The following is a 69,409-nucleotide window of genomic DNA, read 5'->3' on the forward strand; positions in this document are numbered from 1 at the left end:
AAACATAAGAAAGTTATGTCTGATTCATTCTCCTATCATTCCCATTCCCATTCCTTCTCCCTTCCCTTCATTCCCCCTGTTCAATCTGGTGAACCTCCGCTCCCCACCCCCATTGAGAATCAGCATCTGTGTATCAGAGAGAACATTCAGCCTTTGTTTTGGGGGAGTGGCTTATTTCACTTAGCACGATAGCTTCCAATTCCATCCAGTTACCAGCAAATGTCATAATTTCGTTCTTCTTTATGACTGAGTATTATTCCATTTGGCATATGTACCACATTTTCTTTATCTATTCATCTGTTGAAGAGCACCTAGGTTGGTTCCATACTAGCTTAGCTATTGTGAATTGGGCTGCTCTAAACATTGTTGTGGCTATGTCACTGTATGCTGATTTTAAGTCCTTTGGGTATATGCTGGGAAGTGGGATAACTGGGTCAAATGATGGTTCCATTCCAAGTTTTCTGAGGAATCTCCATACTGCTATCCAGAGTGGTTGCACCAATTTTTAGTCCCACTAGCAACGTTATAAGTAAACCCCCCCCCCCATTCTCACCAACATTTATTGTTGCTTGTATTCTTGATAATTGCCATTCCTACTGGAGTGAGGTGGCATCTCAGTGTAGTTTTAATTTGCATTTGTCCAAATTCTAGAGATGTTGAACACTTTTTCATATATTTGTTGATTGATTGTATTTCTTCTGTGAAGTGTCTGTTCAGTTCTTTTGCCCATTTATTGATTAGGTTATTATTATTATTATTATTTTTGGTGTTAAGTTTTTTGTGTTCTTTGTATATCCTGGAGGTTAATACTCTATCTGAGGTGCAATGAGAAAGGTTTTCTCCCAGTCTGAAGACTCTTTCTTCCTGTTCTTGATTGGTTCCTTTTCTGTGAAGAAGCTTTTTAGTTTGATATACTCAGGGCTTTCTTTCTTTCTTTTTTTTTTTTTTAAGTCAGATTACTTTACACGTGGCTTTGTCTATTTGTGTCAAGAGTACATATTATCTATTTTTTTTAATAACCATGAATGATTATTGCCAGCACCCTCTGCCTATCCCGCTCTGCAATTGTGCAGTTGAACTTGTCGGAAGAAGGTGCTGACCTTGTTGACAGGTCACACTTTGTAAATTTGTGCTCTCTGTCAGCACCTGTTCTCTTGGGGTTTCTAATTTCATGTCTTTAAATAATAGCTATCTGCTTATGACTTCTCAATTATATTTTATCCAGAACATCTCCCCTGAACTCCAGGATAGTATGTCTAATTACCTATTTAAGTGCCTATTTAAGTAGGTGTTACCTGTTCAAGTGCCTAATAGGTCTACCTAACTTGACACGCCTAATTCAAACTTGTTTCACCTGCAGTCTTTTATATCTCATTTAATAGAAATTCCAAATTCCAGGTTGCTCAGGTCAAAAAAAATCCTTGGCATTATTTGTGATTTTCTCTTTACATTCAAAGTCATATAAGATAATGCCTCTTTTAGCTCCCATGTGTTATGTGCTAGGGCTCAAGAGAATTCTACATAGTTGCATTGTTTGTGTTTAGAAAGCAGGTTTTATTGGGGGAAGTTTACAAACTTTCTGGTGAGAAGAGAGGACACAGCTTCCACAATTCCCTCCATTGCTCCCATACGGCACATTAAGTCTTGAAATTTCATTGAATATGCTGGGTGTGTGGATATTTCAGCACTTTCACTTTTTATAGGACAAAAACTATACCACCCTTGAAAATGGAAGAGTAAACAGACTCTTTGGTGCCAGGCATTTGGAGTTAGGGTACCAGCTGTTCATAGGCATAGCCTGTTTGGTAGCTGTGACTCCCGCGGAACCTGGGAGCGGTGAGTTGCACGCTTACTTATTCTCTTGCGTTTGTTTTGCATCTGCATTTCTGAGCTATAGTCTGGAATCGTATTTTTTTGCCAATTTTAGAGTGTTTATTTAATGGGGTTATGCTTAAAGATGTCTTTGTTTTGCTTTCATTTTTAAAAGGATGTGTGTGTGTGTGTGTGTGTTTGTGTGTGTGTGTGTAGTTTTTGTTTTAGATATTGTTCCATCGTCTCTGGCTTCCATACTTCTGCTGAGAAGTCAGGCTGAAAGTGTTTTTGGTGCCCCTTTGAAGGTAGTGTGTCCTTTGCCTTGTCTCTTCTTTGTCTTTGGTTATCTGCCATTTTACCGTGGCTTGCTCAAGTGAGGTTTTCCTTGAATGAATCCTAATTGAAGTTCATAGTGTTACTTGAATATGTTCATTGAAAGTCTTCCTCATTTTTGAAAAATTTCAAGACCTTATATTTCCAAATATTGCTTTCCCCCAATCTCTTTTGCTTCTCTTACTTGTGTTCCATTTACCTATCTGAGCTACATCCCCAGCCCGTTTTAATTTTTATTTTGAGATAGGGTCCTACAAATTGCCAAGGCTGGCCTCAAACTTGCAATCCTCCTGCCTTAGCCTCCCTAGTTTGTGAGATTACAGGTGTGTCACCGTGCCTGGCCAGAGAGACTTTGTCTTTTTTCTTTTTTGTAGTGAGACTTTTTAAATTACATCTCATATAAAAGTCTCAAGTATCTTTGTGTTATTTTGCATCATTTTCTCAGTGTGATTCCAAGTGATTATTTTCTACCAATCTTCCATCACTAATTCTCTCTTCCCTGTGATTAATTTACTGTGAAGTCTGCCTGCTGCACCCTCATTCTAGTTCCCTTATTTTAATTCTGGAATTTTCAATAAAATCTTATATTCTTTTAAATTTAACTTCTCTGGGAGAATTCTTTATTTTCTCAGTTATTTTATTGAACACATTAATCACAGTTATTTTCTCAAGGATATGTTTTTATTAAAAAGTTAAGCTCTATGTTTGTGCCTTCCTTTACATCTGAAATAATTATATAAGCCCTTTAGGCAGTGGCTTTGATTCTGGGTTTTTGGAAGTTGTGCTAGTGGGTTCCACTGGAATATTGCCTCTCCCTGGGCACTGCCCCTGGGATAATGGCCCCTGCCTACGCATGTGCTGGACAGTTTGTCACAGTTAATTTTATTAATGTGGATGTTCAGTAACCAGATCATCTGGGGGTTTCTTCCATTTTCTCTTTTTCTCTCTGTCTTCTGTCCCGGAGTAAATGGCATAAATAAATATATTGGTTGTAGTTGGACACAATACCTTTATTTGTTTATTTTTATGTGGTGCTGAGGATTGAACCCAAGGCCTTGCACATGCTAGGCAACACTCCACCACTGAGCCACAACCCCATCTCATATATATATATATATATATATATATATATATATATATATATATATATATATATTTTGACTGGAATGCTAAATCCCAAATAGGAAATTTTTTTATAGGCTAAGGATGATTTTTGTCTTCCTCTATAAATAATTTTCTGGAGGGCAAATAACTTAATTCTAAGCTGGGATAAAGTTGATTCGAGACTGGGTTTTAGGATTTGTAAGATTTGTTTTATTTCTGATCTGCACACACTTCATCTTGGGACCAATTCTTTCAGGGTTCTAACTGAAATTCTGGAATTTTAAAGGGTGTTTTAACCTTGGTAATCCTCTGAGCTCTGGTTTTTATCTTCCAAAGCTTCTGTTTTTCTATTTGAGCTCTTAATGGGAACTTTCTGATTGCTTCTGCCTCTTGGCCTGTGTGGCTTAGGATTAGGTGTATGCCCCCCAGGGGAAAAGCCACGGAGAGTGATGCACTCACCATTCTTTGCTTCCTTTTATTGCAGTCTCCATCCTTCAAGTTCTGGCTGCCTTGAAAGTTTTAAACTCTGTTTTCCACCTCATCAGCCCTGATGGATTATTGCAATCTCAATCTTCTTTGCTTTTTATAAGTTACTTTCAGTTTTGTCCAAAATACTTAAGAACTAATAAATGCCTCAAGGAGAGAAGTGGCTTAAAATTTTGAATTCATTCATTGAATTTTCTTTTTCTTGGGATCAAAAATTTTCAAGTTTTGGCTACTTTGGTAAGTTTCTGATAATTTTTTTTATAAGTCGTGGATGGACACAATACCTTTATTTATTTAATTTATTTTTTTTTATGTGGTGCAGAGAATTGAACCCAGCACCTCACAGGTGCTAGGCAAGTGCCCTACCACTGAATTCCAATCCCAGCCCTCTGACATCCTTAAACAGATTATTTCTTGAATTTTATCCATCTTCTCTATATGTTTTATTGGGATAACTGGTCTGTTTCAAAAATACACTGTAGTCAGGTGCAGACATTTTAGCAGTCATATTGAGCTACAAGGGTTCTTAGTTCAGCTAGAGAGAAAGCATTAGTCAGGCTAAGAGCACATGTAGCCTGTGTCCTAATTAAATATATATACTCCAAAGAAGTACTCACATGATCCATAAGGAACTCATGTAACAACATTCATCATAGCACTTGTGTTGGTAAGAAGTGGGAGGCAATCTTGGGGTAGAGCATGTATCTGTGGGGGAGCTGTAGACAAAATATTGTGGCTTCACATTATAAATTAAATGCACGTTGGATATAATAATCTGAGAACAGCATGGATACAAGTTGGAGTTCCACTAAATTTCTTTAAAATTCTTTTGTTGGAGTGCATGAATTACAGACTCTTGTTCTTATACATGATTGTCACAGAAGTTGACTGGCTCATGTGAACTTCCTTAATGTATTTTGAAAAAATGCAAATGGAAAATGAAAGATTAAAAGATTGTCAAATAGCAAAAATGACACTGAGAAACCAAAGACTCAACAAGAAATTTGGAGTCTTAATACGAAATTGAGTATAATCAGAGACAGAATCATGCGCCCACCGAGAAGCAGCCAGCATTTAATTCAATAATTTTGAGGTGGGGAGGAGAGGAGAGCCCTGGAACTTATCTCATGTTTGTCAAAACTCTTGTAAAATAGAAATTAAAACAACAACGAGATTTTATCTTACACTTAACTGAATGTATTTATTCTTTTAAAAAAATCTTGATTTGTTCTTTTAGTTATACATGATAGTAGAACCTATTGAATGTATTTATTCTTTGTGGCCCACCAGTTCCTTTCCTGGGCAAGAATACTAAAGAAACCATCTCATAGATCTGGAAGGACACAGGCATGGGAATGCTTGCACAGAGTTCCTGCAGAGAAGGTTACAGGGTGCTGAGAGCAGTGGGGCACGCCTATAAATTCAGCAGATTGGGAGGCTGAGGCAGAAGGATCACGAGTTCAAAGTCAGCTTCAGCAACTTAGCAAGAGTGTATCTCAAAATAAAAAAATAAAACGGGCTGGGGATGTGGCTCAGTGGTTGAGTGCCTCTGCGTTTAATCGTGGTACCGGAAAGAAAAAAGGGTGGGAAGAGGACACTATGATTCAGCACCAAGGACAGTAACACGCTGGTAAAGTTCATCTACCATGCAAATGTTACTGGGGTCCTGTGACACTGGGATTCCTTGGGATCTTTTGGATTCCCAGATCTTTCTCATGTTGGCTGTCATGTGAGTTAATTACAGAGATATTAATCATTCTTTCTCTTTAACACTAACATAATGCATAAATACTACTAAACTGCTCTTGATCAAGTGATTAATCTTGCTTTAGTATGTTTTAGAGTGAAGGTTCAGTTCTGATCAGGATGATTCTAAAACTTGTACCCTTAGGCTCATTCCTATAATTGTCTACTTTGAATCTCAAACAATATCTTGATTCCCTACCCTATTACTTGAAATTAAAAAAAAAAAGTCTGGTGAAAGCCGACTCAGTTTCCAGTTTGGTGACTGGTGCCCTGGGCCATGTCCTGGCTCCCCTCCCTCCTTACATCAGTTCTCTTCTGTAAGCCACGCTGGTGTGTTGGGAAGGACGTATTTCTCTTGACTTCCTGCCATAGCATGAACACCAATATCCCAGGACGTATGGGAATTGCAGGAGAGACATGTGGTCCTTGCCCTCAGGGAGATCTCCTCTCTGGGATGACATGGGTATAAAAACAGAAAATCCATGATAGGCATGATGAACCCAACTGGCATAAACAGAAGAAGCATTCAGAGCGTGAACTGTTCTCAGGACCACTAGACAAGTCCTCCTGGCAAGGGGATGAAGAAATATTTGTCAACACATTTCTTCCTGAATTTTATGTGTCGTTGCCAGGTGAAGGGAGCATTATAAGGTTAAACCTGAGCTGGAATAAAAGAAGACAGGGCAAGCGCCGACCTTAGGATCATGGTGCTGGGTTAGGAGTCTTTGGTATGCTGGCAGTGAACTTCCAAGTCCAGTGACCTGCACATTTTTTGAGGGTCTTTTCTCCTGGGGGACCAGGAATTGAAACCTGGCTTTTAGTGGTTTCCATTTGTCTTTTAACATTTACTTATTTATTTATTTTTTTCTTACTTTTTTATTGGTCACTTTTAGTTCCATTAATCTTTGGACCTGATTCTTGGGGTGCTTTCCTCTACCTCACAACCTGTCTATAGACCTGACACCAAAGGTTTGGCCCTTTTTTCTTGATGCTAATCCAATAATGAGGATAAGGTTTTGAGAAAAAGAAGTTTCATTGCTTTGCTAGAAAAGGGGGAGTCCGCACAGGGGAACCCTGCCCCAGAGACTGTGATTTCAACTTGTAAGGGGGAACAGTGGGCTTTTACAAAGGGGACCTCAAGGCCATGCCCCACCTGTGCCCTACCGGGAGTCATAACCTTGAGAGACAGTCCTGTGGCCAATGAGCTGAAGTACAAGTAGCTCAGCCTGGGACAGGAAGAGGATTAATCTTGCTTCCTCTATGGTTAGGGAGGGAAGACAGAGAAGAGGAAGGAAAAAACAGAGTCATTTAAGGAATAAGGCCCAGGGGTAGAGCAGCAAGGTTTGTATTCAAATGGAGAAGTGGCTTCCTGTTAGAGTCTGGAAGTTTTAGATTTGAACTGCTGTTAATACTAGATTTTTGACCAGGCTTTAGACAAATACACTTTCATAAAAAAAGATTTACAGTACCTGTGATGGGCTAGGGATGTTGTTATGTGCTGGAGTTCCTATGTGTCTAAGGTAGGTGATTTTCCTCCGTAACTCAGGGTTGTACCGGAAGGCAGAGGGGAAAACTGTGATTTGGTTGCTAAAGTAGATTTGGGTTCAGGGGTGCATGTGAGGGAGACACCATTTCTTTTGGGTAGAGAGTTGGCAGTTCATTCTCTAAATGTCTAAGTAGAAGTTAAGGTTAAAGTTCAGTCTTGAAATTTGATGGTAATCAGGCAGATTAGACATTGCCATGTATTTTATGGGGAGGGAGCAATTGGAAAGATTGATATTGAGGCAAGAAATAAAGAGATATGTTGAGGGTGGGCAGTTGCAAATACTTAGAATAGCAGGAGCTAGGTTAACGGGGTTCCCAGAGTACTGGCCGGACAGGAGGCCAGACACCATCTTTTGGAGACCCTGGCGTGATGGTTCCAAGCAGCCCTGGTATAGGGGACAGAGGACAAATGGGGGAGATGGATTCAGGTTTGGAGATTTGCAGGGAAGCTCTGGCATAAAGGAAAGGGGCAAGGGAACTGAGATAAGGTGAGAGAGCAATTATTGTATGGTGGTTCTTGGGGAGGCAGGCTGCAGAGGGAGAGCCACAGGGGCTGATAAGGAACAAAATGACATTTTGGGGAAGGCAGGATTTTGTGGTTTGCAAACAAGCAGAATAAGAATGAGGGAGGGAGCTGGGAGCAGTGGTGTGTACCGGTGACTGGAGAGGCTGAGGCTGGAGGATTGCAATGTTTGAGGCCAGCCTCAGCAAATTACGGAGGCCTTAAGCAACTTCGTGAGACCCTGTCTCAAAATAAAAAGGGGTGGGGATGTAGCTCAGTGGGAAAACACCCCTGGGTTAAATCCCTAGGATCTACTTCCCACTCCCTACTCCAAAAAAAGAAAATGAAGAGGTAGTGGGGGTGAGAGGGAGAAGAAAGTAAGGGTCAAAGGTCAAATATTGGGATGTACCCCTGAGTAATGACAAGGCGAGGAATGTGGTCAGGAAACGATGCTCCTCATGTGGAGAGGAGGTGATGGTCTCTGAATAGAGGTGCTAAAGGAATGGTGTGAGCAGGGAGTGGACCAATCACCACGGACACAAATAACTCACTGCACACGCTGCCCACAGGTGGGATACAAAGAGAATCTGCAAGACAGCCGCCTGATTCTCCCAGGAAGCCTGGTCTAACTAAGAAGTTCACGGGCCTGTGGCCAGGAGGGAGGGTAGGGCTGGTCGGACAGTCAATGTGACTGTCGTGGAGGTGAAGCTAACAGCAGCTGCTGGGGGCGTGGTCTGAAGGCAGCAGAGGAGGTGAGATGAGGCCGACCCTGTGCTGTGGCCTCCCGGGGACACTGCACTTCTGGGTAGAGTCAGCCCTGTGCTAAGGCAGCCCCATGACCTGATGTTTTCCTGCATCCTCAGCCTCTGGCACAGTGCCTGCCCAGAGTGGGCGACCTGTAAACTCCTGTGCACTCACCTGCAGAGAGAGAGGCTGCAAGGTGTGAACCTGGCCTGACTCTCTGTCCCTGTCCTCGTCAGCCTTCCCACAGTGCTGCTGACCCAGGCTGGTCCCCTTCCTTGGGCCTGTGTGGGCTTCCAGACCACCCGGGGCTCCTCAAAAGCTGGAACTTTGCCCACCCTGGGCACCCGCGGATTGTCACTGCTGGCGTTTGACAAGCCATTACTGTGGGTCAGCTTAGCATCAGGTGGACTCTCGGTCACTTCTGTAAGGTCACCTATAGCCCATACACCCAAGTCAACAGCACCCAGACAAGGGCCCAGCCCTAGGGCCCAGCCCACAGGATAAGGCAGCAGTCCTGAGGGCCCTGCTGAGCCTCCCATTCATAGCAACAAGGACCCTTGGGTCCTGATGCCCTCCAAAGAGGTACTGGCCTCCCCTATGCCCTGGAGGAATAGATGGCGCAGGAGCAGGGTTGGGACAGGGGCATGGAGCCCAGCAAGAGAGAGACGTGGGCTCCTTCTCAGTGTAGTGTCTGAATAACTCCGATATCCGAGCTTTGACAAAGAAAAGCATCTCTGCCACCTGGCAGAAGGCTTTGGACCAACCTCCACCCTGGAGGCCGCCATGTTGGCTGCACTTAGGGGTCAGGAACCGAGGGGACACAAGGTCCTTTGAGAGAAGTGACTCAGTGTTGCTGGAGGCCATCGGGAGGGACATTGCTGGGACATTCCTGGTTGAATCCCCTCAGGGAGATTCTCCAATAAAGTCAACCAAGAATTGGTGGTTTTAACAACGTAAGTAACCATGAAGAAATAAGCAATAAGTGAACGCGGTGAGTGTCCTGCAGGAGGAGACACTTTATTGTTCTTGGTGGTCTCTGGTGGTTCCTGGGCTGGGCTGGGATCGCTGCTTTTCCCCAGAGCAGGGTGATGCTCTGTTGTGATAGTCTGTGAGGATGTCCCCAAGCAAGGACAGAGCTCAGAACACTCAATCTTCTTCTCATTATTCTTGTCCTTTTTACTCACAGATAATGACCAAGAAATCTGTGCCCTTTTGGTCCTGTGAGGAATGAAACATACAAACAAGAAAAAGTCAGAAACAAGGACGTCATGGCTGGAAGGGCAGATGGGGACGGAGGGACAAGGGGCTAGGGCTGTGACTCTGAGGCTTTTGTCTGTGTGTGTGTGTGGTACTGGCGATTGAACCCAGAGGCACTCTACTGCTGAACTGCACCCTGAGTCATATTATTATTATTATTATTATTGAGACTAGGTCTTGCTAAGTTGCTGAGGTTGGCCTTGAACTTGGGATACTCCTGCCTCAGCCTTCTGAGTGACTGCCATGACAGATGAGCACCACCAGGCCTGGCTGCCTGGAGTCCTCTGTGGGGCTTCCCTGGCTAGGACATCACTGTGAAAGGCAGGGGTCAGGGTGGGCAGCCAGTTCTGCCCGGAGTGCTCCAATGAATGGACAGGGTGGGTAGGGGTGTCCGCCCCTGTCCCGTTTCCCCCATTTCCAGCCTGAATGAGAATTCACTCCCCGTCTACACCAGGGACTCAAAATAGGCCTCATGCCTTGCTCTCCTCCTCCCCGTCCTTCTCTCTCTCTTTGCAGTGCTGGGGATGGGACCCAGAGCCTCGTGCATTTTCTGCAACAAAACTTGCGTGTTCTGAGTTCCTTCTTCTTGGTACCTAGACTCTGGGTTACCTGCAACCCACGTTTTGTTTGTTTGTTTCAGGTCTGTTAATGAGCGTTGTCGATTGTAAAGGGGGGTGTTAATTTCTATTAACCACTGTGAGAACAGGACACCTGGGGGCCCGTCTTGACTCTCTGCAAACTCTGAATGAAACTGGAGGCTCCAGGTGTGAGTAGGAACGTGAGTGTCCTGAACGGTGGTGGAGGTCTTCTGCCTCCATCTTTGGAGTGAGAAAGAGGAACTGGCGAGAGTGGTTGGCCTCAGATGGTAATAAACCCCCTTGGAATTGCAAGCTCCAAATTGCCTTGGCTCCCGAACTTCCTCATGCTGAGAATGGAAACTGAGACACTGTCCCCAAAGCCAGGTGGTGCCAGCAAGGGCTGAAAAACAGGAACCGAGACATGTTCTCTGGGTAGCATCGCCTACCTAGATCCACATACGCACATCTCCTGTCCTTCATTCCTGTAAGTTGTAGCTGCTCCTTTAGGACCAGCGGAGACAGACTCGCTGCTTCTCCCCAGTTTGGGCCAAACTGCCTCAAGTTCCTTTCCCATTGTTTGCTTATTTCTGATGCGGGCTTGTGACCGACTTCGGGGAGCCAGGATGGAGGCAGGTTCCTGCCTTGGCTGCTGGGAACAAGATCTAGACTAGACAGGAGGCCCTGGGTCTCCAGCTGTTGGATGGGGTGGAGTGGGGGCCTTTAGATTGTTCTTGTGGAGTGTCAGCCCTATGCTCCTCTCTTCCTTCTGGATTGCTAAGGCCTGACCCTGTTTAAAAAAAGACACTACCTGATAGCTGACGGATCCTCAGCTGGACTGGACTCCAAGTCAGAGAAGTTAAACAGTGCAGCTCTCAAACCCCAGCTCCCCCAAGAATCAGGAAATGGCCTTGAGGTGTCTGACAATAAACCAGCACTTCCCAATGCCTTTGGGAAGCTGTGTCCATGCCAGAGACTGGGTCTTATGCCCAGAGGGCCAATGGGCATTTCCCAGGATGCAATGGGAAGTGCTATAACTTGTCCCAAGCACAGAAGGCTGGACACAGGGCACTATCCCTAGATACGGCAAAGAGGAAGATGTTGACTGACTGGAGGAGGAGGTATCTCGGAGAGGAAGGACGAGTGACATGTGTGTGTCTGGACAAAGAGCAGCTTTATAAGTTGCGGTCTCATCAGGGTAGGACCCCCAGGGCCACCTCTGCCATCAGTTTTCTGGAACCCTGTACCGTTTCGGTTGGGTGGGACACACCTGGACAGCTGTGCCCAGAATTTCCGGACAGTATCCCAGTGATCGGGGGCTGCACTTTCTGAAAGGCCTCACCTGGAGACTTCTCTTGTCCCCACTTGGTTTGGGACTGGGCGGCCACTGAGTATGTTGTAATAGAACAAGGGGTAGGGGAGAACCCTGGGTCTCTGGGCCCCTGGGCCCTGGGGAGCACTGTGGCTTGTGTTCTCATTCACCCACTCCTTCTACACGTTTGTGGAGATGTCGAGAGACCTGCTTTGCATTCCCCTCTTAATTCTTACACTCCTGTGGAGTAGGCAGTGTTACCCTCATTTTAGGAAAGGGAAAACTGAGGTGTTTAGGGTTAAGCAAACTTCCCAACTTTGCTAGTCAAACAATATTTACCTATTTATTTTTAGTTGGACACAGTACCTTTATTTCATTTATTTATTTTTATGCCGTGATGAGAATTGGACTCAGGGCCTCACACATGCCAGGCAAGCGCTCTGCCACTGAGCCACGACCCCAGCCCGGATGCAAATTCTTACTCCTGTCCCCTCTACTAAGCCTCCGGGATCCCATCAAGGCCTGCCCTCTGGGAGCTCCCATCCAGGGAGGAGGCAGGTTTGGTCGTCTGGTCAAATCCCCTTGGGACCCTGCAGGGCTAGTGCTGGGGCCCACGGTCTAGATTCACTGGTGGAGTAACCACCGAGGAATGGGCCTGGAGGCAGGGGGTCGGGCAAAGTTTCTTCCAGGCTCTGTGACCCCGGCTTCCCCTGAAGCCCGTAGTCTCCCTCCCACTTCTCTAGGCAAGGCAGCCTGTGTGGGAGCAGGTAGTCAGGCCTTGGCTCTGAGGTGCCCTAACCCGCTGCAGAAGGCCTGGCTCAAGCCGGGGACGGCAGGAACGGGGAGTCGTGGGAGAGCTGGGACACAGCGGGGAAGCCATGATGAGTCCCTGAAATGAGCCCTTTGGCTCCTCAGTTCTGAAATTTCTTGTGTGGTACAAGAGAGTCCTGGGTTCACATGGGGAGCAGCCCTTCAGGCACCCACTGCGGGCCTCGCTGAGCGGCCTGTTGTCCCTAGGTGGGGCCATATTCTCTCAGCTGCCTTCCCCATCAGTCCTTCTTGGTACCACTGTTTTGCCCCCACCCCACAGGATGGTGATGTTATTTAGTGTCAAAAGGCCGTAGATGACCCGAGTGACAATTAGAATGGAAATGGCTGAGGATTATTATACCTACACTGTAGACATGATGCAACTGTTTAGAATGAAAATGTACTGGAGGGGCCGAGGTTGTGGCTCAGTGGCAGAGCGCCTAGCTGGCGTGTGCGAGGCCCTGGGTTGGATCCTCAGCACCACATAGAAATAAATAAATAAAATTAAGGCTTTGTGCCCATCTACGACTAAAAAAATATTTTAAAATATTGTACTGGGAATTTTTTTTTTTTGTTAAATAAGCAAAAATTATTTTGTTTGATCGCTTTTAAAAAATAGACTTTTGATTATGTACAATTACGATGCACCCTTAAAAACATGGAAAATTGATTTTGGGGGAGCAGATTAAAGTTCACAGCAGCATTAAGAAGAGGATGCAAGCTGGACGCAGTGGCGCACACCTGTAATCCCAGTGGCTCGGGAGCCTGAGGCAGGAGGATCGCAAGTTCAAAGCCAGCCTCAGCAATGGTGAGGTGCTAAGCAACTCAGTGAGACCCTGTCTCTAAATAAAATACAAAATGGGGCGGGGGATGTGGCTCAGTGATTGAGTGAGTTCAATCCCTGGTACCTCCCCCCCAAAAGAGGATGCAGGTATTTTCCATATGTTCCCTGCCCCTGCCCCTGTACCACACCCCGCATTATCAACATCCCCCAGGATAGTGGTACGTTTGTTAACTGATGACCCTACATCGACACTTTGTCACCCAAAGTTCATGGGTTACATGAATGTTCACTCTTGGTGTTGGACATTCTATGGGATCTGACAAATTAGGATGACCTTTATCCGACCGCTATAGTATTGTACAGAATAAAGATGCTATAAACTGTTGTATGCAAATTTTTTGGACACAAATTTTTAAACTCATGTAGGTAAATCAAGCAGCACAATTGCGTTATTCTAAGGTAAGAGTATGTTTAGTTTTGGAAGAAATAGGCAACTCTTTTCCAAAGTGGCTGCACCATTTTGCATTCTCACCAGCAATGAATGAGAGTTATGTTCCCCACATCCTCGCCAGCATTTAGTGTCTTAGGTGTTCAGAAATTTTGCCATTCTGGGTGTGTAGTGGTCTCTCATTATTGTTTTAATCTGCATTTCCTCGAGGACATATGACATGCAGCATCTTTTGATATGATTATTTGCTCTTTGTATGTATTTTTTAATAAAGTGTTATGGTCTTTTGTCCATTTTAAAATTGGGTTGCTTGTGTTCTTATTGTTGAAGTTTTAAAGTTCTTCATATGAATATACACTCCTTTATCTGATGTGTCTTTTGTAAACATTTTCTCCCAGTCTGTGGCTTGTCTTTTTATTTTTTGTCATTGCATTTAATAAATCAGATGTTTTAAATTTTAATATAACTCAGTTTATTAATTAATGGATCTGCCTTTAGTATTGCATCTAAAAAGTCACTTCCAAACCCAAGATCATTTGGATTTTGTCCTATATTATCTTCTAGGGGTTTGGTAATTTTGTGTTTTTGCATCTAACTGTGACTCATTTTGAGTTACATGTGGTCACTTTTTAGGAAAAAAAAAATAAGAAGAAAAGCAATACCAAAGGAATCAGACCCAGCAATATTAATATAAAACCACATAGAATTTCAAGAAAAGAAATTAAATGGGAAAAAATGGCCATTTCTTATAGGTTAGTATGCAAATCACCAAGAGGCAAACGCCTTCATCCTTATACAGAAACATAATCTTGAAATATGTAAAGCAAATGCTGAAAGAAGTAAATGGAAACTGACCAAGTTGAGCTTCCTTGGCAGGTTTCACCTGAGTCTCTTGGAGACCTCGCAGTAGGTAGTAGAAACGTCAGTGATGACACGGGCACGTGGGCTCACCCTGCGTCAGAGCAGACACAGGTTTAAACTCACAGACCAACGGCTGCAGCTTTGTTCCAAATACAGTTGATTTACAGAATCCGGAGGCCAAAGAGCAGTGCTCCGTCTCCAGGGGACAGCTCCAGTAAGCCAGTCACTGGCAGTGGGGAAGGGGGAGGAGGGCCGTAGAGTGAGAGGGACCTCAGAAGCCCCCTGCAGTCCACAGGCTACTTCCTCTGTGAAGCCTTCAGTGGTCAGAGCCATCATCATCCATATCCTTGTGCATCTTGGTGACAGTCCTGGTCACACACAGGTTTTCCTGAATGGTTCAAGTAAAGTGAATGGGAATTTTGGGAATTTTGAGGAGGTTGAAATCACTTTTCCGGTGGGACACTCAGGGTTTCCTTTGACTAGGCTATGGGACACTATGGGACACTGCCCAGGCTGAAACACAGAGAGAGGTTGCGGTAGGAAGGCAGGCAGAGGGAAACTGAGAGAGAATGTTTAAGGACAGAAAATTTTAGGGGATTTTTTTTTTTTTTTGTATTGGGCCTTGAACCCAGGAGTGCTTCACCATTGAGCTACACCCTCAGCCCTTTTTATTTTGAGAGAGGATCTCAGTAAGTTCCTGAGACTGGCCTCAAACTTGGGACTCTCCTGCCTTGGCCTCCTGAGTCGCTGGAATTACAGGTGTGTGCCACCACACCTGGCAGTAAGGGGAACATTTAAGGATGACAAATTGTCCTGAGTGGGGCTGTTGGGTGTTGTGCTGGCCAGGTGCCTGCCTGGACTCAAGCAGCAGTTAGGGAGGCAAAAGGAAGTCTCACAGCATCCATGAGACATCGTTGGAACATGTTGCTGCTGCTCCCCTCTCCACACTGGAGGGTGGGGACCCAAGTGAGGGGTGAAGTCCCTACCCTGCACAGCAATGCAGACTATGCATCTCATTCAATTTCCTTCTTTCTTTGGTACTGGGGATTGAATTCAGAGGTGCTCTACCACTCCAGGTTTTTTTTTTTTTATTTTAAAATTTGAGACAGGGTCTTGCTAAATTGAAGCTGACCTTGAACTTGCAATCCTCCTGTCCCAGCCTCTCGAATCATTGGGATTACAGGCATATGCCACCATGACTGGCTGATAATCTCGCCTAATTTCAAGAGAGAAAGGCTGGTGCGTGTAGGCTGGAGCTGCTCAGGTGGGGAAAGCAGCGGTGGCTCAGTCCTCGGGCGGCTAAGGGGACTTCATGATTCCGAGGTGCAGTCAGGGCTGGAATATTGCTCTGGTTTTCGACTCCCCTAGCTTCCACATGGGGGCGCTATGGAGCACCTGCCTGGCCGCTGTTACCATGAGGTCTTTCCAGGGCAGCTGGGCTGTCTCAGGGTTCTTGCTCCACGTGGGCCACAGCTTTACACCTTATTCTTTTTCTTTCCTTTTTTAAAGAACCATACATCTTCTCGTCTACACTGAAACCTTCCAAAGGGCCTAGGGACTTTCTTGTTTGTATTCAACTGACTCTAGAGCTCACCAAAGAGCTTGTGCCCAAAATCATATTTTGGAGAACAGCTTCAGTCAGAATCATATTTTCATCAGGAATTGAAACAGGGGGGAAAAAAAGAGAATAACTGAATTTTTAGTAATGATGGATTTTGATACAATATATGTCTAAAATCCCTGCAATAATACAAAACATATACTTGGTGTTTGTTCCTGACACTGCTAAAGCCCTTAGAATTTCCCGAATACTGGGGGCATCTTTTGTTATTCAATACAAACCTTTCCAGCCCTCCCGAGTTTGTGCTAGTGAGGTGACTCTGGTGGCCCTTGAGCTCTAGGATGGGGCCTTGATTAGAGAGTGGAGACTGTCTGCATCGCCTTTCCTGTCTCTGGGGAGGACAGCTGGAGATGGGTTCAGTCACCTTTGGCCAGGGACTTAAATACTGATTTGAGGAGCTTGAACATGTGGAGGGGCTGGGAGAGGGTGGAAGCACCATGTCACCACCCGCCCCCCCCCCCCCCCCCCGCCCTGCCTGTCCTGAGAAACTCCTCCATTCGGCTATTTCTAAGTTGTGTCCTTGATGGCCAACCGCAATGGTGAGCAAAGGGGCTTCCCAAGTTCCGAGAGGAGTTCTAGCAAATTACCACGCGTGAGGGGGGCCGCAGGAATCTTTACAGCCATTCGGAGTATGGGGGGCCTCATGCTCCAGCTGACATCTAAAGTGGGGGCAGTCTTTGGGGGCTGGGTCTTCAGTACTAACACTGGCTGGTTAGTGTCAGACTTGCACTGAACAGGAGGACGCCCCCTGGTGTTCGGAGAGTTGGAGAACTGTGGGTGTGGGGAACCTCTCCTCCTCCTTTGGAGTCAGAAACACTGTTGAAAGTAAAGTGGCTCAGGACTGATCACACACACACCTGGGGCAAAAAGCGGGTTCCTTGTCAGGAGCCTGACACCCCCCCCCCCCCCGTTACCTTTTATGGGCTAGAATCATGGCCGCAGTAGAGGTGGGTTTAATCTTGGGGACTGGCATAGCAAGCGTCCCCTGATCTTGTGGAAGGCAAGATTGTTCCTTGGGAACAGAGACAGGCGGTTTCCCTATCTCTCAAGGAGGGAACAGGGAAACCGGCAGGTCCCCATCTCAGGGGCTGGTAAGCTGTCTCCTATCTGTCACTGAGAGAACAGGCAGAGGCCAGCATGCGCCCAGGCTGGGAGGCTTTATCTGGGGCCAGTTTCCATTTCTTGGGGATAACAACAGTATTCCTAAGGTGGGGTGGGGAAAGGAAGGTGGCTGTCATTAGGCCAACAATTGTGAGTGTAGGGCTGTTGATACACGCTGGTTATTCTCAAATGAAGGAATCTAGAGAGCAGAAGATTCTGGAAGGATTCTGGAAAAGTCTTCCTTCTGATACCTCCCTTTCTGGACCCCAAAGAAGACAACATGGCCTCTCCCCTGAGCTTTCATTAACTAAAGTCACACCACAGGAAGAAGGATGAAGGTCTGTCAGCACACCTGTGCAGACTCTTGTCACTCACCTTTGTCCTCTGCTTCAGGCCTGTTATGGTTTGGATGTGAGGAGGCCCCCAGAGGCTCCAGTGTGAGATGATGAAGAAGGTTCAGAGGAGGAATGACTGAGTTGTGAATGGATCCCCGGATGGGATCAGCCGAGTGGTGGCTGGGTGGTGGGGGCGGGAATTGGGGGGCATGGCTTTGGGGAGGCCTCTCTCTCTGCTTGCTGATCACCATGTGAGCTCTTCCCTCTGCCGTGCTCTTCTACCATGATGGAGCTGGCTGTGTAGGAACTGAGGTATCGGAAACTGAGAGCCCTTAAATAAGCTTTCCCTCTCTACAGTTGTTCTGGTGGGTCCTTAAGTCACCGCAGTGGGACAGCTGACCAAAGCAAGGCCCTGTGGTTTAAAGCATTGTCCACTCCGGGTGCCAGCAGACTGTGCCCCTGGCCTCTGGTTTCCAAGCCCACTAACATCTCCTTAAAGTCATTCCCTGTTCCCCCACATTCCCCATTCCCTCCCCTCCCTACAGACAGCGGGTATATGAGCTTCTGAATAATTTGGGGCTAGTAAATAACCTCCCCGTGCTGCGACTTCCGTCCTGTAATACATTCTATGCCTTTTCTCCCACTTAATCTTTGTCAGTTTATTCCGGGAAACACTCATAGGGCAGCAGGGTGAGCAGGCTGGTGGGATTTCTCTTAGCTCTTACAGGAAAAGTGGCTCAGAAACCCAGTGTAATGTGCCTGGTTAGAAGGAGAGACACAAAGGGTACTTAGGGTGGTGGGTGATGAAGTGCTTAAAAAATAGTCCTGATTGAAAAAGGTCATGGAAAAGCAGACTACTGACCCGATCCTAACTGAAAAGTCAGATTACAAGTTGGCTGTGGCCCACGAATGCAGGGGTGGTGGGTTGGGGAGGGGGCCTGTAGGGTGTGGCACGGTACGAGGAGGGACTTGAGGGCTCTGGTGGCAAGGCCCACAGCATTCTGTGCCGAGCTTGTTTTGAGTAATAAAGTCACATTAGACCTTGGAGGCATGGCAGAGGGGAGATACCACCACACGAGTGAGAAAAGAGTCGGTGGTAAACCTGACCTTCGTATTTATAGTTGGTGGATTTTCAGCAAGGATTTCAAGACGGTCATGTAGGAAGAATAGTGTTTTTAGTCAAGTAAGCTAGTGAGCCATGGACAGAAAGGTCAACGAAGGACAGACGTCAGGCCTGTGCACCGAGAACAACTCAGGAGTCCCCAAAACTGAAACCCGGGAACCTACCAAAACAGGCAAGCCCCTGGGGAGCCCGAAGTGGAGAGGCCGACCTTCCCCAGGTGGTAGGCCATTGTTATCCTTCAAGGGAACCGTCACTTAGACTCATGGGGACCCTAACTGGAGCAGACAGACTTCAGAGAAGTGGGGTCGGGTGGGTCAAGACCTCGCCAGCTCCTGTTAATTATAACCCCCTCATCTGTTTCCAGTGAAACAGTTGTCATCGTCTCCTGCGACCAAGTCACCAGATCCCTCCCTTATCACGAAACTGTGACCACCCAATCACTCTGGCCACCAGAACATCAGGACTGTCAGGAAGAGTTTGCTGGGGGCTATCCAAGGGGTAGTCGAGCAAATAAGTGGGTAGGAAAATTGAGGCGAGAACAGGGAACTCAATTTCCTCAGTAACTGCAGCTCTGGGAGCACCACGGCGCCCTCTCTTGGAGGTGGGTGGTCCATGCCAATGCTGTGCTGTGCCTCCTTCTCACTCTCTCTGTTCAAGATGGCCACTCTGTGCTGTGCTCAAATTCTTTCTGGAGGAATCACAAGAACTGGCACCTAAGGGCCTCTGTGGTAGCCCTGGTTGTGCAAGGGACCCTCGACCAGTAACATTCTCAACACAGGGTGCTGGGACAAGCCAATAGTCACATGGAAAAGAAGAAGTTGGCCCCTTCCTTCCATCATATACAAAAATCAACTCAAAATGGGCCACACACCTAAATATAAGACCTGAAATCATAAAGCCCTTAGAAGAAAATATAGAAGTAAATCCGTAAGACGGAGGTCTTGAATATATTTTCTTAAGTTACAGAAGCTTTATTACTTTACCTTTTTACATTTGGACCCTGCAATTTACTTGGGATCAATTTACGTCTGCTCGCTGAGGTCCGGTTTCATTTCTGTTTCTGTGAATTAATCTCCACATGATCCAGTGAAAAGTAGGCAGTGCCATTTATTTCATAGAATAAATATAGCAGATGCTCATGTCTTTTTCTCGGCTTCCCACTAAGTTCCATGGGTCTCTGTGACCAGGTACTAGTCCCTCAGTACTTCAGTCACCGTAGCTGTTATCAGAGATCTCAGCACCCTACTGTCCACCCTCCGGTCTCTGGGTTTTCAAGACCGTCCTGGCTATCCCTGACTTTCGCATTCCCATATACTTTTTAAATTCGGCTTGTAAATTTCTACAAAGATCCCAGCTAGGATTTGGGGTTTGGAACAGCACTGAATCTGTGAGTACTTTGGGGAGAATTTGCTGTTCTACATTATTAGAGCCTTCTGGTCCACGAAATGGCATCTCTCTTATTGGAAATCCTTTAGTGACTTCCCATCCCCCAAATTTGATTCCAGATTTGCAGAGGGCTCGGCCTCACCTCCTGACTCTCTGCTCCGTGTCCTCCCGGCCCTTCTCTCCTGATCTTTTGAGCACACAGGAGCGGCTCCAGCTGAGAGCCTTTGTTCCAGTTCTTTCCTCTAACCGCAGGGCTCTTTCCCTGGCCTTCCCATGGGGAACCCCTCATGGTCCAGAGGCAACACAGAGTAGTGGTTAGGAACAGGGGCCTCTGAGTACACTAGCTGTGTCACTGAGCACGTTGCTTTACTTAGGAAACAAGTTGCCGTGCTGGTTCCTTGCCAGCAGTTGTTGGTTGGGAAGATGAAATGAGTGGGCAGATGTAGAGGCCACGACTGCGCTCGGCAGGCTGAGGGGGGTAGCTCAGTGGTAGAGCGCTTGCCTGGCCTGTGTGGGGCCCTGGGCTCAATCCCCAGCACCAGACATGAAAACAGAATCAAAAAGACAGCGGCAACGACAAAACAGTGCTCAGCACAGGAGAAGAACTCAGGGCTTTGCTGTGTCCTCCTTCCCCAGGAGCCTCCCGGAGTCTGTTATTCCAAACATTTCCCTTGAGGATTCTAAAGCAGCCAGTAGCCATCTGCCTTCTTCAAGCCTGATGCATCCCCCACCCAGTTAGATACTTTTTTTTGGGTGGGAGGTACTGGGGATTGAACTCAGGGACACTCGACCACTGAGCCACATCCCCAGCCCTATTGTGTATTTTATTTAGAGACAGGGTCTCACTGAGTTGCTTAGAGCCTCACTTTTGCTGAGGCTGGCTCTGAACTCCAGATCCTCCTGGCTCAGCCTCCCAAACCTCTGGGATTAAGGTGTGCACCACTGCGTCTGGCCAGTTTAGATACTGAGTAGGATGTCAGTTTGCTCTAACTCTACGTATAAACTAAGTCTATAAAATTACACTGATGAGATTTGTTAAAAATCCCAAATAAGCCTCAGTATGTCACAGTAGAACTTGACTCATCATCCTGGGTACAAAGATGACCCTGTTTTTTTAGTTTCCAAAGTAACTGCTTGGTCTCTTCCACCCTACACTACCCTCTTAGCCAAACTCTTATTATCTTCTTGAGGTCTTTACCTGTCCTGGAGTTGTCTGAAACCCTGGGGGGCTTCATGACCATCTGGAGTGGACCTCTTTTCTCCAGCTAACCAGAAAGCCTGTCTCCTTTGCTGCAGGGGCTTCTGGACACCACCAAGTGTTGCTTCCAGTGACCGGCCTCCATGATCAGAGAGATGGAAGACTGGGAGGCTCGTGTGTCACAAACTTACCCTGGCCTCAGGGTGGGTGTGGGGGGAGTTGGGGTGAGTATTGGGGAGGCACCAAGCTTGTGGCTCTTTGCCAAGCACACTCCCTTGGAGTGTCTGGATGTCTCACTCCACCTCCGACAGTGGACTTCTGGGAGGCGGAATGTCATTCAAATCTCTTCTGACCCTCTTCTCCCCAGCACTCAGCCCAGGTACAACGAGAACCCTATCACATGGCAAAATGCTGCAGAAATGTCAGTATGAAGCCAGAGTTGATATTAAAATATATCAACTAAAGGCTACCCAAGGGTCTCACCAATAATGGATCCATAAGACCTTTTGACACATGCCAATGATTATTATATGGCCACTGAAATTCAGGCTAGGCTTGGTTAAGCGAGTGAGAAGATGTCTAGAACACAACATGAAGGGGGTAGTTACAGCAGGGCTGTGGAGGAATTGTCCCTGTGTACTGGCATGCCACGTAGGGCAGGTGGAACTGTTGGTGAGACTGTACATGGTACAACTGCTCTGGTAGTCAGCATGGAAGCTCTTCAAAAGACCAGGCGTGGAACCACCATGTGACCCAGGTCTACCACTCCTCAGTATTTATACAAAAGAATTAAAGTCATCACAATGTAGTGGTCCACGCACACCCATGTTTATAGCAGCACAACTCACAATAGCCAAACCAGCCTAGGTGTCTGTCAGCAAGTGAGTAGATAAAGAAAATGTGGGGGGGCTGGGGATGTGGCTCAGGCGGTGGCGCGCTCGCCTGGCATGCGTGCGGCCCGGGTTCGATCCTCAGCACCACATACAAAGATGTTGTGTCTGCCGAAAACTAAAGAATAAATTAAAAAAAAAAAAAAAGAAAATGTGGGGTACACATACCATGGAGTTTTACTGAGCCATAAAAAAGAAGTTGTGTCATTTGCAGGAAAACGGATGGACCTTGATAACCTTACATTAAGTGACATAAGGCTGACTCCACAGGGTCATATGTTTCCTCTCCCATGTGTAAGGTAGAGAGACAAAGCGGGGACAGCCAGGGGGACCAGCAGAGGGAGGAAGGGAATGAGGGGAGGGAGAAGGGGAAGGAACTAGTGATGAAACTGACCAAATTATGTTCATGTACGAATATGTCTCAATGAAGCCCACTACTGTATACAATTATAACACCAATAAGAAGAGGATGATCTATTGTTGTTGTTGTTGTTCAGTAAATGTTGGGCAGGGTGTTTATTTATACACAGTGCTGAGGATGGAACCCAGTGCCTCACACACGACAGGCGAGCGCTCTGCCACTGAGCCCCAGCCCCAGCCCCAGCCCCAGCCCCAGCCCCAAAAGAGGATTAAAAAAAAAATCAGGCAGGCGGGGTGAGAGGAGTAGGGTCTGACTCCCTAGAAAGCCATGGGTTAAAAATGGGATTTGTTTTGCGAGACCAGTTATTATCCAGCAATTGTCCAAGGATGAGTCACACTGGTCTCCTAAAGCTGTTAATTACCTGACTGCCAGGTTTTAATTTTATTTTTGTTTCTTGATTGTACATACTTCAGTGGTGAATGTTTTCCTTGATTATTGTTTTCAAAACCTGGTTAATGAAGTGCTTGGGATAAATTCCCAGGGAAAGGAGGGCTGAGTTGAAGGTATTCAATAAAAAAATTCTCTGGGCCTCTAGTTAGGTATGGCCAAATTGTTTTACTTTTTTTAGAAATCTGAGTCACATTTTTTTAGTTCAGAAATTACAAAAGTGCAAGCCAGATATGCTGTCATATGCCTGGGATCTCAGCTACTTGAGAGGTTGAGGTAGGAAGATCACAAGTTTGAGATCTTGAGTCAAATTAAAAAAGAAAAAGAAAAAGAAAAAGGGCTGGGGATATCTCTCTGTGGCAGAGCACCTCTGGGTTCAATTTCTAGTAAGGGGAGAGAGAGAGAGAGAGAGAGAGAGAGAGAGAGAGAGAGAGAGAGAGAGAGAGAGAGAGAGAGAGAGAGAGAGAGAGAGAATGAGAATGAACCACTTGTTTGTTGAGGAAATTGTTATGGGTCAAAGTGGAAAAGGTATTGGCTTAAGTATTGGCCTATAATGATGATGATTCTGGTGCTGGGGAGGGAACCCCAGACCTGGCGCATGCGCCTCCAGCCCTGGTGGTCTCCCAGCCTTCAGGTTCCCCGGGGAACAGCCCCTGGTTCAGCTGCTTATCCTTTGGCGCCCTCTTCTGGGGGATCCACGCATCAGCCTGTGTGGGCCTCCCCGGGAGCCGTGTTTGCGGTTGGGGGTAGGTGGAGCGGGGCGCGCTGAGAGAAGGCTTGGGCTCGGGTGAGATGGGGAGGGGAGCTCACCTGTCACTCAAAGGCCCCGGTGGCATCTGGGTGGAGGCCAAGCCTCTGGGCCTTGCCCCGCTCAGAGTAGAGCCACTTCCACATTGCAGTCGGTTATCTCCTTAGGGACAAAGCTGGTCCGCCCATCCAGCACTCATCACCCACCACCCACAACTCATTAAACCCCTCTCTTCATAAAGAAGAATGAGATTATGGCATTTGCTGATAAATGGATGGAACCGGCGTCTATCATGCTAGTGAAATGGGCCAATCTCAATAAACCAAAGGCGGAATGTTCTCTGTAAGGCACAATAAGGGGGAGGGGAGGGAAGAATGGAAGTGCTTTGGATTAGACCAAGGGGAAGGCAGGGAAGGGAGGGGGGACGGGAATAGGAAAGACAGTAGGAAGAACTGGACATGAGTTTCTATGTTCACCTATGAATAAGCGACCAGTGCACCTCCACATCACGTTCACCCACCGGAACGGGAAGTCACACTCGTCCTGTGTAATATGTCACAATACCGTCCACTGTGGTATGTACCTGGAGAGAACAAATGAAGGAAAAGCCCTCTTAGCCTCTCTCCACGCACAGCTCAGAGTTGCAGCTCTCTCTCGGTGTCTAGGGCCCTTCGCCTCTGGTTCATGTGCTGCTCCAGCCTCGTGTATTCTTACTGCTTGTGGGTGCCCAGCTCTGTCCCCTGAGCAGGCCTGGCTCTTTCAAACCTCCAAGCCTTAGCCCACACTGGTTTCTCTGCAGGAAGCCCCTGGGCCTCCACTTCTCATTGCAACCCACCACTTCTTCTCAAGTCCCGACTCAAATACCACCTCTCTAAGGAAGTCTTTCAACTCTGCAGGCAGAAGGCGCGCCTTGCCAGGCGGCTGGGTCTCCCTGCTCATGTCACTGAGTGCATCGTGACAGTGCATGATTGTCCCTTCACTCATCACCACCCTGTGGGCTGACCCGTGTCTTATTTATAATACCTAGCAGAGGGACTGGCACACTGTAGGTACTCAAGAAATATTTGTTGAATGAATGAATACATGAGTGTGCCCTGACTGTGGAGTTTGGAGGTCACTAATTGCAGGAGGACATCTGACAACAGTGTGTCTAAGTGTGTGCCCGACCCCACCTAAGCCCTGGCACCGGGAGGATGAGCTCTGAGGCAGGAGATAGATAATGAGACCTTGGTGATTCTTAGATACCACAGATCCTGCTTCAGGGGCAGGTGGGTCTCTGAAACTGGATGAGTTCATCTTAGCAATAAGGGTTGTGACGTCACGTCAGGAATGCTGCTGAGGCTGCATCCTGCTGTTGGGGACCGGGGAGAAGCACACACTGGCATCATAGGAGGCACCAGGGATGTGCGGGATGTGGGGCCTGGTGGGGGGTCCCCTGCTCACACAACTGCCTCCTGCCTGAGCTCGGGAATCTCCGGGATCAACGCAGGCTGTTCTGGGAATCCAACGGCAACAGGTCAGCATCTCTTCCAAGAGAACCCCAGGGGCAGGCTGGGCTGGGCTGGTGTGAGCAGGTTCTGAGAGCACAGGAGGGCGGCCCACCTGTTTTGGAGAATATGCACGGTGTAGATGGGTGTCCTAACAGCATAACTGTGGGGCCCTAAGCCAAAAGCAGGTGTTTGGGCTTGTTCCCAAGGACATGGGTTTGAATCCGACTCCAGGTGGATCCGTTGTGTGATCTTGAGAAACTTCTTGACCTCTTTGGGTTTCATCTCCCTACCCCCGCCAGGAAAATAGGGGTCGTGGTACCTACCTTCTAAGGTCACTGTGAGGATTAAATGGGGTAATGTGTAGACGGTGCTTTGTCGCCTGGCCGGCCCCATAAGGGTAGAAGCAGCGCCCGAGACAAGGTATAGGAATGTGGTCACGATTCCCACCTGCACAGGATTCAGGGAGGACAGCTGGCTCCCCCAAACTGGATCTCATCTCCATCTCTGTAGAAAGTGGGGTGCAGCAGGTGACAGCCTCAAAGTGCCAGGTGGGCACTGCACAGAGGTGGTGGGGGGCCATGGGATTGGAGAGCTGCTGGCATGGCAGGTCCTGGAGAGGTCCACACGGCAAGGGGATGGCAGGCAAAGGTGTCGGTTCCCGTGCTGTCTGTACACTTAAGTGAGAAAGAAAACAGCAGGAACAGGCTGGGTCCCCGAGCATCTGGGTATTCGCATTTTCTGCTTGTGGAACAAAACTGTTCTTGGCAGGGACGCGGATACTGCCTTTTCAAGGATTTTAAATTTCCATCGTAAACAACATAAACGCTGTTTTGTTTCAGAGGGTCTTCAGTTCCCCCTCCTCCTTTGACGGCAGGTAACTCTTAAACCCAGGCGGTCTGGAGGGGAGGAGGACACAGTTCCTGCACCCAGGACGCCTGTCCTCCTCCGTCCAAGTGAAGGGACACAGTTATATCCTGAGACTTTGCTGGAAAGCTTCTTGCAGGTTAGTGACTTTGAGTCGGTTTGCGAGGGGCCAGGGGGACTGCAGGGAGGACACCTGAGACCAGGTGCTGGAACGTGGGCAGGAGGAGGAAGGCAGAAGGTTCTGGAAGAAGCATCCGTCCTGCTGTGGACTGCCCCAGACCAGATTCTCCGCTGTGCCCAGCTGCTCTCCCCTGCAGCCCCACATCTGCCCCCTGTCCCAGGTTGGAGCCCAGCAGTCATGCCGGACACACCAGTGGAGGAATCCCTTTTCCAAATCATCCACTGCTACCACCAGTATGCAGCCCGCGAAGGGGACGTGGAGACCCTGACCCTGGAGGAGCTGAGGGCCCTGCTCATGGACAACGTGCCCCGCTTCATGGAGACCTTGGTGTGTGGGGTCTGGGATAAGGTGGGGATGAGGAGGGGATGGATATGGGGTTGGCTCTGGGGTTGGAGGGGAGTGTTGGAAGTGAGTGGTGAGGGCGTTGGGAAGGAGCTGACTTCCAGAAGAATCTCCAACTTGGCGGAGGGAAGTGAAGGAGAGCAGGGTCTGCCCAGATTCACTTCCCACCCTTCCCTCCCCTGCCTGCCTCACTCCAGTCCAAGGCCCTCAGACCTCACCCCCAGACTGTTTGTCCGTCTGTCCATCTTGTCTGCTGAGCACAGGTCCTAAATTCTTCCCTCTGTTGGCAGGCCCATCTGTCAGCGACTGCCCCCAGCCCTGGACCCCTTCTCCAGCCCTTTGAGCTCAGCTCTTTCCCCTGCCACTCTGTCCCCTGGGCCTGGGGGAGCAGAGTTCAGGCTGTGGGGGCCACCCTAGGACAGGCAGGGGTAGGAGAATTAACTTTCCCTCCCACCTCCTGCCCCCTGAGTGTCGCAGATGTGGACGAGCCCCGCCCACCCCAGGGGAACCTTGGGGACTGTAAGGCCCACAAGGATTTTTGTGGGTGCTACCCTCCGCCCTCTGCCCTATCCCCTAGGGTTTCTGAACAGTCATCTCCAGAGATGTGAGATTGAACCACTGACTCAAGGTCACTGTCATGTCCCATCCCTGCTCCTAACTGGGAAAGAGCAGAGGAGACAGTCTTGCCCTCTGTCACCTGGAGCGTACCCCTGAGCATGGGTAGGGGAGCTGGGGTGACTAGTCTTATTTCTAGGACACCTTTTCCTTTCCAGGGAAAACTCTGTGGGGCTGTGCCTGGACCCCCCAGGCCCTCCATGCATGGGGCTCACAGTCCCACTTAGGTACAGGGCCCTAGAGGACAGACACCTGGGCACGGAGAGCAGGCTTGATGTGGCACAGGTGAGGGAAGCGGGGAGAGCCTGCTCAGGGCAGGAAGCCTCCAGCTGTTCTCTGGCGCCCAGCTTAGTGGTGGTGATGGGGTTATAGGAGCGGAAGATGGTGGTGGGAGAGAGGCCATGGATCTGCCTGCAGGGATGAAGGCCTGCCCACAGCCCCCGCCCCTGAGTGCTTCCCAAACGCCCCCCACGGTGTGGGGGTGCCACGCCCACCGGCCGAATCTTACTGAAATCTGCTTCCCCTGCCACTACCCACTGCCTCGCCGTGCCCACCCGGCCTGACCCGTCTCCTTGCTGGGCTGAGGCCACTGACTTTCCTCACGTTGTCCCCTCCTCTATCAAACCTCAGTCCTAAGGTCAGGGATGCAGCGTGCGATGTCCTAGTCAGCGTTTCCTGCAAGGCCCTTGTGGGCAGGGCGCTCTGCTGTTACCCTGCAGGTGGCTGAGGCCTGGTGAGAGGGCTGCATGCTTGGAGGGTGGTTGACCCTCTTGCCCCTCTTCAGGGTCGGAAGGAGCCTTACTACATCGCGGAGTTGTTCCGGGCAGCAGACAAGAACAAGGACAACCAGGTCTGCTTTGAAGAGTTCCTGTACATCCTGGGCCAGCTGGCGAAGGATTACCACCTGCAGTACCACCGGCAGCTGTGTGCCCACCACTGTGCCCAGCAGAGCCTCTACTAGGGCCGCTGGAGCCTGCTTCCAGGAGGAGCGTGACCTGGCTACGGGGCCCGGCGGAGAACTCGGCTGTGTGTGCAGCTCACTCTTGTGCAGCCTCACACTCATTTGGGGTATTAGTCTCTTCATGGTTCTGGGTACCATTCATGGATGGGAGATTCAACTTCTGCCTTCAAGAGGCCCCTGTCTGATGGAGGAGGCACAGCCCCGGAGCCCACGTGTTCTTGTTTAAGTGGGGACACACCCGGCCCTCGGCTCTCAGACTGTGAGAAGGAGGCTCTTCCTTTGGGCAGTTGACCCTCTAATAGGAAGCCGTGCCTCCCCAATCATGTTCCTCACTACTGTCTCCCTGGACAGAGGGGCAGAAGGAGAGCCACGTGGGCAGAAGTACACTGGACATTGTTTTTGAAGGTGTCCCTGCTCAGAATGAGAGCTTCAATGACCCTGTATATAAAGGGCTTGGGGAGGGACCAGGGTGGGGAGAGGAGCACATTTTAAGGGGAACGGCAGTGGAGACACCTGTGGTTGCCCAGGACAACAGAAAGTGGGCCTGGAAATGAATCTCCAAGGGGAATAAACCCAGTTGTGTTTGAATAGGTGGGTCTGAGAAGCCTCCCTCTCTCTCTCTCTCTCTCTCTCTCTCTCTCTCTCTCGTACTGGGGGACTGAACGCAGGGCCTGGCTGTGTGTGCTAGGCGAGAGTTCTGCGCTGAGCTGCACCCCAGGTCCAGCACAAGACCCCAGCAGTCCTGGAAGGCCCATCTCTGGGGTGGGACTGTACCTGGGTAATGGACCCCCGAGGGGCTGTTTAAGGTGGAGGTGATCAACACTCCCCCAGAGGCTACCTGGGGACCCCGGGGGATAGGTCAGACAGGGGAGAGGCTGGGGAGCCATCGGGAGGCTCCTGCACAGCCTGGGCCCAGGCCAATGAGGACGAGGTCAGTGGCTGTAGGCAGGGAAACAAGGGAGGGCGTAGACACAGGGGAAGTGGGGACATCGAAGCCTCACACCTGGGTGACAAACTGAGGAAGGGGGGTCCAGAACGAGGCTGAAGTTTCAGGCGTGGGTGACAGAGGGGAACACGTGCTGGAAGTGGCGCTGGCATTTGGTGTCCGGGTGGGGAGCCGTTGTTCGAGGGAGGATTGTGCCTTAGGCTTTGTTCCTGCTGAGTCAGAGGTGGAGACGGGTTAAAGAGGACAGTCAAGTCCGGCAGAAGGCAGACTCCTGTCATAGGAAGGGCAATGCGTGGACCTGAGACTGTCAAGCAGAGAAGACTTCCTGGAGGAGGAAAGGTCAGGTCTGGTTTTTACCAATACAACCTGATGACGGATGTGGTGTCCTGTCTCTGAGTTACTCGTGACTCGATGGTCCAAGCCCTCTTGTGGTCCCTGACCCCTCCCAACTGAGACCTGCCCCTGCCCCATCTGGGTTGTTTCCGTCTCGCTCTCCCCTGGAGCCCGGGAATTGGAGGCAGAATTCCTCGGGGAGGGTCTCATCTGCCTTCAGGCCCCGTCGGAGACCACCTTGGTGGGCTTCCTTTTCTGAGGATGGGTCTGGGAACTCATGGCCTGAGCTTATTTTGATCAAAAGGATGGATTTAGAAAGAATGACGGGCCACCATCGCATGCTCACCTCTGGGAAGCCTTTTGTACCCCATTTCCCTCTGGGTCTCTCCCTATCCAGGGGCACTTTTTCGGTACTGAGGATTGAGCTAGGGACACTCTACCTCGGAACCTCACCCCCAGCCCTTTTTATTTTGAGACTGGGTCTTGCTAAGTTGCCCAGGCTGGCTTTGAACTTGTGACCCTCCTGCTCAAGGGGCATGCTCTGTTCACTGTAGTTGTGTTTCACTCTCTGTATCCCCAGACCTGACCATGAACTTGACCCTGAGTCAGCGCAGGGCTGGCTCAGCATGTGTCAACAGGGAGGGGTCTGCTGGCTGGGGACCCACGATTCCCCCTCCTGCAGGCAGGCCCCTTGGTCAAGTCCTGGTCCTGTTATGGAGACAGAGTATTCAGACCCTCAACGTCCAGGGCAGAGGACGTTGCTGCCCGTCTCACCTGAGCTCTGTGGGGGCTCTCGGGGCACTGAGGACTTAACAAGGGCACCGGGTTGGGTCCTTTGGGCCTCCCTTCACCCCCTTTCTGGGGATTTCTCCACCACTTCTGCCTGCTCTGTCCTCATTTCCTCAGCCTGGGGATGGGCTGAGTCAGTCTGTTGGGACACATACTGGGGACTGGGCCTTTCCTGTAAACATGGCCAGGTTCCGCTCCGCTAGGTTACCCCATGTCCCTCAGGCTGATTGCAGGTTCTGCCTTTCCCCCAACACGTTTGCCCAATTCTTGGCACCCATCTCCTGCCAGCTCACCTCAGCCTCCTCCTCTCCCTGCAGCCCCCACGTCTACCTATCAGAGGGCTCTGTGGGTGACCGTTCATGGTGTCCCGGGCCAGCCTGCACAGGATGCCATAAGGCAGCCCCCACTCATGACTGCCTTTAGTCTCCTGAGCCAGACCTGGAGGAGGACCTCAAGCCACACCCCATGCCTCAGTTTCTCCATCTGTCACACAGGGATAATGATACCAGTGACACCCACTTTATAAGGTTGCTGGGGACATCAAGTGAGTCAGTGGATGTAAACACATTTTGAAAATATGTGACACTTTGGGATAAGGTAGTGTATGGCAGGTCATATAGGATTGTCCCTGACGAATACTATATACAATTTAAGGGCTGACCACTGGTTGAAAACTTGTCCTGGTATATGGCAGAAGGGGCACTGTAGTCTGACCTAGAGGCTGATTCACCTCTTGTCAAGAAAGTCAGAGTGCATTTGGCTGATGGATTCATATGCTCTGCCTTCTTCCCCAAATGGCTAAGTGTGACGAAGGGAATTTTTGCATTGGGTAAAGAAAACACTAAAATTCAATTTTGTATTCATTTATTACCTAGAGGTGTGGAAATAAGTGTAGGTTCTCTTCTAGAAGGTTTCCCAGTGCCAAAGAAAAGGGAGACCACAAACAGGTGAATCCTAGAAAGTCAGGGCCGATGTCGTGACAGGGAGGGGCTTGGGTGGCACAGAGGAGAGAAGAACTAACCTGCGTATATGGGGGCTGTGCGGGGATCAGGTGGCCTCAGAGCTGGGCTGGGAAGGATGAGAAGGATGTCACGAGGATGAAGAAGTCTTCCAGGCAGTGTCACATCGTATCCTGAATCTCATTGTTCTCTCTGTGGACCTCGGTTTCCTTGTCTGTACAATAGAAATTGCAAAGTATGTAACTCATAGGATTATTGTGAGAGTTAGATGAACTGATGCAAATGAAGCACTTATGATGATTCCCGACATAGGACACAGACTCAGCAAATGTCAGCTGTGATTTTGCAATTATTTGTTTGGGTGTGCTAGGCATTGTGCTGGGTCCTGGGGTCAAGGGCAAAGATGCACAGTCTGGCTCTGGAGGGCTCACAGCATGGTTAGAGAATCAGGCACAGGTCTGGGGCAGAAAGCATGGCTCACTGCTTTCAGCACCAAACATTGTGTGTGTGTGTGTGTGTGTGTGTGTGTGTTAAACCTTTTATTAAAATATGATGCATAGTAATAAGTCCCAAATTTTCAACTCTGCAAATATTTCAGGGAAATTGACACAGGTGCATTAAAAATAGGTTGTACACCATGAACTAGAACTTATACATCTTTTATGATCATTAAGAACAAAAGTCTGGCCAGGCACGGTGGCACATGCCTGTAATCCCAGCGGCTCGGGAGGCTGAGGCAGAATTGCAGGTTCAAAGCCAGCCTTAGCAACTAAGTGAGATCCTAAGCAACTCAGTGAGACCCCGTTTCTAAATAAAATATAAAAAAGGGCTGGTGATATGGCTCAGTGGCAAAGCCTCCTTGGGTTCAATCCCTGGTGCCACCCTCCTCCAAAAACAAAAACAAAAAAATCTGTCCGTGTATGGTGGCACATGTTTATAATCCCAGTGACACTGGAGGCTAAGGCAAGAGGATCACAAGTTTGAGGCCAGCTTGGGCAACTTAGTGAGACCTGTCTCAAAATAAAAAGGGCTGGGGATGTGGCTCAGTGGCTCAGAGCATCCAGTACCAAATAAAGGGAGGAGGAGGAGGAGGAGGAGGAGGAAATGAAAATATAGATTGGTTTATAAATCTATAAAAGGGACATTGGGACAACATAGTAATATACACATATATGTGGCCTTATAAATAGAAGATTGGGCAAATATGACATGTGGGATGATGGGTCAAAATGTGCCAAGAAAAGTGTATAAGTCATAAGTTTTTTGGATCTATTATTAATTCTCACAAGGTATAATTCTTTTTGTAGATGGAAGCATTTTAAAACAATTTAAAAAATTATTGTGGCACAATATATATAACATTACATTTATCATCTCCACCGTTTTTAAGTGTACCTTTCAGTGGTATTAAAAGTACACTCACATTGTTGAACAATGTATCTCCAAACTCTTTTCATCTTGCAAAATTGAAACTCTGGACCCATCGAGCAGCACCCCTCTATTTGCCCTCCTCCCAGTCTCTAGCATTGGCCCTTGTACTTTCTGTCTCTATGGATCCGACTCCTCTAATGATGTCATATAAGCGGAGCCATACGGCATTCGTCTTTTTGTGATAGGCTTATTTCACTTAGCATAATATCCTCAAGGTTCATCCATATGGTATCAAATGTCAAGATTTCTTTCCTTTTTAAAGTCTGAATAATGTTCCATTGTATATATGTATTTGTTTATCCATTTACCTGTTAACGTCCTCTTGTGTTTCTCCCCTCTTGGCTCTTGTGAATTATGTTGTATGAACGTGGGTGTACAAATATCTTTTCAAGACCTTACTTTTATTTTTTCTGGTATATACCTGGAAGTGGAATTGCAGGATTATGTTTATTTATTTATTTTTTTTGAGAAGCCACCATACCATTTTCTTCAGAGCCGCCAAACCATTTTACATCCTCATCCACAGCACACAAGTCTTCCGATCTCTCTAGGTCTTTGCCAACCGTTGTTACTTTCTTTTTTCTTTTGGTGGTACTGAGAATTGAACCCACTGAAATATACTTCCAAGTCCTTTTTATTTTTTATTTTTGAGACAGGATCTCTCTCACTAAGTTGCCCAGGCTGGTTTTGAACCTGTGATCCTCCTGCCACAAACCTTCTGAGTAGCTTGGAGTCATGGGCCACCCTCTCAGATGTTTTTTTTCATGATAGTAACCCTCTTAACAGGTATGAGGTGGTATCTCGTGCTGTTATTTTATTTTTTAAAGATGGACACAATATCTTTATTATCATTTTATTTATTTTTATGTGGTGCTGAGAATCAAACCCAGTGCCGCACGTGTGTGAGGCTAGCTCTCTACCGCTGAGCTATAACCCCAGCTCCTCCTTCTGTTCTGGTTTTGATTTGCATTTTCCTAATGATGAGTGATTCTGAGCATACTGTTCATGTGCTTGTCGGCCATGTGAATACTTTTTGTAGAAATATCTATTTAAACCCTTAGCCCATTTTTTTTTTTTTAAATGGGGTTGTTTTTTTCTGTTGTTGCTGAGTTGTCAAGAGTTTTATTATCTTCTGGATATTAACCTTTTACTGGATACATGTTTTACAAATATTTTCTCTCCTTCTGTGGGTGGAAGGCTTACTCCATTTTGCATCTCTATTCATGAATCGCTTTAACTGAGGCACACAGCAGGTAAGTAAGCGGTCCAAGGTCACACTGTTACACAACAAGTGGCCTAATAAAGCCCAGAGGGCTGTGGAGATCCCAAGGAGAGACTAATACCGTCTCCCTCCCCTAGGTGGCGCTGACGGCCCGGGGCCCCGGGGAAGCCTGGTCAATATTTGATGATTAAAGGAGGTAAGGAAAGAGGAATTTTCCCTGTCAGTCATGGTCCCATCAGAACAAGTTCTAGAACTGGATCCTCCGGGGTTCGGTGCGGAATTTGTCACACCTGCCCTGGGAAACTCAGGGAAAACCCCTTCACCTTTCTAAAGGTCCTCCGCTTCCTCCCCTGTCCATCTTCCTAGTAGGCATGCTCTGAAGTTTTTAAAAATCTTCTTCTTTTTTTTAATCTATGGGTTTTTTTAGTAATGCATGACAGTAGCATCCGTTTTGACATAATCACTCAAGCAGGGAATACACCTTATTCTGATTCTGACCCAGTACCTCTCCTCTCCCTTCCCTTTCCCCACACCTGCCCCCTTCCCTCTGTTGATCCATTTACCCGTGGTTGGTTTTTTTAAACTAATTTCTTGTGGATGGACATGATGGTGACATTCCCTGGGGGTGTTCCTGTGTGTTCCTAGGAAAGTCACGTCAGGTTCATTCCACGGCCTCCTTTTCTCCGAGGTTCTTATGAGACAAAATGGATGTGGCTTGCACTGTGACAGGAGAATCACGCCACAGATCCTCAGCCTTGGAAGCCAGGGAATGGGACTGGCATTGTGGTAGTGGTGGGGAGGGGTTGACCCTCCTGAAATCCTGGACAATTGGCCACCTCCTCTTCTCCTCTTCAGCCTGGGGCTCACCCGGCTCCTCCAAGAGCCCTCCCTCTCTCCAGCCCAGAGCTGCCTTCCTTCCTCTGGCCCAGAAAAATCACCCCAGACAGGGAGGAAGGCCCTGCTGGGTTCAGGCCCTGGCTCAGCGCCTTGAGGTCCCAGTGCAGAGGACCTCAAGCCACCTCAGCCCCCAGAGCAGGATGGTCACGAGGGGTGCCAGCAACAGGAGAGGAACTGACCTAGCTGATGACACCACATGTCCCCAGAGTCCCACCACCCACCCCAAACACAGCACCATAGAAATACCCCACCCTTCATTCCTGAAAACCAGCCGCAAGGCCCTAGGTTTTGCCTTTCTGGGGTCTTTGGGCCCTTTTGAGAGTCTGATGGAGCCACAGAGGAATGTCCTCCTGCACACACCCTCCAAGGCCCTTCCAGAGATGCGCAGACTGGCTGACAGGCGGCATCAGCAACAGCAGCAGTGGCGGGGGCTTAGGAGTGAGGCTGTGGCTGCAGCAAGGCAGGGGGTTCCTGGGACCCAGGAAAGGACCTTGCTATGGCCTCCCCCTGGTTTCTCACCCTGGGCCTGCTGCCCTGCAAGCCTTCCCTGCCCGCTTCCCCCACCTCCCCACCCCTCAGAAATTCTGGCTGTGCCCAGTGATTGCCACACCCACCTGGTTGGGAAACCGGAGGCTGGAGCAACTCTGCAGGAGAGCTGCCTCTCTGAATGGCCCAGCCGCAGGGAGCTGGCCAAGCCTCCCCGCTATAAAAGGGAGTGGATACTCAGCGCTGGAGATCCTTTGTCAAGCCAGCTTCAGGGACGTCTGGTGAGTGGTGCTGCCTGGGGCGGCCTGCACTGGAGGCCTCCCTTGAGGAAGGAGCTTTCTGTGAGACAGGAGGGAAGCTCAGGGAGATCTCAGCAAAGACCTGGTGCTCTTGGAGAAGAGCGCCAAGGATAAGTGGAGTCTGCTACTCTGCCAGCGGGCGAGGGCACGTTCATTTCCTAAGCAAGGACTTCTTTGACAGAGGGTGGTGCCATAGGGAGGAAGGGAAGGGGGGGGAGAGAGAGAGAGAGAGAGAGAATATGAGTGTCCTTCCCATACCCACATCCCACCCTTTACCATCAAAGCCACGGTCATCTCCTGGTTTAATAATTACCAGGTCAAGCCATTACTTGGGGATGGAGCCCTTTGAGTGTCCCTCTGGTCTTCACTCTTCCATGGGCAAGTGCCCCATCTCCAGCTCAGGATTCCCCATGTGGCTCCTTCCTTCAGGTGAGCAGTTCCTTGGACATCATGCCAACTGATCTGGAGAAGGCCCTGGACTCCTTAATTGATGTCTTCCACAAGTACTCCCTGGAGAAGGGGAATTACCATGCCATCTACAGGGATGACCTGAGAAAACTGCTAACTAAAGAGTGTCCTCATTACACGAAGGTGAGGAGGGGCTGCGTATGGTTGGGGGTCTCTGCCTGGCTCTGAGGAAGCCCCCAGGGGTCACTGGTCTTCCTCGCTGCCCTCTGTAGACAGCCATGCTTTAGCTTTCTCTGAGAAATCTATACTCTGGCTTCTCCCCCTTTGATCCTCACAGAATAAGGATGCAGATACCTGGTTCAAGGAGTTGGACGTCAATGCAGATAATGCTGTTAACTTTGAGGAGTATCTCGTATTGGTGATCAAGGTGGGCTTGGCAGCCCATAAAGAGTCACACAAGGAGTAGCAGAGCTGTCCCGCCCTGGGGCTGAGCCCTTGTGTATGTACCTGCAGGATAATAAAGTCACCGTACCTCAGTCCTCTCTTGGTCTCTCGCTTTTCTCTCGTGGGATGAACTTCCTGGGGGTGAAGGAAGAAGACACCCGGGTTGTTGCTACCCTCACCCCTCAAAGCCTCCAGTGCTCCCCTCTCCTCGGCTTCCTCCCTCTCTCTCCCCAAGTTACTCTAAGTTTCTTCTAGCTCCGTGGTCCCAAGTCATTGGTCCTGGGACTTAAGGATTTTAAAAGTCCATAACACTATGGATGATGATATTATTAGTTCCCCTCAAATGAGTGATTGGGGAACAGGGCGGAGTTAGGAAAACTAATACTGTTCTCCCAGTTACGTTTTAGTTTCCAGCTAAATGTCTTAGATGTGGCTCTAGGGAAACCAGCGAGATAGCTGTGTAAGCGTGTGTGTGTGTGTGTGTGTGTGTGTGTGAGAGAGAGAGAGAGAGAGAGAGAGAGAGAGAGAGAGGCTGATTCTATGACCGCTGGTGGATACTGTTTAGATTCTTGCCTTAACAGCACGAGGAGAGACCCCTGGTCCCACATCTGTAGTTTGACTTTAGGGATTTTGGGAAGATTTTCCTCCCTTTTCACTTCCAACCTCCCAACACAATTAAATGATACAGGAATGGGCAGATAGACTACTCCATTAATAAAATCCAACTCAAGAAATAGGTTATTCAAATGCTGCTCTGTGGGATTTTACTCTCTGGTGATCTGTGAATTATCTAAAATAATTTCCCAATCATTCACCTGTGGATTTTTTCCAAGGTGGGTTAAAAGGGAAGGCCAGAGAGGAATGGGTACCTTTGAGCAGAGCTTAACTCTTGAGCTGGATTTCCAAGTTGTGGCTTGGGAAACTTGCTGAAGTCCCCACCTGGGGGCTGGGGCACTGACGTCAGTGATGGGGAAGAGGGTGAGGAGCTGTCACCCAATCACTAAACCAGGGTCCTTAACTCAGCCAGTCTGCGCATCTCTGGAAGCGCCTTGGAGGGTGTGTGCAGGAGGACATTCCTCTGTGGCTCCATCAGACTCTCAAAAGGGCCCAAAGACCCCAGAAAGGCAAAACCTAGGGCCTTGCGGCTGGTTTTCAGGAATGAAGGGTGGGGTATTTCTATGGTGCTGTGTTTGGGGTGGGTGGTGGGACTCTGGGGACATGTGGTGTCATCAGCTAGGTCAGTTCCTCTCCTGTTGCTGGCACCCCTCGTGACCATCCTGCTCTGGGGGCTGAGGTGGCTTGAGGTCCTCTGCACTGGGACCTCAAGGCGCTGAGCCAGGGCCTGAACCCAGCAGGGCCTTCCTCCCTGTCTGGGGTGATTTTTCTGGGCCAGAGGAAGGAAGGCAGCTCTGGGCTGGAGAGAGGGAGGGCTCTTGGAGGAGCCGGGTGAGCCCCAGGCTGAAGAGGAGAAGAGGAGGTGACCAATTGTCCAGGATTTCAGGAGGGTCAACCCCTCCCCACCACTACCACAATGCCAGTCCCATTCCCTGGCTTCCAAGGCTGAGGATCTGTGGCGTGATTCTCCTGTCACAGTGCAAGCCACATCCATTTTGCCTCATAAGAACCTCGGAGAAAAGGAGGCCATGGAATGAACCTGACGTGACTTTCCTAAGAACACATAGGAACACCCCCAGGGAATGTCACCATCATGTCCATCCACAAGAAATTAGTTAAAAAAAACCAACCACGGGTAAATGGATCAACAGAGGGAAGGGGGCAGGTGTGGGGAAAGGGAAGAGAGAGGAGAGGTACTGGGTCAGAATCAGAATAAGGTGTATTCCCTGCTTGAGTGATTCTGTCAAAATGGATACTACTGTCATGCATTACTAAGGAAAACCCATAAATTCAAAAAATAAATTTTAAAAAGTAACTTCAGAGCATGCCTACTAGGAAGATGGGAGTGGAACTGCCCCTGGACAGGTGAGGAAGCAGAGGCCCAGAAGGTGAAGAGATTTGCCCCGAGTTTCCCAGGGCAGGTGTGACAAATTCCGAACCGAACCCCAGAGGATCCAACTAGATGATTTAGGAACTTTGGCTTTTTGTTTGTAGTAAACTTGGTCATATTAAAATGCAGTTGAGAGGGAAAGGTAGCAGGTTAACTCTATTCACTAAGGCTTTCATTACCAGCCCATTTTATGATCCGTGGCATATTAGTGACAAGGGTTGGAAGGCAGCTGAGGTGAAGATGGAGACCAGAGCTGGGTGGGAATCCAATCACAGAACGTGAAGATGGCTCCTGCCGGGTGAGTGGGAGCCCAGGGGATAAACGATTTTCTTCTTGGTTTTGTGGAAGAATATCTTTGATCACTCTCAAGCTAGTGCTTCTACCTGCGCCAGGAGACTGGAACGCACTCGCAAGGTGGAAACACGGATTCTGCCGCTCTGAGAGGCACCACAGGGATCTTGCTATAATTTTCTCCAACTTGTAGTGCAAACGCGAGCAGCTGGCCCCAATGTGGCCCAGGCCAAGAAAGATGAGAAGGGTCCCAGGGTCACCAAACCACATCCCAGGCGTTGCTGGACACTGAGGGGGTGTAGTGGGTGGAGAGAGAATTCGGGAATACAGCAGGGGAGAGTACACCCATTCTGCCTCTTAGTTACCTACGCTGATGGCGGTGGTGATGGGCTGTGTGTGTGTCAGGGTTGAAGTGGGGGGTAACATCCTAGTGCCTTTGATTGCTCTTAAAAATGCACAGTTGGACTTGCCGTTAACCCATTTTGTCCCATTGTCCCAGGTGTGGAACATCAAAACTACCTTAAATACAGTACATGAAATATTGTATAATTATATCATAATATCAACCAGGGGCTGGGGCTGTAGCTCAGCAGCAGAGGGCTTGCCTCGCATGCGTGAGGCACTGGGTTCGATCCTCAGCACCACATAAAAATAAACAAATAAAATAAAGGCATTCTGTCCGTCTACAACTACAAAAAATTTTTTTTAAAATAATATCAATAAGAATATTATCACACTATAATATGGTGATATTAATACAGTAATATGTATATACTCTAGATTATTATTTCCAATTTATTTTAATGCACCTGAGTAAATTTTATTGAAATATTCACAGAATTGAAGACGTGGGACTTAATGGTTTCACGGAGTCTTTGTTGGAATTTATATTATCGATAATGTTTGCGCTTGGTTGGAATGCCTGTGCGTCTGCTTTTTCTGAGCCCATCCAGGGGAACCATGGGGAGGTGGCCCAGTGCTCTGTGGAGTTTTACCCTAAGTGATGGGGCTCTGGTTGTAAAGAACACCAATCTACCAATAGTTGGTGCCTGAGCTTACGGTTGGGCAGAGAAGGTGGCCCAAGTGGCTCTGGGAGCTTGGAGAAAGAGGAGGTAAGGGGGCCAGTTTTTACAAGCTTCATGGAGGAGACAGGTTTGGAGATTATCACTGACAAACAAGATGGTGCCTATTACAGGAACCACTGGGCAGAGTCAGACAGGGTTTGTGGCCCAGAGCAAGGTGATTTGGTTTCCCATTCCCCCAGCTGACAAAGAAGAACAAGGCAGTGGGAAGTTGAGAAATAGTAGTTTGGCAGGAAACCTCGTGCAACGTTTGAGCCCACAAAAGAGACCTTGGCTCACCAATTGAGGCAGATCCGGCCATGGAGATTTCCGAAGATTTGAAAGGATGACATTGTCTGAAATCTTTGCTTCTCCATCCGGGTTCTCTACCTAAGGCTCTGGTGTGTTTGTGCGCGCGCGTGTGCCAAGGATTGAACTCAGGGGCACTCAACCACCAAACCACGTCCCCAGGCCTATTTTGTATTTTATTTAGAGACAGGGTCTCACTGAGTTGCTTAGCACCTTGCTTTCTGCTGAGGCTGGCTTTGAACTCACGATTCTCCTGCCTCAGCCTCCTGGGCATGGAGAGGATCTGGGACTGGGCAGTTGGTCTCCAGTAGTGGAGCAAAAGAGCTTACCCCAATGGAAAAGAGTTCCCCATACATTCTCTACTTGGGGACCGAGCCATTTTGGTTGGGGCCAGGTCCCAGCCCACTTTCTGGTGTCCTGACTTAGGGATTTCCGTCTAAATTGAAACAGGCTGAAGAGGGGAGAGGAAGCTCCCAATGCCGATCGGGCTCCAGCTGTATGTCCGTGTGACAACAAACAGAATTTCAAACCTGGAGAAAGACAACATGGTGATGGCTTGTGTTTTCAATCTCATGTCAGAGTTTGTCTGGATGAAAGTAGGTCTTGCTACTTATCATGACCTGACACTTGAGAATTGTGGTCAGCACAGTATGTTTGATTAGCAGTTCACCACAGAAAAAGAAGGAGATAGTTTTCATTTGCTAGACAGGGTAATAGGGGTTTGCAGCCTGGTCAAGACGCTAAACCCCAAACTGTCATGGTTTCTATCACCCCATTAAAAGTTAAAAAGTCTTACATGTAACTTAAGAATCTTATTTAGGCATTCCGTTTCTGACTGTCTTTGTATATTCCCAAATATTATTCAAACCAGCTTTTAAAAGAAAAATCTTCCTTGCCAAATTTGAACAGATCAAATTTTGGTGTAGGCTCAAAATTGTTGATAATTTTGCTTTTCAGCACGAAATGCCAAGGCAGTTGATTTCATCTATTTCCCATAACAAGCGTATGAGAAGTGATTACTGTTTCCATTTTTGCTATGGAAAGACTTGGGGAGGTTAAGAAACCTGACAGTTCCTAGTCTGGCAAGTGGTGGAGGTAGAATGAGGTTCCTTGGAGCTGTCACAAGCAAGAGAGCCTTCTTGCCACACAAATGTGCCCTTTCTAGTTGGTTTTCTGTCTTGTGTGTGGACAGGACCAGCCTTGGCCTCTGCCTGCCTCTCCAGCCTCTTTCTCTTTGCCCCCTGCCCCACCTCTGCTGTCCAGAGTGACAGGTAGGCAGAGCAGGTGCCGATGGACTTCTGTCTCTTGGGTCCCCTCTGCTGTCTCAGACACACCTTAGGGCCTGAAGTGCTGTGAGTCTTTCCTGGTGTGAGTAACATTTCAGACAAGGATAATCTTCCTGCACGTAGAGCAAGAGGATTGACCTTTTCATCTCGCTAAGCTCTGAGGGGCTGACCCAGCAGCAAGTTCCTCTCCCTTCTGGGGTGGAGGAGGCTTCCTTCCAGTATCCGGAGCTTTGGGAAGTTCCCAGGTGCTTTGAAGCGTGACTGGATCGGCCACTCCCAGTTTTGGAGCACTGCCCTCCAGACTTGAAGGGCCTATGTGTGGCCTATAGCCAGACCAATGGGGGTCCCAACGGCCCCTGACAATTCCGATTGGAGAGTGAGACCCTCAGTGTGGGTGGTATGCCTAGAACATAGATATAAAATCAGACAGATTCAACATTGCCAGTGGTGTGGGAGAGCATGTATGTCGTGCAAATTAATCCTGCCACCTCCTTCACGGCTAAACCAGGCACAGGCTTTGTACCATGGTGCTACGCTCTTACAGTGACCACTCTCTAACCAGGTTACTTGCACTCCCTCATATATTCCTTTGTGGGGTGTCTTTCACCCTCAGATGGGGCCTGATGTTTGGCAATTTTGGATCCTTAGGTATTTGTGCAAAGTGACACTCAAAGCTGGAAAGGCTCACACTCAGACACACCCCGCCAGCCACACAGACTCCATTCCTCCGTCTGTGTCCTCGTACCTGGAGAGTGGTCCCCAGCCTGTCATGGACTCTGGTGGAGATGGCCAACACTGCCACCTAGGCTCTTTAGGACCAACAAGACTCGCTGAACTCATGTGCGAGGAGGACGGTGCGTAGCTGAACGGTTTCTGATTCTGTGCTGGAAGAACAGGGTGGTGTGTAGTCATTGCCAACACCTCCTGCTGTACTTACAGAGACACTGTGGGAGAGACCCAGAACCAGTCCCCCACCCCCAATTGGTTGCAAACAGTGGAGCCATTTGAAGGATCCTTCTGTGGCCTCTTCAGCACCTTCTTCTCTAGATGGCTGGCATCCTGGAAGAGGTCATCCAGGCAGTCCTGTTGTGGTAGGGTCCTCCTGGGTCTAGTGAGATGTCTTCTGCACTGAGACTGGTCACAGTGTCACATGAATGTAGTAAGAGCTGGGGAGATGTTAGGCCTATGAGATGAATTATCTTTGCAAAGTGACACTGGCTTGCGGGGTGGACTGCAGAATAAGCTCCCATATGGCCTTGCTGACCCAGCTATTCCAGTTGCCCCTGGTGTATAAAACCCAGGGAAGAGCGCTCCAGCAACATGGGTATATGTAGGTGAGACTCCATCCTGCCTGGCTGGTTTTCCTGAACCTTGGGGGACCAGCTCGCCATGAATTCTAGGCGTCTGTGGTCCGTGGTTGCCAGTCTGTGAGCTGTAATGTTGCTTTGCAGCTGGGTGCAGTGGTGCAGGCCTGTAATCCCAGGAACTCAGGAGGGTGGGGCAGGAGGGCCACATGTTCAAAATCAACCTGAGCGACTTAGTAAGACCTTGTTTCCAATATAAAAAATAAAAAAAGGACTGGGGGTGTAGCTCAGTGTAAAGAACCCCTGGGTTCAATCCTCAGTACCCCATCCCCAATACAGCTGCTTTGCTTAAACTGGTGGGATCGTTGTGTCTCATTGGACTTGTGCAAGAGGTAGAGTAGCCAGTGTGTGGTGCATGTACTTCACAGGGAGTGGTCACCCTAGTCCAAATTCCTGACTCTTTATAACTGCCAAGATCAGGCAGTGTGATGGGAAAGTGAGTGGACAGAAGACAGAGAGGTATTGTTCTCTCCCTTCCGGAAAAGCCCTGGGCCCTGCTTTAAAAATTGATCCTCTACTCCAGTGGCCAGCTTTGCGTCCCCCAATAACTCAGGGAGTGTTCTTCTGTCTTACCTCATTGGCTTCGTTCATTTCTTCCACAGACAAGACAAAAACCAAAACCAAAACCTGAAGGTGACATTCTGTTTGCCAGAACCCAGGGTTGGTACCTATTCTGTTAAAACAACAAGAAGCAATGCTTCCTCCGGCCCTCTTCACCTCCATCCCCACCTGCTAGAGTCTGGAATGTTCCCCCAAAGACCCATATGCTAGAGGCTTGGTCCTCCGGGCGAGAGGTGGGAACTGCTCAGAGGCTAGAACTGGTCTGAGGTTGCCCATCTCTTTAGACCCAGAGTCCCAGACCCTTTAAAGTAACTCTGCCCTCTTTTTCTCTCTCGTTGAACACCTGGGAGTTTATTTCCTCTCTGGACATGGTAGCTTTAGAGAAATGTGTTGGTGATGGAAAAAATCACTTGTCGTTATGGAGTGACTCCCCAAAGCCAGGCTCTGGGTTAACTTGAAGACAGCTGAACTGGGTGGGGGAGGGCGGTGGCTGCCTTCCTGCCCTACTGGAAGTTGCTGGCATATCCTTCCCTATTTCTTGGGTAACTAAAAGACTCCTTTGGTTGTCATAACTTTTTTTTTTTTGTATTGCTGACTTAATATTTATATTATTTTAATTTGACATAATTTAGTTTGATACAAGTTAAAACTTAGAGAAAAATCACAAGTGTAGTGTTGGAAATTCCCATATGCCCTTGACCCACAATTACCAATGTCAACCTTTATTTCTGATTTTTTTAAAATTCGAAGCTGCCTTGATAACTCTTTTCAGATGCTTGCATGATGACATTCTCTTAAAATTCTCCCTTCTACTTTAGAGTACCTACTTATTTCTAGTTGAGATTGCAAAAATTAGAATTAATCATGCTTTTACCTGATAATTTTTTTCAAATGTTCTAAGTTTTTCTATAATTTTTTCACAGCAATTTGATTGATTTAAGAGAGGGAGTAGTGAAAGTGAGCTTGACTATTTAAAAAGTTTGGTTTTTGTGTTGTATTCCACTACTTTTTGTACACAGTGATTTTAGGTGTGGCGGTACTTTTTAAAATCAATGAACTATTTGGTGGTGGTGGGGTAAGTTTCGGGTTTGCAGAAAACCTGAACAGAGAGTGCAGAGGGTTTCCATATGCCCTGGGCTGTCTGTCTCTGAGTTTCCCTATTGACACCTTGGCATTAGGGTGTTCGCATGTTAATTGATGGGTTAATATTGATCCTTACTGCCATTAAAGCCCATGGCTTACCCTGGGGTTCAACCCAGGTGCTGTGCATTCTATGGGGTTTGGTACCGTCTAATGAGTCGACTCATGTCCTGCCTTGTGGCATGGTACCCAGCAGTTTCACAAACTTTGATTCCCTTGGCTTCCCTGAGCGCCCGTCTTCCTGCACAGCCCAGACCCCAAGGATTTCCTGTTGGGTGGGGAAGACAGGGCCAGCCCCTGACAGCCAGGGACTTTGCGCGGTGCTTTTTCTGTGACAACACCCTTGATCCCCTACCGCTTCCTTGGCTGGGCACCAAACAAGAGGCTGGTGCCCAGGTGGGGTGAGAGGAGCTTCCTGGAGGGGAAAGGGAGGCGGCCACACTGTCTGGTTGATTGCTGTTACTCCACTCCTGAGCCCGGCCCAGGGCCTTCCCACAGTGATTTTGGGAGCTTAGGCTGCCTTGAGGAAAGAATTTTTAAAAAGAAAATTGAGAACTGACTGTATTAGGGAAAAAAATGGAAATAAAGACAAAGGTCTGATATGAGATTCTCTACATCTACCAAAAATCATATATGTATGTGTTTAAAAGAATGAGCAGGTATTGTTTTTTTATAATAATAAAACTATTCTTATTTTAGGAAATTTCTTCATCTGAAAAATAGGGCTGCTTTGAAGGTGTGTTGAGTGCCCAATGCCTCTTCACTTCTTGGCAAACAGAGACTCGTTTAGAATAGCTTTAGGTTTATAGAAAAATTGGGAAGATAGTACAGACAGTTTCCACGTCCTGGCATACAGCTTCCTCTATTATTAATATTTTACATTGGTGTGTTACATTTGTTAATATGAATGCATCACTATGGATATTAGCAAAATTCCATTTATTCAGATTTCCTTAGCTTAAACTAATCTCTTTTTCACCTTCCAGGATTACGTGTTTACTTCAATTATTTTGATTGTCATTATTGTTTTTGTTTTAATAGATTGTCAACAAATACCTCTCCTTCTCCTTCCCTAGTTTGCTCTTAGCCTTTTTTTAAAAATTTTTAATTTTTTTTTTATTTATTAGGAAGTAGGGTGTGAAGCTGAACTTGAAGGCTGGGCACTGGCCTAGGGTTGGGAAATGTGCAAGGCCCCTGGGTGTTGGTGGGTGGCCAGTGCTGGGGCTTTGCTTTGAGCTGAGGAGGAATGTGAAGTTCAGGGTGGGTGGGTGGAATCTGAGCTGCTCAGGTTGCACTCAAAACCACAAGCCCAAAGCTTCTGTTGAGCAACAGAGTATCTTCCAGCAATTGCTTCAAGATGAATCAGAGAGATTTCTTGACCCAAGGTTGAAGGTGAAGTTTAGACTGCATTATAAAAGCCTCCTGGGCTCATGCTCTTCACCAGTGCTGGCTTTCTGCTACTGCTCCACACTTTTGTGCATTGAAGGGGTAAGTGTCCTTTCCTTGGCTGGCTCCTTAGGTGTCCCACAGGATTGTGATTGCAGGTGGTCACTTTGCAATCACAGGCGTCAGAAGCCTCTGCTTGTCTGTGCACTTCTGGGCTGATCTTACATTTTTAATTCAAGCGCTTGCTGTGCTAGGTGGATCTAGCCTCAGGCATGGCTTACCAGGGCTGGGATGTCTGTAGATGTTGTATGGCCAAAGTATTGTTATCTGGGGAAAGCAAAGAGCAATGTCAGCTACAGAACCCTTTGCAGTGAGCTTAAGTGAGCAATAACCTCTAAATGGTCTTGCCCGGTGGATGGAGTGGTGTGTGACACCACGGGCAACTGGGGTTGATTCTGTCAGACTATAGACTGTATTATGTCTCCTTCTCTCTTTCATCCTATCCACAAATCAAAAATTCACCGTGGTTCAAACTTGGAGCAGAGAGACCCCAAGTGGATCTGGAGGACGTCTGTCATGGTTTTTCTGCACCCTAGATACAGAAAGAGGGGAGAGTGGGTGTTAAGGGTTGGGAGGAGGAAGTGAAGCGAGACCTCTTTTGTCTTCTAGAAGGTGAACCTGAGGTTGGGAAGATGCCCACTCTGGAAGAACACTTGGAGGGGATCATCAACATCTTCCACCAGCACTCAGCTCATGTGGGGGATTTTGACACCCTCTCCAAGAGTGAGCTGAAGAAGCTGATAACCAGGGACCTTGCAAACACCATCAAGGTAGGTGCTGCCCATCTCGTCGTCACCACTTGTCCTCCCCCGGCACTGAGGGAGTGGCGAGTTCCGGGAGAGGATGGCGGGACAAGGACTGGGGTCGGGTCAGCCCCAGTTTGAGCTCCCAAGGACCTTCTCCCCCTGCTGTGGGGTAGGGCCTCTGCTGCCCTCTCTCACACTCTCTCTCTCCTTTTGGGCTTTACTCAGTTTCTCACTCTGGGATTTGTGTCCTCATATATAAAGGGCAAAGACGGACGCAGGGGAGGGGAGGCCTGGGATAGATGCACTGCAGAGAACCTTCCAGGTCAAGCCTTGCCTGAGTCTGGGGTGGCCCATCCTGGAATGTCAGTTACATCCTCTGTCTTGTCATGTTGGATTCCCCAGTGCTGCCTCAATGACTTAATGTCCTAGACGTCACTAAACTGAGTCCCGAGGGCTGAGTGGTCCAAGAAGGGTCGGTGGGGGAGTTTGATACCCAGGGTCTGCACTCCCGGTCTCTGTTCTGTCTCCTAGAATACCCAAGATCAAGCTACCATTGACAGAATATTCCAGGATCTGGATGATAATCAAGACGGAGAGGTCGACTTTAGGGAATTCCTATTACTGGTGGCCTCTGTGCTGGAGACGACCCACAAGAACCTCCACCGAGAGTAGCAACCTCTCTGAGAGCCTTTTCTGCAGCCATGTCCTGAGGAGAGTGTTTTCCCCCTCACCACAGCCCTGCTTTGCCTGAGGGGAGTGAGAATTAATAAATTTACTCATGAAAAATTCTTAATGGCATCTGTCCACTTTTATTTCTCTCCATGCATGGTCCCTCAACTTAGTTATACGTCACCTTGCTATTCTGACAGCCTCATTTAGACCCTTTAAACCCCTGGCTCCATTTGTCTACCCAATATTTATTGAAAGTCCACTGTTTGTTTAAAAAAAAAATATTCATTGAATATTTGTGACAGCCAGAGACCCAAATAACAAAAGTCCTTGTCCCCTCAGAGTTTATATTCCACTGGGAAGTAAATGAATCGTCAAACACATAATATAGATATTACATATATATATATATTATGGTAACATTGGAGGGTGATAATAAATGATGTGAATAAAACTAAAGCAGGGAATTTGGGCCGGGGTAGAAGGAAAAAGAATGGGATGTGAGTTTAGATGGAATGTTTTGGGTATGCATTGGAGTAGAAGTCAGAAAGAAGTGAAGGAGAGGGCAGATATCTGGCATCCGGGAGTTCCTGACAGGGAAAGATCAAGGTCCTGAGGTGGGCATAGGCTCAAAGAATAGCACAAAATCCAGTGTACCTGGCACACAATAACCGAGATGGGGAGTGGGGGTAGGTGGGATACGGTCTGCAGGAGAGAGAACTACATCACATCAAGGATATAAAAATTCCTATTTAGATATTTTACATTCTTATCTTTTGTTTAAAGCCTTTGAAATCCCATGTGTATTTTATACTTTCAGTACATCTCATAGCTACAGTGACATTTTTTTTAAATTTATTTTTTAGTTGTAGTTGGAAACCATACCTTTATTTTATTGATTTATTTTTATGTGGTGCTGAGGATCCAACCCAGGGCCTCGCACGTGCTAGGTGAACCTCTATTGCTGAGTCACAACCCCAGCCCCTCCTACAGCTACATTTTAAGGGCTCAATAGCCGCATATAGTTCATGGCCACCATATCGGATATTGCAGCCCAAGGTCATTGGTCGGAAGCCAGACTGGGCTAGGAGGCTGGAGACAAGGAGTAATCAGATGCTGAAGACATTTGAAGGTGGAAAGTGAGAGGTCACAGTTTACTCCAAAGGTTTTTTTTTTTCTCTCTGACATTGAGCTGGGTGTTGGGGATATAGAAATGAAAGACTAAGCGTTGCCTTCAGGTGCTCAATTCTGGTGAGGAAAAGTGAGAGTCAGCAGAAGTTTCTACGTCATGTCATGTGTGTTTTAGCAGAAGTAAGCACGGGACATTGTGGGAGAACAGGAAGGTGGCCCGGCTCCGGGGATGAGGCTGTTGGGCTTCCTGAAAGAACGGACACTTGGTGATGATATTTGGGGTAGAACTTTGAAAACAGGGAAAATAATCCGGTACTTGCATGTTTCTGAGCACGGGGTTGTAAAGAACAATTTCTTTGGTTCTCTCAGAAGGGACAGGAGTTGGGAAGAACAAAAGTAGGGACCAGGGAGTAGAATGCTATGCTCTGTCCGACCTAGAGTAACGGGCAGGAAGGCTTCTCTGTGTAGACCCTTGATGGTCCGGGCCAAGTTCTTGGCTCAACACCCACCCGAGAGGGGTGCAGTCTCCTTTGGTGTCTTTCTCTTCTCTGTGAGCCACAGAGAGGCACAGGCATTGATGTGATTTTGCTTAATGCCCACACCCCAGTGGACCGGGTTGTTTGAGAGCAGGTGCACAGAACCTGGCAGTGGGGGTGCTTGCTGTGGTCTGAATGTTTGGGTCCTTCCAAAATTCATGTTGAAACCGAATCCCCAACGTAACAGTATGGAAAGGTGGTGGCTTTAGGAGGTCAAATACCATGAAAGCTCCACCCTCATAGAGAGGTACGGTGCCTTGTTGGAAAGGCTTACTGGGGTGTGTCCCTTTCTCCACCTGAGACTCAGCATTCATCCCCTATGGAGGATGCAGCTACAGGGCCTCATCTCGGAAGCAGAAAGCAGCCCTCGCCAGGCATGGAATCTATCAAAGTCCTGGTCTTGGGCTATGAAGCATCCCCAAATGGGAGAAATAAAATTCTATTTTATAAGTTCCCCAACCTGTGGCATTTTGTTGTAGCGGTACAAATGGACTAACAGTGTCGGATAAGCATTTCTTTTATGAATAAATGTGTGGACATCAATAAGGTATGGGTTTTGTTTTCTCTTTAAATTTTCTTTCTTTTTTAAAAAAAATATTTATTTTTTAGTTCTAGGTGGACACAATATTTTATTATTTTATTTTTATGTGGTGCTGAGGATCGAACCCAGTGCCTCATGCATGGTAGGCGAGTGCTCTACCACTGAGCCCCAGCCCCAGCCTGAAATTTCGTTTATACCAGGGTTTGAACCCACTTAATCCCTGTGCCACATCCTTAGGCCTTTTATTTTTTATTTTGAGACAGAGTTTAGCTAAGTTGCTCAGGACCTCACTAAGTTTCTGAGGCTGGCTTTGCATCGTGATCCTCCTCCCTCGGCCTCCCCAGCTGCTGGGATTTCAGGAGTGCACCGCCACACCTGGCGGTCGGTTTCCCACAACTGGTTCCAGAGAACAGAGAGTGTGACCCCGGGCGGGGTGCAGGAATGATCTCTGAAAGGGCCAGGTGGGTCAGTGTTCCCTGGAGGGAAGGGGAATTCAGTCTGATCAGCAGGAGTCACTGGGGCCTCCCTGCCCTCCAATCCCGCCTCCCTCCCGCTAATGCTGATGCTCCCCTGGGATGGATGGGGAGCTTGGAATCAGGAGCAAGCCCTGCCCTTTGGAATCAGATGGATGTTTCAGAATGTCAAGGTACCCGAGGAAGAAGCCTCCAGGGCAGAGCCCTGGGCTCTGGCAGACCCTTCAATGGCTGCCAGCCTCTCTTTCAGCAGCAGGCACAGCTCAGAAGGGCAGGATCTGAGGGAGATCTAAGGGAAGCTCTACCAGTGGGTAGATATGGGGAAGTCCAAGGAGGGCGCTGCCCATTGTGGGGACACGGCTTGGCCTCTGGCTTATTTGGTAAGAAGCCACATGGAAATGATGTGCAGGACGCTGGGTTCCAGCACTGGCCCCCCGGAGGAGCCCCCTGCCCCTGCGATTGTGTCTGAGCGGAGCAGAGAGGAAGCGGGGAGTGTTGAAAGTGTGTGAGGAGCTGAAGCCCAAGCACGGGGCAGGGCAGGAGGCCAAAGACGGTGAAGGAGGGTTGGCAGAGGAGGAAGGGTTGGAGCCCAGAGAGGAGGGTCCTGGGATTGTCAAAGCCAGGCGGCTTCCCTCACCAAAGGTGGGCTCTGTTTCCCTCACTTTGAGGAATTCAAAGGAGTTTTAGAATTTCAGTTTTGAGGAGCTTCAGACTAGGTGGACACTGAGTTGTCATCTACTTTTAACGTCCTGAGAGATCACGACTGGATGGAGGGGGATTTTGAGTAGGTCCAGAAGGGGAGCGTCACTTCACGTGAGGGTACCAAGGATGACATCCCCAGGATGCACTCAAGGGGGGCGGTCCAGGGGATGAGGACTGAATGCTATTTCTTGGTTCTACTCCTCGTTTGGCCACTTACTAATTGTGAAACTTTGAACAAAGTACTTTAAATCTTTTGACTTTAGTTTCCTCCTCAATAACATGGGGCTAACAACGGGAGCTTTCTCCCGGAGTGGGTGTGAGGCTTAGCTAGTCTTGAAGCATCTGTCAGCCACTTGGCCCCTGACTCCGGGAAGTACTTAAGGGAAATTAGTAGGAAGGGAGTCAGGGTTTGCATATGAGGTGACTCCCCAAAGCTCCCGGGTTAATGCAGGAATGCTCGGAGGTGAGATGAGCGGACTGTGAGAGCCGTGACCGTCAGTCCATCCCAGTTTGAATGGCCTGGGTGGTGACTATAGGCAGGTGGGGCGAGGCTGGACGGGGTGAGTCACGGGGACACGCCCTGAGAGGCGCATCTTCCTGGTGGCCTTTCCTTCTGCCCCCCTTGTTTGCTTCCTTCTGCCGTGAGCTGAGCAGTGCTTCTCCACACACCCCCCCTCCCACGATGTTCAGCCTCACCTCGGGCCCAGAGCAATGCAGCCAGCTGACCAGGCACGGAACCCCTGAACCTGTGAGCCCAACTGAACCTTCCCTCCTCTAAACTGTTCTTTGTTCTTGTCAGACATTGTGATCACAGTGATGCTAGGGTGACTAACACAAACAATAAGACAGTTTATACAAGAGATGATTGCAGCTCACCTATTCTCTGCAATGTATCAATAGGTAGAGATTATTTTAAACTGAAGCAAAGATTAACGTTGAATTTAGGGGCAGCTTGGGTCGTCAAGTAACCAGGGGTGACTACACAATAGCTTTCTTTTTTTTTTTTCCCAAATATTTAGTTTTTAGTTGTAGTTGGACACAATACCTTTATTTTACTTATTTTTATGCGGTGCTGAGGATCGAACCCAGGGCCTCACATGTGCTAGGCGCGCGCGCTCTACCGCAGAGCCACGACCCCACCCTACAATCTCTTTCTTTAAAGGCCTTTGAACTAGATCAAGCTGCTGTGTCATTTAATGCACTCACACGTATTTCTGATCATTTGGGATATAAATCATAGTAAAACCAACAACCATCAAGAAGAACAAAACCCAGTGTATTTGCTGTAGCGAGAACATTCACTATGATTCTTTCCCCCCTACAACAACCTGCTGAGCCACAAACTGAGCTGAAATCACAGGAAGAATTCATGAACTGTTAAATCAGAGGCATGCAAGGGTGAAAACAGCCTTCGAGTTGCAATCACACGAGACGGTTCGACTCCTGGCTCAACTGCTTCTTGGCCTTGTGGCTTGGGCTGGTGGCTGTGCAGTTCTCCGAGCCGAGTTTTTCTATCTGTAAAGTGATTGAACTAGTGACCGCTAGTGGCTTCATGAAAACAAAGACTAGACTCCGTGACTTCAGCGGGTGTCATTAAACAAGCAAACACACACAAATGCTGTTAGGATCACGGAGCCACAGAGACCGGACCTGTCCTCCCGTGTCCACTATCAGCCTCTGTCCACCCGCTGAAGCTCTTTGTCCAGCCCCTCCAGAGCATGTTCCAGTTTTCCCATGGACTTTCGGACTTCCCGGGTTTTGCTCTCGCTGTCCTGTTTCAGTGAGCAAACATCTGACAAGAACAATTAAAGGAGGAAAAGTTTATTGGGGGCTTATAGTTTCAGGGGTCTCTGTCCAGAGACGGCCAGCTCCATTCTTTGGGGCCTGAGGCGAGGCAAACCATCATGGCTGAAGAACGTGGCAGGATATGGCACCAGGAAGCAGAGAGAGACCTCTGCTCACCAGGAACACAATACTACCCCAAAGGCATGCCCTCCCCAGGGACCCCCTTCTCCAGCCACACCCCACCTGCTTACAGTTTCCACCCAGTTAATCCCCATCGGGGGATTTGGGAGACGCATCTAAACCACACGGTGCCCTGTGATCTCTGTGTCTTCGGTGCCTTGGCTTCTCTCCATTCACAGCACTGCCCATGTCTCCTCTCCTGTGGGCACTAGGCTGTGTGGCTCTTCTCTGGTTCTGTCACTCCTATGGATACCCCAAGGTCCAAATCAAATCTCACGCCCATATCCCCGTGGCACCCTTCTCTGGAGAGGAGAGTTTTAGGTCCTTCCAACTTGAGGCTGACCTGCCTGTTCCACCCTCACGGTCCTGCTGGGCTGTGGCATTATCGTGTGGTAAAGGACACTAAGGCTATTCTTATGGGTGCTGCATGTACCACCCTTACCCTTGAGAAGACGTTTTGGAAGGCTGCTGGCATGCCAGAACCAAGCCCGCCTGTGTACCAGGGCCTTGGAGGTCAGCCAAAGGACCCGGGGTCCACAGAAAGAGCGCCAGCAGCCCCTGATGTGAGACTGGCGAGGACTCACATCACTTTGACTTGGCTGACCCAAGAAGCCTTCCACACTGAATGGAAGCAGTTAAACTGTAAAAATCTGGAGGGCACGGACCCTGACTTCCTGCACTTGTGACTTAGGCCTCACGTCCTGTTCCCTCCTTAGCAAGGCCTGGCCTGGTCACCTACTCTCCCAGCAGTCACTCCATCACATCTTCCTCGGGTTTTTCTGCGGAACCCACCACCTTCTGAAATGGCCCCGGGCGGTTTCTTGCTCCACTCTCCCCAGCTGCAGACCCCCAGAGAGCAGGCCTCACATGACGGCTGACCGGCACCTGGAAGGGAGCCCTGCGTTTGGTGGATACTTGCAGAATGAGGCAACACCCGGGGAGCGGTGGTTTCCCTGAGTGGAGTCACTGTGCTTGGCCAAGGGAAGGAATGGCTGGCACCGAATACCAGGAAGAGGCTTATGGAGGTGCTGGGGGCATGGGAGGGGCTGGCAGCAATGAGCCACAGCATGAAGCGTTTCCAGGCCGTGTCACGGAGTGGGCATCTCTCCCAAGGACCTGGCAGTGTTTGAAGGCAGGGGTCATGACCTCCCTTCCCTTTGTCCCTAGACTCGATACCCCAAGTTCTTCAAGGAAGGTCATAATGATGTCTTGGTCAGTGGCAGACTGTATATGTGACAAGAGCCTCTTAGGATTACGATGGAGCTGAAAAATTTCTATCACCCGGTGGTGACATTGATGTACTATGCAGCGCAAGGCATTTCTCACATGTTTGTGGTGACACTGGTGTAAACTAACTCGGCCAGTTGTTTAAAAGAATGAATGGCACACACAGTTATGTGCAGTACATCAAAACTGACAGAGATGAGAAACGACTATGTGACTAGTTTATGTATTTACTATACTCTAATTTTTATTGTTATTTTGTGGTGTGATCCTCCTACTGAAATTTAAAAATGTTTACTGTACAACCACTAGTGTGAAGAGAAAGCCTACAGAATGGGATAAAATCTATACCACATGTACCTCAGATACAGTATTTAATCTCCAGAATATACAAAAAACTCAATACCAAAAAAAAAAACAACCCTCAAAAAACTCAATACCAAACAAACAAACAAACCCCAAGTAACCCAATCAATAAAAATGGACTAAGGAACTGAACAGACACTTCATAGAAGAAGAAATACAATCAATCAACAAATATATGAAAAAGTGTTCAACAGCTCTAGCAATTAGAGAAATGCAAATCAAAACCACCCTAAGATTTCACCTCACTCCAGTCAGAATGGCAATTACCAAGAATACAGGCAACAATAAGTGTTGGCGAGGATGTGGGGAAAAGGTTCATTCCTACATGGCTGGTGGGACTGCAAATTGGTGCAACCACTTGGGAAAGCAATATGGAGATTCCTTAGAAAACTTAGGATGAAACCACCATTTGACCTAGCTATCCCACTCCTCAGTTTATACCCAAAGGTCTTAAAATCAGTACACTACAGTGATGCAGCCATATCCATGTTTATAACATCTCAATTCCCAATAGCTAAACTGTGGAACCAACTTAGGTACCCTACAACAGATGAATGAATAAAGAAAATATGGTATATATACACAATGGAATATTACTCAGCCATAGAGAAGAATGAAATTATGGCATTTGCAGGTAAATGGATGAAGCTAGAGGCTATCATGCTAAGTGAAATAAGCCAATCCCAAAGAACCAGAGGCTGAATGTTTTCTCTGATTTGTAGATGCTAATCCACAATGGGGGTGGCTAGGAAAGAATAGAGTTACTTTGGATTAGTCAGAGGGGAGTGAAGGGAGGGAGGGGATATGGGAGTAGAAAGGATAATAGAATGATCTGGACATTGTGACCTTATGTGCATATAGGATTACATGACCCGTGTAATCCTATATCATGTACAACCAGAAGAATGGGAAGTTATACTTCATTTATGTAGTCAAAATGCATTCTGTTGTCATGTATAACTAATTAGAACTGAGAAAAAAAATGTTTACTGTGAAAACAGAACGCTGCATCTGACGGCAACCGCCTTGTACACCTCGTGTTTACTGAGCCTCTGCACTGCATCAAGAGGCCACCCTGAGTGACGGACCTGTTCCCTCCAGCTTCGTGGAAGCACACTCTAGATGTTTGTACAACAGCAAGTTGCCTGGTCTGTGTTAAATGACACACATAAATGGGTCTCCTCTAGTGACTATCTCCTTTGTTATTAAGAGGAGATTTGGAAACTGAACTCCGTGGGTTTTTTTAAGGAATCATCCTGTCACTGGACATGGGACTGAGGAGGTCCCTCCAAGGGGGCAGTGGGACCTCAATTTGGCCCAGGCAGGTTCTTGACTTATGCCACCAAAAAGAAGTCCAAGATGCACTGAAAGCAAGGCACAAGCAAAGGCTTATTACAGGGCAGGTATACACTCCCCAAAGGCAAGATGTGGAAGACCCTCATGTTTCGGAGAACGGAAGCACCGCGGACGCGCTCAGGGCTGAGCTCTCTGACGGTATATATGATATCCCTGGGAAGAAATGCACAAGTTCCCAGGCAAGCGGTTTTTTTTTTTTTTTAAATCAAGTCTCATGTCAATCATTTGATATTTGGGGTTCACAATGTTTCCTCTTGGTTAAGCAATTGAGCCGTAAATCAGATGTGAGCATATTGTGTAGGTCTTTGACTCTGGGGGCATTGAAATGAGTGATGCTTCTGTTCTGGTTGGTCTGGTATAAGCCAATGCCGAGGTTTTGTTTATGTGACAGACAAGCAGGCCTGGTCACACTCCTAGGTCCCGGGCTCCACCGAGTGAGGGTCTCCTTCTCTCTCTCTGAGAGTTCACCTGCCTCCATCCCTGTTAGATAGGACTCCTAGATCCTTCTCAAAGGCACTCCCTGAAGGGACCCCGGTGACACAGGGCTGCATTTCACCACGGAGAACTGGAGGTGGGGGATGCGGAAGGCAGCAGTGAGGAAGAGCTCTGAGGGAATATGGAGTAGGTAGAGGGAGAAGGAGAGGGGCGAGTCAGGAGGGAAGGGGCGAGAGGTGGGGGAGAGGAGGGAGCAAGGCGGGGACTCATGCTGGGCTGGATCCCCACCCCGGGATCCTGCACTCTTGCTGGGCCAGCTGGGTGCCACCCTCCTCTTGGCAACGATCCCCCTCCTCACTGTAAGGTCTGCCTGTGACAACTGTGGGCAAAAACGGGGGAAGTCATGGTGGACAGGGAAACCTGTAGGAGGCCAGCGACTCCCTACTGGGCGTCGAGTTCCCTGTCTCTTGGGACTGGGGGGGGATCTTAAAAGATGGGTGGGGGTCCAACCTGGCCAAGGAGCTGACCTTGGGATAGAGGAATTGGTTCAGGTCTGAGCCCCAAGATACAACAGGACTTGAGCAACCAGTTTCGGTCTTGTTGTCACCGTGGGGACTGGAATGTCAACACCCATGACCCAGGGCTTTCTAAACTAGAAATTTTAAGCAACTGCTGGGAGGGGCAGGGCTCTGAGGTTGGATTCTGGAGTTTACTTCAGAGCGGGGCCTGCATCAGGGTTGTGTAAGATTGCTTCACGGGGCTGGTGAAAGCCGCGGCCTTTCTTCCTGGCAAGTTCTTGGCAAACAGCATCAAATTATAGCATCTTATTTATCCAATAGGGGATGCAGGTTGGGCTCTTCCTGAGGGAGCCTGGGATGGTCTGAGATTCTGAACAAATCTGCGTTTTCTAAGAAGGGCCACTGGGGTCTCTGTTCAGTCCCCACCCAGAGTATTGCAGCAGGCCCCCAACAAGGGGGGAGTCCCTGGCCCATCGTGGGCGTCCCCTGTCCACTAGGATCTCCCCCCCCGCCCCCCGTGACCCTCTCCTCTCCCCTTCCACCCCTGCTGCTCCTCATTCCTGTTCAACCCCACACCTGTCACTTTCAGGCCTTTGCCCACCTGCTCTCCTCCCGCTGAAGCACCGTCCAGTCTGTTCTGGAACATTTGTAGCCCCCAGCCCAATGCGTCTCTCATTCCCTTCCCTCCAGGGAGACGGTCCCTGCTGATGGGCATGGTTCCCACTCCAGCTCCATGGAGCTTCCAACCTCCCCTGTCGTTTGTCTTCCTTGTTAGGATAAGGTGAGGACCTGTCCTGTTGCGCTGCAGGTCTGGGAGTTGCTGGACGGCAGAGCCAAGTCTTATTTATCTTGTTCCCCTCTTGCAGCTTTATGTGGTACCCGGCACACAGCAAGTGTCCAGTGGACACCTGCTGAGCGAATGAGCGGGGGAGACAAGTGAATGCATGTATTCCCCCCAAATTCCAGAGCCATTCCATGCCGCCCAGACCCTGGAGGGCATTCAGAGCAGGCTACAAATCTGGGCAGAGTCCAGCAGCTCAGGTCACCACGGCGCCTTCCTCGTTCTTCCTAAAAAAGACATCCAGAAGTTCAGGTTCCACTGCTAGCCAGATCGGAGGCAACTCCCTCTTCTAGCAACTGGGGGACAGTCATCTCTGGTTCCTTAGACGCTACGATCCTGGGGAAACCCCCAAGTTCATGTTTCTCCAAAGAACACACTCATCTGAGAGGCAGCCTCTAGCTCTCCCTGCAGTGGAAATCTTTACCGTGACCCTCTTGCTCTGTGTCTGAGGGAAGAGGACTTTGTTCCCCTTTGATCATCAGGACCATGTCATCTATTTAATGGAAGGGACTAATGGGAAGGAAGGGGCTAAGCTACCTGAACCAGCTCTGTTCAAATCCTCTGGGGCCTGAGAGAGTGGCTCGCTGTCAGACCTTCCCTGGGTTCTAAAACAGAACCCTACAGCGAGACAGAGTCTGTGGAGAGATGAGGGCAAGAGGACGCATTGCCAGCACCTAAACGGGTCCATTCTCTCTGCTGTGTCAGCCTCCAAACTGCCGGGCAGCTGGTGTCCGCAACCTCTGGGTCCTCCCTGTGAAGGACCCAGGTCTGTTCCAACATCTGCCTCCGACTCCCTAGGGCCCCAGACCCATCCATAACGCTCAGTGTGAGTCTGCACTCTGCTGAGATCTGGGGACATGGAGCAGGACAACCACATCCTGGTTTCAGGAGCTCACAGTCAACTTGCAGACAAGGAATTCCAAGTCCTAATTGGACATGCCATGGCAGAGCTGTCAAGCTGGGCATGGTGGCGCATGCCTATAATCCCAGAAACTCGGGAACAAGAGACGGGAGGATGACAAGTTTGAGGCCAGCCTCAGCAACTTAGCAAGAGACCTTGTCTCAGAATAAAAAATAAAAAGGGCTGGGGGTTAGCTCAGGGGTAGAGCACTCCTGAGTTCACTTTCTAGTACTGGTGTGGGAAAGGGGAGGGGGGAGGGGGAGGGAGAGGGAGAGGGAGAGAGAGAGAGAGAGAAAGGAGGGAAGAGAAACAAGGATCAGAGTTCTGGTCTGAGAAGGGAGGGAGATGGCGGGAGGCTTCGCGAAGTCAGATGCTGGCTGAGACCTGATGGATACCAAGGAACTTGCTAGAGACACCAGGGGGGGAAGAGTGTTCCTAGTCTGAAAGTGAAGAGGCTGGAGAAAGACTGGGCGTATTTATGGAGAGGGTTTTGGGGAACTGGATGGGTGGAAGGATGAAAAGGGGTTAGATTTATTCTGTGTCTCAAATAGTTCTGTTCCCTCGAAGGAGGGGAACTAGGATTCATGTGTACCTGGCACGAGGAGACGGGTCTTGGCTCAGTGTAATGAAGGATGTTCTGGGTGTCAGAGCCAAAGGAGGAAGCCCCACTTCCCTGGAGGAATTCAGGCAGTGTTGGTTCAACCTCTTGGTGGGGACGTTGGGGAGAACCACTCAGGGGTGGAGCTGGGGCAGCTTGCATTCAAGCAATGGGTCTCCATTTTTTTTTCCCCACAGCAAATCTCTTTTTTTAAATCCAGAATCCCAGTGTGTGTGTGTGTGTGTGTGTGTGTGTGTGTGTGTGTGTGTGACATAAAAGCAGAACGGATTTGAGTCAACACAGTGGGGGAGGGGCCTTTGGTTCCCATAATCCTGCACCCCCAACCTTCAGGTTCCAGGGTCTAAGATGATAACCCAGAAGCCTTCCATTTACATGGCTTAATCACACTTTCCTCCTCCTCCTCTCCCCTCCACCTTCCTCTGAGAAGAGAGCACCTCAGAAATTTTAGGACATTTAAACAGTCAGTGTTTGTTGGGATCCTACTCTGCTCCATCCATCCCTCTGGTGCTGGGGATAAAGTGAGAATAAGACAAGGGAATGGACTTTGCCACCCCCGAGTTCACAGTCTAGTGTTGCAGACAGAGTCACAGATATATTTCGGGGACATTGTGGTCAGTAATGGGCAGAGAGTGGTGGTGGGGGGAAGCACCTGCCTGCCTTCCCCTGAGCACGGAGTCCAGTGCTGGCACTCAGGCCTCATATCCCAGGTTGCTTCTTTCCCCTGTGCCTAACCGCATTCAGAAGAGGATAAAGAGGGTGAGGCCTCCCTGGATGTGTGGAGGGGTAGTAGCCGGTCAGAAGATGCACCAAGTCAGGCACTGAAGGCTGGGGAGGGCTTCCCAACTCTGTACCCAAACCCACAGCCCGGAGACATTAAGGGCTCTTAAGTCCTCACCCCCACAGTGGAGGCCTGGGGGCTTCAGAGTAGGAGCATGCTACCAGCAGCTGGGGACTCCGTGACAGTAGGTCGCAGCGGGAGGCTGCTTTCTTCTTGCTCAGCTCTAGGGAAGGAAGGGGGAGACTCAGGCAGTGAAGTGGGTGGGCTTCTCCTGGCACTATTTTGATCCACTCTGCTCCTGTGTGACCTTGCACTAGTCTCTGCTGTATGTGTCTCTTCATTTATTAAAAAAAAAAAAAGGGAGTAGATGACTGCTAGTCCTTCTCCAACTCCCCCCACTCCCAATTCTGTGTCTTCTCCCTGCGGCAAGGCTGGGGCCTATGTCACAGGAGAAGACGTGCCTCTGAAGCAGTGTTCGAGGAGTTCCCAGAGAGACGGGGAGCTTGACCCAGGACCAGCAGGGCTCTTGGCGTACGTGACGGAGAAGAATCTCAGCATGAGCCATCAAAGACGTAGAAGATGTTTATTTAGGAAAGAAAATACATAGTCAAGGGAGAAGGGGGCAATCTCAAGAAGAGCAAGGAATACAAATTCAGGGAAGATGTGGGTTCTCTCCAGAGGGAGAGACAGCAGCAAGCCCTCGTGTGGGGTGGAGCCAGGGTGGAGTCACATAATTTCTTGCCAGTTTTCCCTGAGCTTGTCCTTTTACAAGGGCCTGGGCTCAGGGCATGTCCCTCAGGATCTACAACTCTTCCTCCTGAGCATTTTCTGCATCTCCATGGCTTATGAGTGTTTTTTTGAGATGCAGTATCTCTCTCTTGATCCTAAATCTCATGTAGAGAACCCTGAACTGGGCTGTGGTTTTTGCAAGGCCCACACCAGCTGGTTGTGACCTGGGAAGGGATTTTAGGAGCAGAGGTCAGGGAGATGAAAGAGGAGTCACTTGGACGTCTCTGAGGTGGGCACTTGGGTCTGGAGGATGCAGGTTTTGCAGAGAGGAGTAAATTCCACTGGCCCAAGCTCTCAGCCACCAACCAGGGGCTGGAGAAATCTCCGCTGCAGCAGGGAGAGCAGCTGGAGCTTGAGGCTTAAAATCGGAATCTTCAGGCCCCAGATGATCTGTGGACTCAGAGTTCAAGCTCTCCCCGGTACTTCTGAAGGTTGTATTGCAGAACCCAGCCTGGTGCTCATGTCTTCTGCTGGGCAGGCGGGGGCCTTGTCACTCCACTGTCCTGCTGGGGCTGGGGTAGGCATGGGCTAACTCCCACGCCCACCCACTGAGCACCCCACCCGCTAACACCCACATTTAGGATACTAGGCCTATTAGGAGAAATCCACCTGCTGTCTTGGATCCAGAAACGAGTTGGTACATAATCATCCCCATTTGTCCTTGTTCCCACTGCCCAAGTATTTTCTTTTCCCCAGATGTGGCATCGTCTAGGTCCATTTCTGGGAGACCTCAGAGGGACAGAGTTCTAATAGAGAGAGATGACCATATGGACAGTGATGGGCCAGGCGGGGCTGGGAGGGGGTAAGGAAGTGTGTGGCACATTGAGGGACAGGGATAGCCCGCTTTTGCTTTCTGCGGGGACCAGGCTGTGTTGACAGGCAGGACAGGGTGATGGGACCTGAGCAGGAGGGTCTGATGTCAGGGAGGAGGACATGGTCAGGTAGGTGAACCCAAGAGGTTCAGAACAGAGCCACATGTTGCTGGTTCTCATTTTGTTCTGACCCGATGGAGGGCGGAGCTGCAGACACGGGTGGGCTGTCCACCCCTCCTGATCCCCTAATCCCTCAGACAACTTGGGAAGGTGGCAGAAGCAGCACGCGGAGTCCTGGCAGGGTGAAAGACTTTATTTCCCCTTGACCTCCACGGCCACAGCCAAGGCAGTGGGACACATCATTCCCTGTGGCCCTGGCTGGCCAGAAGCAGGGTGGAGTGGCCTCCCGATTAGCGGCACCCCCCAAGGCCTGGCCCGTGGCTGTGACCTTCCTTATTGGGGGCGTTCTTGTGCATCTCCTCATGGGAGGCATGGGTCAGCTTTGCTATCAGCATGATGAACTCTTCAAAGCTCAGCTGCTTGTCCTGGTTGGTGTCCAGGTCCTCCAAGATGTGATTTATGACCTTCTCATCCTTATTCTCTTTCTGTGGGTGTGGGAGAGAGGGCTGTAAGGGCTGGGTATGGCCAGGGGTGGGGGGACCCTGGAGCACAGTGAATGGCCAGATAGCCGATGAATGGGGAAGGTTGGCCCCCATTAAAGACACTTCAAGGTGACCATTGACTGGGTGCCCCCGGAGGGGCAGACACTAAGCGTGTCGTGTGCTAAACTCTTTCTATTTGGTTCCCCAGACCTGCCCTCCAACTTGAGGACCCTGGCTCTCTATTTTACAGAAGAAGGTCCCACAATTTGCAAGTCTAGACATATCCCCTCATTTGATCTTTTTAACAACTTGAACAGGTGGAAATCACATCTTCCTAGGAAGACTCGAGTCTTAGAGAGGCTCAGCCGTTCCCGGGTTGAGCAGCCTGGAAGCCCAGAGGTGGAGAAGCAGATTCAGGTCTGACTCGGGCCCGTTTCGTCCTGTTCTCTTTAATCTCCTCAGTCCCCCTCCCCTCCTTCCCTAGAGGTCTCCAGTTAGTGAAGCTCATCAGCCTCAGATTCGGGGGAGGCACTTAGGAAAGCCAGCTGCTGTGAGGTCCTGGGCAGGGCAGAGCTGTGGAGGGGCTCTGCTGACCTCACAGGGTAAGACAGAGCATGCCAGGAGGATGGGGGCGAGGTGACGAGGTCCAGGTGAGCCAAAGAGAACCAGCTGCCCTCTCTGCCATTCTCTGGCTGGGACCCCTCTGCTCAGCCTTCTCCTGGACTCTTGATGGCCCACCTTGTAGGTCCCCTTCTTAGCCTACCACTTTGCTTCTGGCAGGGGACACTGGGGAGGGGGATGGAGAGCATGCGGGTGTCCCACAGAGGAGAAGGTCACCCACACAGCCTCTTGGTGCCCTGTCTACCTCATCCAGCCTGAGACCCTCACCTGCAGGGAGTTGTCACTGTCCCTCAGACATCCCATGGTGGCAATTCTCCATCTTACCAGGGAGGGACGAGCACCAGAGGGGGATGGGGACTTTCCCCAGGACGACTGGCCCTGGGAACAGGATTGGGCCTGGGACCCACGTGTTCTATGTCCTTCTTAGTCTAGGCCTCCGTTTCCCCAATTTCCCCAGATTTATAAAGAAAACAAAAAGAGTGTGGGAACGAATCCTTCTTTTTCCTGGAAATCGTTTTCAGAACAGGGAAACACATTCCACGAGTGCTCTGTACGTGCCCGTGCTGCGCCGGGTTCTCCACGTGCTCCTTATTTCTCAATTTTCTTCCCTGGACGGGTGGGATTGGAAAAGCCCTCTAGGTCTACCCCACATTCCCAGCTTAGTCTTAGCTTCCTGCCGAGTGCTGAGTTTAGGTGCTTCCCTTCCCAACACCCGGGTCTCAGCTCGTGTGTCACCTAAAGAGGCTCTTCCTGTCCACCCCTCCTAATCCCCTCTGCCCTACCAACCCAGACCACCACCCTATTTGTTATCTCCCAGGCACTTAGAGGGGTTGGATTTATCTGTTCATTTGTTGTATGTCTCCCCGATGGGAGAGTGGGCTACCTGGTCACTGCCACTTCCCTGTGCCCAACACAAGGCTTCACACACAGCACATGTCCAACCACACAATTTCTTGACTCTATTAGTGCTGCCTAGCTTTGAGCACCTCTAGTGCCTCTGGATAGAAGAAGCTAGTATTCTCCCTTTCTCTCTTTTGGTATGAGTTGAACCCAATGTGCTCTACCACTGTCTTATACCTCAGCCCTTTATATTTCTTATTTTGAGGCAGGGTCTTGCTGAGTTGCCTAGGTTGGCCTCAAATTTGAGATCCTCCTGCCTCAGCCTCCTGAGTAGCTGGGATTCAAGACAAGTTCCCGGCTACAGCTTTCTCCTTGATTGCTGCACACAGCACCTGCTCCTCTCTCTTTGAGCAAGCCCTACCTTGAGGAAGTTTTGCAGCTCTTTCTTCGCCAGCTGTTTGAATTCCTTCTGGTTCAGGGTGTCTGGGTCCCCTGACCTTACTGTGTACTGGTGAAAGGTGTCGATCACCGTCTCTATGCTGCGTTCCATCTGTGACAATTCACGCGCCATCTTCTTGCACTCTGTCGGAATAATGGAGAAGCAAGGATTGGGACATTTAGAAGAAAGAACAGGCTGCCAGGCTGCCTTGATTGCCCTCTGGCCACGGGCAGGAAGGAAGGGAGGGAGAAAAGCAGTTGGGCACAGAAGACCCAAGAAATGTGAAGGATGCTAGAAAGTGTTCAGGGCCAGACCAAGGAGGGCTTCCAGTTTGGAAGAAGGTTGGGTGGGAGGAGAAGAGAAAGAACTGGAAGGCAGGCTTCTGCCAGTGCGCAGTGAGTAGCTCACTCACCAAAACCCAGGATCCTACAGAGCCTCTGACAGGGAGGTGCTGGCTTGGCATTTATAGGCAGCTCTGGGCCAGGGCTCTCTGGGCAGGATTGCTTCACAGGCCATCAGTTTGGTAAGCCTCCAGGAAGGGGGCTGGGCAGGACAGGAAATGTTCACATAGTTCCTTTGCCTTTTTTTGTGAAATTGCCAGCCCTGGGCCTGGAACTGGTTTGGGAGGAGGCTGGTGAGTTCAGTCCCCTCAACCCCAACCCCCCTCTCTCCCTGAGCAAGCCACCGGCCTGCCACTCCGCTGGCCCCCTCACATCCCACCTCTGGGACAGCTAGAAGTCCTCTGAGGACCGTGGTGCCGACCCCCTCTGCCTCTGCTCTCCTTAGTCCTCTGTGCTTGCCTGGCTCTGTGGGGAGGAGGGTCTGGCATTTGGAGAGTGGGGGTTAGGATTAGAAAGATTCTTAGAGGTGATTGACCCTGTTGCATCGCAGATGAAGGACCCCAGAGAGGGACCCCAGCAAGGTCACAGAGCTGGCTGGTGACGTGGCAGGACTTGGCCTCAGACATCTTGGTTCCTGGTTAAGGCAATGGCAGGTATGCGTCCTTCTTACAGTCAGAGTGAGAGGTCTTCAGGGCCTGCCTCTTCTAAATCCCACTCCTCATTGGGGTCCACACCCTCCAGGAACTTACGACCTAGAAGAGGGCTATTGTATGTCGCTCCTGGTGGGCAAGACGGGCCCCTCTCCTGCTGCCACCTTCGTATGTATCTCCCCACCGCCCACAGAGCAAACTGATATGGCTTAGCCCTCTGCACAAGGCCCTGTGGGGCGTGGGCTCGGTCTCTCCTGGCCAGTTTCCCCTGCAGTCCCCCTCCACTGTGGGCAAGGGGGGGGGCCCACCTCGCTCCTTGCCACAGCGTGATGGTGAAATCCAAACCCCACCTCCCGGCTCAGCTCAAAGGCTGCCTCATCCTGGAAACCTGTGCTATTCTTCCCATCAGGAACACCCCCTGGGCAGGGCGGTCTCTTCTGTGCCACTTCTGGCTCCTAAGGCTGCTTTCCTGGAGCCAACTGATTTGCATACTTCGCTGCTGTCTATTTAGTGCCTGTAGATCCTGAAAGAGAGGTTCTTTTTCATGTTTATCACCTCCCATACACACAGTCTGGGGAGGGACACCCTTGCTTTTGCTGAATCATCACATTTCCTTATTGGCATCCTGACCCCTCACCCCAGGAAGGGTACATGGTGCATGGAGGACGTACCTGAGGTATTGTCCTGCCTTCTTGCTCCTCCCAGCCTCTCTCCCTCCTTCGGGGAAGGTATTCCTCCTCTTCCACCTCACCTAGTCCTTTTCTCCAGTCTTCAAGAAGCCTTCCCTCATTGCCAAGGCCCCTCCTGCCCACTGCCCTCTGGAAGCCCCGGGCAGCCCCAGTGTGTGCTAAGCCCTGGTCCTGAGCATGTCCTGCCTGCACTGCTGAGATGCACAGAGCTCAGACTCACTGAGTGTGACCTTAGGCAATTTATTGAACTTCGCTGTTTCACTTTCCTTAATTGGTAAAATAAGATACTAATAGCGCCTTCCTTGAGGATTGTACCATACAGGCAGAACTGGGAAGAGTTCAGGAAATAAGAAGCACTATTATCAGTTACCTTTTCATTATCATTGGTACCAGCACAAGATGCTGGGGGATCTTGGTGAGCGAGTCACAAAACACAGGGGAGACATGATTTGACATCCTGTCTTCCTAATCACATTTTAAACCCTTGGTAGTTTGGGATAGGACCTGGCACTGTATTAAGCGCACAGCAATTATTTAATAAATGCATGTCGAATGCACACTTGAATGAATGAATGGTGTCGACATGGCTGTGAAATTATTATTTTTTGAGGAACTGGGGTGCCCAGGGTGCTCTATTACTGAGTTACACCACCTCCAGTACTTTCCTCTTTTCTTGTGTTTTTGAGACAGGGTATCATATCACTAAGTTGTTCAGGCTGGTCTTGAACTTTCGATCCTTCTGCACCAGACTCCAGAGTAGCTGGGATTACAGGTGTGCCACTGCGCCCCACCAGCCAAGAAATACTTAGATGGAAAGTTCAGGTGCATTTCCCAACGGAGGCTGCCCCTGACTGTTTAGAGGAATCACTGAATGAAGGTGGACCCTGTGTGCCCACCTGCTCGGGCGGGTAAGGAATCTACATCTAGTTTCAGGCTTCGCAAGCATCCGCTGGGTGCCTTTTCTTGTGCTCCCACAGCGCCCTCTGCTGCCTCTGTTGGAGCAATTTCACCTGCACCAAAGAGTCACACACCCCTGCAGAAAGGTGAAGCCGGCCAGGTGTGAGAAATCAACAGAGCCAGTAGGGTGACTTTGGCAATGGACGTGGGAACTCTGGGTCAAGGACACTAGGTAGCCGGATGAATGACATTGAGAACAAACTCCCGGGCACTCCCCTATCTGCAGCTGGTCCCCCACCCGCCTTCCTGCTAAGTGTGTGCTGGGAGACGTCTGAGGTCAATTGGAGCCTTAGTCATTTAGAAGCTCAGGCCTCAGCTGGAGGGGAGGCAGGAAGGGAAGCTGGGGAGAGCGCAGAGGAGCTCAGCCTGGCCCCCACCTGACTGAACTGATGACCCAGCACAACAGGCCCCAGGGAACTTCCCTACCTGCCCTCCTGTCCCACCCTCCATGTGCCTGCCAAAAGTACTGACCCGCTCACCCCATGACCCGGCTCTGTTGAACCCTGTAAAACTCAGACCCCTGTTGTGGCCCGTTGACGTCGCTGATCCACTGAGGTCTGTCCCCATTTGGATTATTTTTGCTTTCAGTGGAGACCGGCTGGCAGGAGCATTCTTAACTTGAAGGACAGCCAGCCTTCAGCCTCAGGGGAGGGCTGCCCAGGACCGGTGCTGCTGGGTTTCCCCAAGGCCTGGGGAATCTGCATTCTTACTGCAAACTTCCACTGATAAAAGCTGTCAACTGATTTTAAAGAAAAGCAAAAGCATTGACGATGCAGGAGGGTGTGTGCCCGTGGGTGGACGGGGGTGCCCTGCTCTGCCATGGGGTTCTTGACTCTCTGGCTGTCTCCTTCACTGGCTGTGGCTCCTCAGGCAGGTATATGGCTCTGCTCACCTCTGGGACCCTGGCACCCAGCGAGGGCCTGACTTGCTGGGTGCTGGGTGCGCAGTTGCTGAGTGGGTAAACGCAGGCGTGCAGGAATTCATGAAGTGCGTGAATGTGGAATGAACACTGGTCTCTTGGCCTTTGCCCTGTGACTTTCTGCAGAGCTGCTGATTGTCATCCTATAATGTTGGTTCAGGATGAAGGTAAAATGGGGAGGGGGAGGGGAGATGAGGCTCAGCGGCTGGCAGGAGCCAGCCTAAACCCAGACATGGAATTTGCACTTGGGGAATCCCATGCCGTCAGTTGGTCCCATCTCAGGAGGCCATGGTGGGCCCCAGATCCCAGCTAGTTCAGGCCCAGGTGACGTCAGGGCTGAGCCACCAGGTAGTGACTTGAGCCACCTGTTCCTCACCCCCTCCGAGGCCCAGGTTGCACTGAGGGCTGGTGGGAGGTGGAGCTCCTCAGGGTACTGGTTTTCCCGGGAAACTTAGAGCCTCCTTCGAGGACATGAATTGGCCACTTTTTTTTTCTGGCTCTGAACAGTAACTCTGGATGTTGTTTTTGGGAGAAAAGGGTGTGGTTTCTGGATAAAAAAAATGTGTAAGCAAACAACTAACGGGCAGAGAATCCTGTAGCGACAATGAAGTCACCAGCCCCTCTCCCGTGCTCAGGACCAACGGCAGGCCTGAGCCTTTCTGCTTCTCTCACGCTCAGGCTGAAGCCAGGTTGAAAGACAGGCAGTTAGAGTAGCTAGGTAAATTGGGTCTGATACCGAGCCTAGTAAAGAAAATCAAGTCCATAAAGAAAATGGAGTCAACCTGAGCCCAGGAAATCAGAACCACACCTGGGAGATTGAAATGTCAATGTCCCCAAGGCCAGGCCCATCCTAAAGAACTGTTAATGAAGCAGCTCCCAGCAAACAGGGAGGTGCTCATCAAATCACCCTAAGCCCCTTCTTCCTGGGGGGTGGGTGGGGAGGTCTTCTCTCCTTTAGTAAAGCCTTCCGCTTTCCACTCCACACTTGCCGCGGCTGCTTCTCTGGTGTTATACTTCAGCACTCCCAGCAAGGAGTAGTCACGGTAACCCTGGGTATCACTGCTGTGGCCCTCAGGCCACCTGGTCCACCTGTGCTGCACTGGGTGTCCCAGGGGGTGCACGTGGGACTCTCCCCACCCCAAGCTCTCATCCTCCAGCCTGCGGGACCCTGGTGGAAAGTGTACAGAGGCTGGGGGCTGAGGCTGGGTTCCAGTCCTAGCTTTGCCAACTCACTGGGGCCATTACAAGTCTTTCCCTCCGTACGGCCTCCAGGTTTGTATCCGTTAAACTGAGAGGTTGGGTCAGCTCAGTCACTTCTTGGGCTGGCACCAGGTTCCGATGGCATCTCGGTGGGCTCCATGAACACGGCCCCGATGCTCCAGGGCTCTGTGTGATTCCTGGATCACATGCTGCTCCCCCAGAAGAGGAAGGCGGGTCCCCTCCTCAAAGCTGCCCCCTGGGGCCCAGACCCTCCCAGGCTAAGCCCAACCTGCTGCCTCTGAGAAACCAGCCTCTACCTCAGAGCAAAGCCTGTCCAAGGAAGGGACATGACCTTTGTCCTTGGAAAGACCCACAGAGCACTCCTAGGCACATTCCCACCCTGCTAAGTTGTTTATCTACAAATAACAGGAGAGATCTGCTGCGCCAGGTGTCCCTGACTCAGTCAGGCTAGGTGGGGACCCATAGCAACCCCCTAGCAGCCACCAATCAGCAGGAGACAGGGAAATACCTGGGATGCCAGATGACCCTCCCAGTAGTTTATGGTGGTTGATAACATGTTGGGAAACCATGTAGTTCAGCACGTACACCCCTCTTGGCTTAAACCAATCAGTTCAAATGAATCCCCCTCTTGTACTAAGCAATCACCCCTCCCCAACTTGTTCCCGCCAGTGAATGTGCTAATCATGTTTTAGAGTTGTTATTTGATTTTCCCACGGTGTGTGATGACTTGCTAAGAGATGCTATGATGTATGGGGGGGTCCCTGCCTTCTCCAAAGAATGTATAGAACTGCTGCAAACCCTGGGCTCGGGGCCTCTCAGCGTCACCTGTTGGTGTGTGTGCGCGGAGGAGCTAGCTCGCAATAAACACCTCTTTGCTGTTTACATTGATCTTGGACTCTGGTGGTCTTTTGGGGGTCCCGAATTCCAGCATAACACCTCTTTCTCCATTCTGTCCCTTCCCACTGGCTTGGAACTCTCTGGGTCTGGACTTTCTGAGTCCCCGTTCCCCACTGTTCAGTTTGGGTGTCTGGTGCATTAGGATGGCTCGGAGGAGTCATCCACAGGTGAC

The 69,409-nt window shown here is 49.4% G+C and overlaps 4 protein-coding genes across 5 annotated transcripts; 3 read left to right on the forward strand and 1 right to left on the reverse strand.

Moving 5' to 3' along the window:
* The first annotated feature begins 25,858 nt into the window (after positions 1-25,858).
* On the forward strand, positions 25,859-28,402 carry LOC114079676 (protein S100-A15A). 2 transcript variants are annotated; one of them, XM_027921010.2, is made up of 3 exons: positions 25,859-26,022; positions 26,225-26,391; positions 27,806-28,402. In XM_027921010.2, exons 2-3 carry the CDS (start codon positions 26,242-26,244, stop codon positions 27,980-27,982), a joined length of 327 nt encoding a protein of 108 aa, XP_027776811.2. In that variant the 5' UTR covers positions 25,859-26,022; positions 26,225-26,241; the 3' UTR covers positions 27,983-28,402. The 2 variants fall into 2 exon arrangements, with proteins under 2 accessions (XP_027776811.2, XP_027776812.2); XM_027921011.3 differs by having other exon boundaries at positions 25,932-26,391.
* A 6,821-nt stretch (positions 28,403-35,223) lies between these two features.
* On the forward strand, positions 35,224-36,288 carry S100a8 (S100 calcium binding protein A8). The gene is made up of 3 exons (XM_027920864.2): positions 35,224-35,326; positions 35,774-35,935; positions 36,090-36,288. Exons 2-3 carry the CDS (start codon positions 35,795-35,797, stop codon positions 36,216-36,218), a joined length of 270 nt encoding a protein of 89 aa, XP_027776665.2. The 5' UTR covers positions 35,224-35,326; positions 35,774-35,794; the 3' UTR covers positions 36,219-36,288.
* A 9,283-nt stretch (positions 36,289-45,571) lies between these two features.
* LOC114079657 (protein S100-A12-like) lies at positions 45,572-47,193 on the forward strand. The gene is made up of 3 exons (XM_027920985.3): positions 45,572-45,701; positions 46,269-46,429; positions 46,937-47,193. Exons 2-3 carry the CDS (start codon positions 46,292-46,294, stop codon positions 47,075-47,077), a joined length of 279 nt encoding a protein of 92 aa, XP_027776786.1. The 5' UTR covers positions 45,572-45,701; positions 46,269-46,291; the 3' UTR covers positions 47,078-47,193.
* Positions 47,194-61,356: 14,163 nt separating this feature from the next.
* Positions 61,357-64,080, reverse strand: S100a9 (S100 calcium binding protein A9). Its single transcript, XM_027920764.3, has 3 exons — positions 63,976-64,080; positions 63,546-63,706; positions 61,357-61,666 (listed from the first exon to the last, which is right to left on the reverse strand). The coding sequence occupies exons 2-3, from the start codon at positions 63,693-63,695 to the stop codon at positions 61,472-61,474; spliced, it is 345 nt and encodes a 114-aa protein (XP_027776565.2). The 5' UTR covers positions 63,696-63,706; positions 63,976-64,080; the 3' UTR covers positions 61,357-61,471.
* Positions 64,081-69,409: the final 5,329 nt, after the last annotated feature.

Source organism: Marmota flaviventris, chromosome 10, assembly GCF_047511675.1.
Source record: "Marmota flaviventris isolate mMarFla1 chromosome 10, mMarFla1.hap1, whole genome shotgun sequence".
NCBI classification, from domain to species: Eukaryota; Metazoa; Chordata; class Mammalia; order Rodentia; family Sciuridae; genus Marmota; species Marmota flaviventris.

What these genes read in the sequence shown, in the direction of transcription:
- LOC114079676 (XM_027921010.2), top strand. Translation starts at nt 26,242, where the DNA reads ATGCCGGACACACCAGTGGAGGAATCCCTTTTCCAAATCATCCACTGC. An exon ending in CCCGCTTCATGGAGACCTTG is followed by an intron (nt 26,392 to 27,805) that starts GTGTGTGGGGTC and finishes GCCCCTCTTCAG; the next exon opens with GGTCGGAAGGAGCCTTACTA.
- S100a8 (XM_027920864.2), top strand. Translation starts at nt 35,795, where the DNA reads ATGCCAACTGATCTGGAGAAGGCCCTGGACTCCTTAATTGATGTCTTC. An exon ending in AGTGTCCTCATTACACGAAG is followed by an intron (nt 35,936 to 36,089) that starts GTGAGGAGGGGC and finishes TGATCCTCACAG; the next exon opens with AATAAGGATGCAGATACCTG.
- LOC114079657 (XM_027920985.3), top strand. Translation starts at nt 46,292, where the DNA reads ATGCCCACTCTGGAAGAACACTTGGAGGGGATCATCAACATCTTCCAC. An exon ending in ACCTTGCAAACACCATCAAG is followed by an intron (nt 46,430 to 46,936) that starts GTAGGTGCTGCC and finishes TCTGTCTCCTAG; the next exon opens with AATACCCAAGATCAAGCTAC.
- S100a9 (XM_027920764.3), bottom strand. Translation starts at nt 63,695, where the DNA reads ATGGCGCGTGAATTGTCACAGATGGAACGCAGCATAGAGACGGTGATC. An exon ending in AGCTGCAAAACTTCCTCAAG is followed by an intron (nt 61,667 to 63,545) that starts GTAGGGCTTGCT and finishes CCACACCCACAG; the next exon opens with AAAGAGAATAAGGATGAGAA.